This window comes from Phoenix dactylifera, chromosome 18 (genome assembly GCF_009389715.1).
Source record: "Phoenix dactylifera cultivar Barhee BC4 chromosome 18, palm_55x_up_171113_PBpolish2nd_filt_p, whole genome shotgun sequence".
NCBI lineage: Eukaryota > Viridiplantae > Streptophyta > Magnoliopsida > Arecales > Arecaceae > Phoenix > Phoenix dactylifera.
In genome coordinates, this window is record NC_052409.1 from 1,052,849 (window position 1) to 1,121,788 (window position 68,940).

Sequence of the window (68,940 nt, forward strand, 5' to 3'; positions counted from 1 at the left end):
ATCTTTAACGGAATCGACAACTTAGAAAGAAAGGGAAAACTTCTAGCTACGCTACTAACTATGCGGGATCCGCTAAGGATCAAATTGCTTATTTCGGTCGAGATCTAGATTCTTAGAGTAGTGATCGAAAGCTTGATTCTGATGTTCGTGAGCGTGATCCAGACCTTCGTGATCCATACACGCCATAAGCAAAGCAAGCACCAGTACTAGGGATTTATATATACTCTTTTTTCATAATCTAATTTTTTTTGAAATAATTTTTGAGAGAAAAAGAGATAGATTCCCTCACACTATAATAATTCATGTCCAAATTTGAAGAGAACCATCTAAGAATTGCTTAGCAATGGACTGATTGATAAGAGAATCTAACAAAATTTGTTTATTTGGCACAAGCTAATAGTATTTAATGTGTTGATGCATCACCCATAACATTCTCCCAAGCACATGCATGCTTGGTTCAAAGTTCCATGTGAATTCTGTGTGCAATCTAGGTCAGGATCACCAACATTGGCTGCATGGCGGGCACTCATAGACTGAAAGAGTTGTTTGCTGTATTGGCTGGACCAGGGGAAGCAAACCATAATTACGTTTGGTAATTACTAATTAGATACGTCCTACGGGGAGGGCTGTCCCATGCACACCAAGATAAATAAATAGAAATAACGAAGAATAGAATAGAAGGCTCTTCCCCTGTTTATGGCTTTGCGCAAAAGAATAAAAATAAAAATAAGAACAGGGGGAAATAAATCAAAGCTTTCCTCGCTTTCCACTTCCCAAACTCCCAAAACCCTAGAAAACAATAAAATAACAGGGGGAAAGCTCGCGCCCGCGTAGGCCGAACGCACTATAAGAAAGCCGGCCCGCGGCCTTCATGGGTTATTTATGGTTCATTTGTGAGGTGTCAGCTAGCCCATTCAAGTTGCCATTAAGAGTCTCTGGAGTTCGGTAGGTCAAAACTTTATTCTCCGTCTTCAAGCCTTCTCCCTTCTCCCCCCTCCCTCTTTTACTAGTGCAACTGCTAGAGAGAGAGACACGAGGGTTGGGTTGATAGAGATGGCGGTAATGGCGGCTTCTATCTATAATATCTAGTGCAATAAAAGAGAGGGTTTAAACAGCATAGCAGAGGGTAAGAGAGGCGTCCTTTTCTCGCCTCTGGTGGTGTTAAAAAGATTGGTCTGATTCATGTGGTTTCTTTGTTAGTAGCAACACAGGTCTTGAGGGCCTTCAACTGTTCTCTTTGGCACTGAAAGATATGGAGGTCAGGAGGAGGAGAGGAGAGAGATGTTGCTCTTTGATTTGCTCCATGTCTTTACCTTCCATTACCCCACTTTTCCTTCTTTTTCTCGCGTTCCTCGGCGCCGACGGAACGGTCGATGTCTCGGCTTTGAATTACACAAGCACTGGACGCATCGCGAGTCTTAGATTGGCAAGGATTCAAAGGTACCTGGAGAAGGTCAACAAGCCTGCCGTGAGGTCCGTCGAGGTAAGGATGACGATTAGAAGTTATAGAGAGGTTTCTCTATCGTTTCATTTTTATTGGTTAACTATAACTTTCCGGCTTAGCTCTTGGAGTTACATATTTGTACAGAGTCCGGATGGAGATATCATCGACTGCGTCCACCGGCACAAGCAACCGGCTCTCGATCATCCTCTTCTAAAGAACCACAAGATCCAGGTTGATAACAGGGCGGCTGCTTCCTTTGAGAGCCTAGTCAGTCTCTGTTTCTTGACAAAATATTCCTGAGCCAATGTTTGACCCAATTTCTTGTGAATTATGTTAGAGAGAGGCACCTCAGATGCCAGCATTCAGAGGTGGCCGGGAACCGCGAAATTACAATGCAAGCGATGCAGCGAGAAGGGCTTGGCAGACATGGCACCATGTTGGGCATTGCCCGAAGGGCACGGTCCCAATACGGAGGAGCTCCGTCGACGACGTATTGAGAGCCAAATCTTTGTACCACTATGGGAAGAAGCAGCAGGGAGTGCCGCTGGCTAGAAAGGTCGATGCACCAGATGTGGTCAGCGGCAATGGCCATGAGGTATGCACAAGATCAACAAAAAACTTCAAATCTCCTTTTCCTTAGCTTGCTCCTTTTAATTAATGGACCTTCAAGAAATGGGTTTAATGGGAAGGTGAGAGGGTGAAGAACATTCAGAGTCCTGTGTGGGAATGAAGACTTGAGGGCTTCTTTTTCCTAAAGTCTGGTTGTTTTCTTCTTTCTTCCTCTCACTGAAAGTAGCAATAAAGATGGGGGCCTCCGCTGAGAAGGTGGGTGGGAACCGGGAAGGAAGGAGTAGGTAATAAATGGCGTTCATATCTTGTTTCTTTTGCATAGGACCTTAAAGAGTTCACACTATATTTTTTTCCCACCCGTATGTAAAGGAGATAATGATACTGGAAGAGCATGCATTGAATGAACTCAAAGGTGTTCATCGGTAGTGGAGGTATCATGTCACCATTTCTTTACGTTCACTCCTGCTCCTTTAGGTATATATATATATATATATATATATATATATATATATATATTTCTTTTCCTTTTGTCGACTAAAACTGTACATGTATACTATAACCATTATAGCCTTGCCACTGGGGAGCCTTCAGGGAAACGTAAACAAGTGGGAATCGAATGCGGAATTCCATTTTTTCTCATTAACAAAATTTTCCAGTAGCTTCCCAGTGGCTTACATGGGATCTTATCTCAGCACCTAAGAAACCGAATTAAATACGTTTCCAGAACTTTGTTGACTACTAGGCTAATTTTTTATATCTTGCTTCGTGCTTGGGTGCAGCATGCAATTGCTTACACTGGGAACACACAAGAGATCTATGGAGCTAAGGCTACGATCAATGTCTGGGATCCATCCGTCCAAATGTCCAACGAATTCAGCCTCTCCCAGATCTGGATCCTCTCGGGATCATTCGATGGCTCTGATCTCAACAGCATCGAAGCTGGCTGGCAGGTATTTCTTTAATTTCAGTCTATACCAAAGTTTCATATCTTAGGGCCATAAAATATTTTAGCACTAAATGATTCCTTGTCAAGTGTCACCATTTGAAATACTAAAATATTTTTGCTTTTTTGTTCTACTAAATTTTTTGGTTAACCTTAACTTAGAAGCCAGGGATGAGAACAAGTAGAATTCTTTTTGGCACAAGTCAAAGTATCTATAGAAAAATTTTCTAGTGTACAAGATAAATCAAGTGGTAGTCAGACCAATATGAGGGGTAAACATGCTGAATTTTATAGATTGGAAATTAGGGGAAGAGACAAATATCCAATGCTCTCCAAGGACTCAAGGGAGCAATGGACCCTGAGATTTGACATTTTAGCTTGCCACCATTTAAGGAGGAAATCAGCCAATAGGCCCCATCTACTTCTTGTCAATCAAAGCATCCTCCTAATCCATAAATCCAGGCACATGGTATAAGTACTTTCTTTGTGGACCACTCTTCAGGGACCCTCGCATTCGAGTTTCAGCAGGTATACTAAATTCTGGGATCTGTGTATTTTTTTTCCACCAGTCAGCAAACAAGTAGTCAAGTGTGATGGTAACTGCTGGTACGACTCGGTGGTGCATTTTTTCAAAGTCAGAAAACATAATATACTCCATGTTAGATAAAATATATAGGGTGCTAAAGCAACTCCCAAAAAGAGCTACTTTGAATGCTTCCTCCCAGCTCAGAGAGAAACAGCAAACCCTATGGTCTCGCGTGTATTATGAGAGACCACATGCCACCTTGAGATTGAAACACTCATCATATCATGTCCTACTTAAAAGAAATGCATGCTTAATAGAGCACTTTTAAGAACACCCACTTCAGCACCTGCCTTACGTCCCATGATTCACATATATCATCACCTTTGAGTACAAAAAATTGTCATGCAAGTTGATCATCTCCAAACAAATAATGACTTCAAAGACATGATGTCAACATTTTCCGGGACAAACACAGAAAGAAGAGAAGTCTTTTTTGTCTATGCAAGCATTTCTCATGTAATCATGCTCGCCAGTGGCTGCTTCCTTTATAAACCCCATCCATGCACACCCACAACCAAAAAGATAAAGAATATGAATAACAATAGGAGTGGATAGAAGGAAGTTCCATCAGAGGCAGCTTCCTTGCATACTTTTGATCAAGTGGGGAGCTGAGGACCACTAGATTTATTGGTGACTTCAAACTTTTGCATTGCAATCACACGGTCTGTCGGAAAAATTATAAGTGCCTTTCATCATCAAGATAGACGGCTCATGAGATGATGGGCCCAACGGTTGATCCATATCAGGTGCAGGACACCTTGCACCGCACTTGATACACACCTGCCCCGCACCAGGAACATTTTTCACCAACTTTCTGGTGAACGTGGCGTTGCAGCTAATCCACACCACCATTGCATGAATTTGATGGGCCCAACGACGCATGCTAATTGCTTGTACGGAGTGGTTATCTGAAGCTTTGTATTTCTTTCTAGTCAGGTCAGCCCTGAGCTTTATGGAGACGGTAGGCCCAGGCTGTTCACCTACTGGACGGTAAACTCTCTCCCTTAAATCTTCCCTTATATACTTTTATTATACACTAATATATCGTTTATGCATCAAAGTCTCTGACGTTTACTTTCAAAAAAAAAAAAGATCCAATGTTGTTAATTTATCAGGGTTATGTCCTCCAAGAAAGAGATAATTAAGCAACCTTTGATCGAAGTCTTCAAAAATATTATACATTTTAACAGTAGCTGTAATAATGAATTCACGTTTCATTCTTATGATGCTGCAGAGCGATGCATATCAGGCGACAGGGTGCTACAACCTTCTGTGCTCAGGGTTTGTGCAGACCAACAGCAAGATAGCCATTGGAGCAGCTATATCACCGGTCTCATCATATGAAGGCAGCCAATATGATATTACTATTCTCATATGGAAGGTACATCTCTCGAGCTTAACTAAGCAACAGGTCATTTTTGGATCAATTGAGCCACCATACTCCCAATGTATGAAGCCGGCTTGATGCTAACTCGACCCACTTTATGATACTGTTTCTATATGGAATAATGCCAATGCATACCTATCCGAGTTACTAATGCTCTGGCTCAGGCCTTGTCTCCTATCATCAATGCCACAACTTTAACCACAATAGCACAACAATTGCTGAGCATTTAGTTCATGTCCCATAGCTATCAGTACCTGTGTCTACATAGTGATCAGGTCTTGCCACAGACCTGGAACATATATGATGTGCCACATTTGACAGTGTTGGTGACGTAAATTTTTCAGGATCCAAAGCTTGGGAATTGGTGGATGAGCTTCGGAGACAGCATGCTCGTCGGCTACTGGCCGGCCGAGCTCTTCACGCACCTCTCAGACCATGCGACAATGGTGGAATGGGGAGGGGAGGTGGTGAACATGCGACCAAATGGGGAGCACACCTCGACCCAAATGGGGTCGGGCCACTTCGCGGAGGAGGGGTTTGGGAAGGCGAGCTATTTCCGCAACCTCGAGGTCGTCGACTCGGACAACAGCCTTAGCTCCGCCCTGTCCATCTCCACGCTCGCCGAGAACACCAACTGCTACGACATCAAGAGCTTCTCCAACACCGACTGGGGAAATTACTTCTACTATGGTGGGCCGGGAAGCAACCCCCAATGCCATTGAGTCGTTCCTCCCCTTTCCACTTCCCATTCTTTCCATGCATGCCTCGGGTTTCTCTTTGCCTCACCACACGCCTAATATAGCGTATTAATATCAAAATTCAAGGTTCTTATCCGTTTCGATCCATGGAAAGGTCTCTACGGGTCATTTTGTGCCTATCCTTGCTTTCATTGCTACTGATGTTTTCATACATGATATTCATATATATACATATTTCTGCAACAATATTCTTTAATATTTATTCTAGTATTTTTGTATTATTTTGGGGATTTCATTCAAATCTTTGTAAATATTATGACCCTCCCCATCTTTTTTCGCCGCATAATAAAGATTAGACAAAGCCTAGCACGCTGCAAATTAAGTCTCTTAGACGGATCGGTATGGCAATTCAACTGTAAAGAACATCACAGACCACTTCAGGACCATCTTGAGCTAGCCTTTAGCCTGGTCTGAAAGGAAAAGTTGCTGCAAACTTGATGAATGGAATCGCTGCAAAAATAGATCCATATAAAGGCAAGGCAACTCCAATGTATTTACCAACTCAAGTTCTTGGCCATGGCACACATTAAGTTGGTGTAAAATTTTAGAATCTCTATCTAGTGGGGGAACGTATGCAATAGAAATATGGAATACATCAGAAGATGCCCATATGTTGGTCCCATTCTGCAAAAGCTTACAGAAAACCTGTACCCTATTGAAGGAAACATATCTCGCTGAATTTTAGATGTCACAACAATCCAAGGAGAGCCTTTCTCAAATTGGATGCATCTAAAAATGGCTCCATATTGTTTATTGTGCGTAACTTCAAACATTAACTAATTACTTAGCAACAGACAAGACTTTGTTGTAGGTCTTGAATTGTTTAATGCCCTATCTTGCCTTGCAAGTCGGATAACCATGCTTGTTGAGCAATTTGGATTTCGATAGACTATTTCTTTGTTTTGGGAACTTGGGCATGTTGATTGAGTCTCGTTCGCAACTATCCATAATTAATTAAGCTAGCTCGATGGCATCCAATTCATTAAATGTCAGCGTAAGTTTCCGAGCCTATTTTGCTGTCAGCCCAAGCTATCACACAGTGACATGTCAAAGTCAAAGGCAGAGGATTGGTTGGGGCTTGGAAGGTGCACCAACCAACCTGATTAATGCAAATGGAATCGGAGTGAATGGGGAGAATAATAGGTTAGTATTTTTTTTGCGCACGCTGGCGAGAAACAGACGCTGTCAGTTTGTCAGACTCTGGTTTAAACAATGGCAACTTACCTTGATGTGAAATTGTGTGTTAAGTGGATAAAAATAAGAGAGGAGAAATCAGTAAGCACTGGGAAATGCAGTTTTATCCGACTACATTGGATCAGGATTGCAGGCTCCATATTACTTTTACGTTAAGAGATAGAGCTGAAATCAGAATATATTCATATTTATAGTTATTTTAATTTATAAATATAAATATAGATATAAATATTAATTCGATACAAAATTATAATTATATTTATTTTAAATAAATATAGATACAAATCGAATCTTAAAAATTTAGATATAAGTATAGATATAAGTTAGATTATTAAACTTTATAATTGTGGAATCAAAAATATTATTTAGTAGATCGTAAATCAAGTTAATCGTATGCGGATATAATTATATATATATATTTAAAAATTTTATAAGTATTAAATAAAATTAAATAGCATTATAAATATAATTTGATATTTAGATACAGACTGCATACTTATCTCTCCATATTCATATAATATATATTATGAGAGTTTGTCTGTTCTAAAGTAACCATAGATTTTGTATGCTTTCGGAGATATCATGTTAGAAGTAAGTTTTTTAGTTCAAGATGTTTCCCAATCCTATGCTAATTAGGATTACACTTCCACCAGAAAAAAGAGTTGCATATTATTCGGTGCTCATGTGTATGAGCAGAACATTAATTAGTGTTCTCACCCACCCATTAATCTTCTATGCTGTAGCTGTTTATTCGCAATTTATGCGCAAAAACCGAACAGATAAAATACATAAAAAAGAATGTTATATGTCTCTACTAATTACCTACGCTGTTCCTTTATGTTTTACTTCCGCATCATCTTCTAAAATTCAGTCCTTTGCCATGGATATAGCTAATATTTGGAGTTAGCAAGACTATTTTCTTATTTGATTTCTATTCAAAATACCTGCAAAAGAAACGTTGCTCATCATGTCTTGCAGGGTGCAAGTGCTGCCGCATGAATGCAATTATTATTCTTTATGTGTTTCTTTGGGAAGAATGTACGAATTGTAGATCTCTTCATTGCTATACCTGCAATCTCGGTGGTGAGCCCACCTTATTTAAGCCAAGAGTAAGATAATTCCGAGAAACTAATTTACCTAACACAGAAACTTTGGAACTGTTTTGTGGAGGATCAATGAGGTACTTGTAACATAAAATTTGGCATTTTGAGGAATGTAGAGCGAGAATGGGGAGTAATACCACTCTCAACTCAATTGCCACCTGGGTTGGTGAGAATAGTTGAGATCCTCATGCCATAATACACGGTGGGTTGGGCATTTGGGGTTAGAAATTCAGCCCAACAAATCTTGAACACAGTCCCATAAACAATCAAATCTTGAAATATTTATTACATATTCTGCTTGTACTGTAAAGTTTTGCCTTTGAAAGGATAAAAAGACCATGAATTCTAAACTTAAAGTGTAGCCAATGCAAACAAGCAGCCATGTATCATACATTCATGGATTTAATATCATTGTACTGGACATAAAGACAAGGGCACCACACCTTAGAGATGCAACATTTGATCACACAGGTTCATATCTCCACAACTTCCCATGAAGAGCGGCTTCTTACTTTCACCTAAGATTTTCAAAAACAATTACTTAAAATAGTCAATATATCACCTGGCTCCCAGTGCAAAAAATTATTGATGGAGCTGATGACAAGAGACAATCCAGTAACCATCTAGGCCTATCAGCCAAGGCCACAGGCTGATGAATGCAGATTGGCTCAAACTTTTCAAATGAAGTTAAAACACTGCACTTTGAGATTCTTTAGCCGGTTAGAGATTGCGGCACCAAATCAAAATGGGTCTCCAAAAGAGAGTGCACTTCAATTAGAGAAGACACCTTGAAATCAGGTTTTTGATCATCGCTGAGAGATTCAGGAGAGCAATATCTCCCTGTTTCATCGAGCAAACATGTAAAGGCTCCAGCTCTGTTCCCACAAACCACCTGTAAGAGGTCATAATTAGCATTGTTGTTAACTGAGGAACATACACCTTACATGCAGGTGTTTTCCGCATGCATATTTTATGGAAGCTAATGCTGCTATACCGATAATATCAAATAAAGTATGATGATGGAAAATTACCAGTTAGAAGTTAAAGCATTCTGAATGCAGTATGAATCATGTCTCTATTAGTTTTCAGTATCACAATTCCAGCCAGTCACATGACTGCTAGACAAGTATGAAAAGAGTAACTACACGCTGGTTTAGTTTTCAGCTCCCATAGTCCTGATAATACTACCTTTTTCAAACCAATGCTTAAAGAGAACAAGCCAAATCCATGCTTAAGAAAATTGTGCCAGATGCAGTATGAATAGAACCTGATCACTCTACTGCCCAATTTCAAGGCAATATATCTGTCTAAATGATGCACTAAAATAAAGCAGTAGTACACTGAGATGATGATACCACAATTGAATGAAATGGAAACAACAGTATCATTCCCAATTGTTTCATTATAATAATAATATACAATCATCATTACTATTGCCAAGAATTTTTGGGCAGTCAGAAATTGGTGGATGTCTCCATACAGCATGAAAAGCCTATGTGGTCCATGATAGATGAGTTTGGAACAAGGTTACCAAGCATAGACAGCTTACAATTGCCAAACTTGAACTCAGAGAGTCAAACTCAATATTGATTAAAATCCTTAAGATATAGTTTGTAATAAATAGGGATAGTTGTTTCTTTCTTGTTTACTAAGATGTAAACAGCAGCTGATCCACCTAAAAGTGACACAACAGAAAGCAGGCAGTTTCCTGTGCAATATGACTACCAAAAAGTTGTGAGCGTATTCTCAAAATGATTCTCTTATATATAGGAGGCAGTTACCACATTTTCCAAAGCTTCATGATATCCCTCTTGTGATGCAAAGAGAAGGACCATTTCATAGCTACATATGAACCTCATGACCCATTACAAGAGCAGATCTTGAACCATCTCTCTCGTTATATTATGTATACGTATACACACACACATATACACATATATATACATGTACATATATGTATTACACACACACACATACAGAGATAGACAGATAGATATACATACATATACATGAATTTAAATACCGCCTTGAAACAAGATAGTACCATCAGTACCGTGCCATTCTGACATGGAAAGAGCATCGGGACAAGTGTCAAGTTGCCAAAACGGGTGAAATTGTGATGTAAGGCCGACCCGATCGGTACTGACTGATATCAAGCCAATATGGCCAATATAAAGTCTATCCTGATTTGGAGAGATTTCTTTTATTTTTTTAAGATGGGAACAGGATGACCCGGCCATTCTGATCGATTCCAATCGATAAGAGGTTTAGCCTGTACCAAGCCTGTTCCAATTGACACAGCAATTTTCCTGAAAGAAGGTGGACAGCCAATGTTGGTTGACCCAGAGTGAAGTGGGAGAGACCATATCGATTAGGTATTAAGTCCGGTACAAAATCATACTAGAAATAGAATTATTCAATGCAATAATGAAGCAAGCATGCCAAGATTATTCAACCACAAAAATATGAAAATCCGGTGAAAACTAATACCGACTCTAATGAAAAATCCATATGATTTTGGCCAAAAACCTCTGAATTCCATTTGCTCGCATGCTCAATCATGGGATGAAAATAAAAATCAAATATTGATTTGTCAAAGTTCCCAACCACGACTCTTTAGATTTTGCATCCATCAATCTAAATAGTTATAAGTTTTGACTATGAGTGATAAGGACTAGGAAACAAATTTATTCCTTGTGCTAGAGATAATTAACTCCAATAGTTGATTGTGTTATAAGACAACAAATGCCAGTCAGATAACATAGTAGATGATTAGATGAACTTTAATTCAATCCATATCCATGTTGCACATCAAAAAAACAAAACACTATTGACTAAATATCCATATTACATATCAAAATTTCAAATATTGAAAAACTAAATAGGAAAAAAAAAATCTCAAATATGTATATCGTTATGCACCATCGTCCCAAGAGTCTGTATCAAGGTTCGCCAACTAGGTACCGAATCCTATACATATACCATCTTATTACAGTGTCAGTACATGGTATAAGACTGCAAAGCATACCGAGTATCAGTACGGTACAAGTCTATGTACCAGTTCGATATTAGTATCGTATGGTACCGACCGGTATGGCAAGCCTTGATCGGTATGGTACAAGTCAGTATTGTACTGTTCCTGAAAAAACCGGTACCAGCCTTGATATTGATATTTCAATTCTTGTATGTTCTGGTTTCCACATAAAAGGCTATGTGCACTAAGTTTATACAAGCAACTATTGTATGAATGCAATAAACGTGATCTTCAATTTGCTACCGTCATGATACTTGTCCACTCAAATGTTTGAAGGAATGAACACCTCAAGTTGAAAATGGCAACTAACTCAATTGACAAAGTTATCCTTACCCAAGTGGGTGTCATAATACAGGTCACTAGAAATGCATGTCGTTATTACTTCAAGCTACATCAGCACAAGGGATTACAAGATAGTATTTGAATGATGTTTTGCTCTCTTTCTCCTTCTCTCTCTCCTCCTCCCCCTCTCTCTCCTCTAGGATATTCGGTTTTGGCTACCGATTAGATCCAGCCATCACTGGCCAGATACGACTGTTGTCAATCACGTGTACTTGAGTTCCTCTCTCTTTCTCTCTCTATTTAATTCGGCCTCCTTGCTCTCTCTCTCTCTCTCTCGACTAGAAGTGTCCTCAATCTACCCTCCCTGCTTCCGCCACTTCCTTTCTCCCCCTCTCTCTCCCCCTCTTGGCTAGAAGCGCCTCAATCCAGCCTAATCGGGCCTCTCTGTTTCACCTCCCCCTCCTATCCTGAGACTAGATGTGCCCTAGATCTAGCATGATTCGTGTTGTCTTCACAGTAGGTGCTCAACTAATGTCAATGGTCCGAACTAGCTCTCTCTCCTAACACCCTTCAACAAGATATTCTCAGTGAGCTTCCCAATGTGTTGATTTCCAGCGAGTCTTCTAGCATCGAGACAATCTAAAACTTGAAAATGAATGTTGTTTATTGATTGTATAGAGGTGTGACTTGAATTTTGAATTTTGTGGACTTTTGTTGGATGGAGTTTTAGGGATTTGGGCCTTCCTGGTTGTTAGGCTGATGCCTCCCTTGTCTTGTTCTCTACTTTTCCCTTTCCTTCTTGTACATTTTTTTTCATTATTTTAGTAAATTTTAGGTGGGTTTTCCCCTACTTTTCCTAGAAAAAAAAAATCTTGTTCGCCCAGGTCTAAAACCTTTGTGAAAATATAGCGATATAGGTTAGTTGTATATCTGCAATTTCTCTTGAAATGCTAGCACAGCAAATTGTTCATTTCAAGCCAAAATCAAGAATTGCTATTTGTATCAATATTCATCCATATAAAGAGTTAACACTAATAAAACATCTGCAAAATAAAAGCATTATTGAGTAATAAAAAAAAGAAGACTAAATGGACTGGTATGCTCTAGTTTTTGCTAAAAGTTAAAATCTATATAACATAAATAAAACAAAATATAAACTACATAACATCCACTTACATCATCTCGGGCACTGTCACCTATCATCATGACCTCACTTGGACGGATTCCCCAAGTTGAACAAATATGCAGCAATGGAGCTGGATCTGGCTTATAAGGGAGAAATTCCCTACTCAAAGCAGGGATGAACTTCATCTACATTCATGGAACAAGAATATTTTCAGAGAAAAAAGTCATTAGAATTAATTCAAAGAACAGAATACATCGATGAGTATTTTTGTAAGATAACAATATGACTTAGTGGTATGTCAATTAAAACGAAAGGGCAAAATGGAAACCTAGCATATATCAATTGGATAACTTCTGTAAAGCAATCATGATTTCCAATCCAAAACATATTATTTAAGGTGACAAGATAATTGCAGTTGAACCAGCATAGTTGAGTCAGTATACAGCTAACTGAAACACAAAGATGCTGCAAATCCAACTCTACAGTATTCCAGCTCAAGAAACATCCTATAAAGGCATCCAAAAAAGCAGCATCTATTGTTTTTAAAGCTGCGGGGTTCTAACATCTTTGCTTTCACTAGATCTGAACCTTGAAAAAACCTTTAAAGTCATAAACAAGATTTTTCATCCCTCTCTTTACTAGATTATCTTCTACTTTTAAGATTTTTAAATTGCCAGCAAGCCTTCCACTGAACAACTGCAATAGTTACCTATCAACTCCTTGCTTCAGTTAAGGGCTGCAGCAAGCTTTAATTTTAAAACTTTCCCCTTATTTCCTTAACATCTTGTGAAGCGATTGTCACTCAAAAGGGTCTTACCTTGAATATAATCTCAACCACATATGGATGAAATAAAGCTTGTTGGTCGAAAGTATTTATTTACATCTATGCATGCAAATGCACATGCAAGCAAGCAAGGGTACATGAGCTTCCCTCCTTTCACTTGTGTCAGCATGCCTACTCGTACATGCATACACAGGTCCTACTTTACATGCACAAATGTGCACACATGCAGGTAAAAACATAGGAAAAAGAAACCATCTGACAGAATCAAAATGGCCCATAGAATGAATACAGTAAACCTCAGGATATACAATGACATTAGCAGCTTATGGAACTTGAAATCAAATAACGTTCCATAAAGTATGGCTGTTGATGTTACAGAAGGGAAAAAAAGAAGAAAATGTATGGTTGGTGTACTAAAGCAAGGGAATAACAGATAAGTGCAAACAATTCAGATTAAGGACTGCATAAGCTTGACCTGCAAACACCAAAATCATCAAACACTTAGTATGGTAAAGCATTGATAAAACCATAAAACCTTTATTAGCAGGAATTCCGAATTCCAGCTATTTGGGCTAGGCTTTTTATGAATCTTCTGACCACCATTAATTCCAAAGAGGGATATATCCCACGACAATTTCCAAGTCCTTCCTCAAGATCTCCATCTATGCTATTACTGGTGTTTCCTTTGGCTTTCCTAACCTTTTTAATGCAAAATTTAAGTTATCTCATCATTTGGCAGTCTCCAAACTTTAGACATGCCCACACCATCTCAGTTGGTTCTCCACCTGCTACCCTCAATCGTGCAACAAATATGCTTCCTCTTATGTGTTTATTTCTATCTCCTATGTAAGCATATGGTAAAAGCACCTACTTAAGAGAACAACAATAAATCATCCAACTACTTACCCCAAATCGTTGATGAAATAAATCGACTGCAGCCTTGATATTGCGAGTAATTAGACCCCTTCTGCAAAACCTCAAGTTAGATGCAGTGGTTGCAGCAGCAAAGGTAGCTACCATGCAGAAGGATATTCAAAATGAGGAACATATCAAGCCAAGTCATGTAGACATTTAAAAAAATAAATATACAAAAGCACATGAAAGAATGTGAATTTTGAAGTTGTAGAGGACTTATGCATAGATTAATGAGCTAGACATAATGTATAAAGGTAAACTTGAAAAATGCATATTGGCTGTATTTGGAAACTGAAAATAAAGCATATAGAATAACCTGATTATAGATAGTGTAGTATCGGTACATTCAATTACAACTGTAGGAAATAGTTTGGTAGGTGAAGATAAATGTTATAATTCAAAGCAGATATAATCAAGCAACAAACAAGACCTAAATGTGGGAGGTCATACAGCATTGCATGTCTGAACTGCCATGCACCTGCTCTTTTTGTGAATAATCACATAAAACTATTCGGCATAGCCTAGTCAAGAAACATGATGATGCTCCTCCAAAACCAGGTATGAAGTGAAACTAATCCATATACATTTCTTGGGCAAGAATATGTTGATTATTGCTTGCAACTAAATTATACAAGACCGTACAACGGCAACAAAAAAGAAAAGAAAAGAAACATGATAAAAGTTGATACTTCACCTTATTTTCTTGGAATCAAGATATTCACAAAGTTCAGTGGCACCTGCACAGTAGGTTCAACTCTATCAGCGAAGGAAGTTGCAGCCGAACAATCAAAGCAGGTCAGGTCGGTTGCCATTCATAATAGAAAGAAAGAATCAAAGGGAACTTAATCTTGATTACATCTAAAGAACTAGAAAGCAAAACTCTGCTATGTTTTTCCTCTTAAAGTCATGCAAATGATAACAAAAATTAGCTAGTAGCTGGGGTTGTCCTAGGTCATCTTTAGTTATCACGATCAATTTGTATTGAAGTTTTATTAAGTCGGAGTAACCTATCACTCATATTGTGATATCTTTCCTATAAGTCTGGATTTCTTGTCTTGTTCAAGGTTGTGTTTTCTTAAAAGCTACAATCATATCAGGTCAGCTATTGATTCAGAGATACGCAAGAAAGCATCTAAAAAAAAGAAAAATAAAAGAGAAAAAGAAAAGGGGAAAAAAGAACCGCATTGTAGGATGTATCTTTGATGGGCAAAGCTTTAAAATTAATTTTTTTTTTAAAAAAAAAACGTCCCCCATTAAAGATCCAATATTTTTCCTCATCCTAATCCTAATAGTCTCATTTTCCTTCAAGCTACTCCAAGATCAACACAATGCTACTCAACAGCCACGTCAAGAATGGGAACAAATCACCAATAATTGTATGCTATCAAAGAAAACCACAAGAAACCACTCATCAAAAAGAAGCGATCGACCACGAGGAGAAAAGAGTTAAAGATAGAGAGAGGAGCGGGGAGGGACCAACCGACCGGGCATAATCTGGAGGCGATCGAGGCCCTGGCGCTCGAACTGGGCGATGATCTCGTAGGCTTTCTGCTGCTCCAGTGGGTCCCACGTCTCGATGTGGTGGAGGATGTCGACGTTACCAGAGGGGCTGGCGGCGCGGGCGGCGGCCAAGCCCTCGTCCCCGAGCACCGCCCTGTACATGGCCGCGAAATCAATCACCGGCACCGTCAGCGTCCCGTCCATGTCGAACACCACGCCCCTCAGCGTCGCCCTCCCCCCGCCGCCTCCTCTGCCGTCGCCGGAGAAATTCACCGCCGCCACCGACATCACCGCCCGACGATGATAACGAGAAGAGTGGGAGAGGGAGAGGAAGCGGGAGGGGGAAGTGGCTAAAGCGCGTCTGAGGTGGGGGAGGAGCATGGCGCAGGGGGAAGGGACATCGTCGCCGTTGGCGCCTCTGAAATCTTGTGGTGGCGGCCAGATTGGGGCCCACAACCAACGGGTCATTACGGTGTGATCCTATCTTCCTTTGTTTGGCACGGACCATGCGCCTATTTCGCTCACTTTAGGCAATATGTGACGTCGTTTAATCCTTAAGGTGACGACGACATGCACAACGTACAACATACGCGATTGCAAGGGAAAGGAGGAGTATGCAATGGACGGTTGATCTGCTATCTTTCTCTACGGACAAAGGTTTGGATGGAGGGGCATCGATGTAACAATCCCATGTCTGTGTGGGGGCGTTTGGTAACCCCAACAGGATCACCACGGTGATCTAAGATCCCCGTGATCCGAATGCTGGGATGATTTGATCCTCGGTGATCTAAGATCAATATGTTTGGTAGGCTATGGTTCCGTGATTAAAAATCCCCGGATATCCATGAGTAACTTGTTTGGTATGGTACGAGGATCCAAGATCACCGACCATATAATACCATAAATACCCTTGATATATCTTAGATGAATTTTTTTATGTATTTTTAATTCTCATAAATTAAAAATGGAAGTCAATATACTAATTCTTATAATAACTTCAAAATTTTGTTACATATTCTACTTTTAGTAGCCCCTTATCATATATTTATTAATCATATAAAATATATTATAATAAAATATTAATATATTTATCAATATATTAATTATTAATATATTCTATAAAAATATATTTATTACTCCTATAAATTATTAATCTAATAAAAATATGTTATTTTTCATTATAGAATTAATATTTTTATTTGTACTTATAATAGATTTTTTAATACTAATAATTATTTTGATTAAAAATAAGGTAAATAGAATTAATATAGTAATATATTAAATATTTTATTATATAAATATAAAAAATAATAATATATTTCTACTAGAATTTAAAATTATATCCTTCAATAATAATAGGATAATAATATGATTAGTAATATATTACAATATAATATATATCATTAATATAATATTATATATATATATTGATATAATATATTGATGATATATTGATATATCAATTTTTCTACTATCTTGAGGGATATTTTTGTCTTTAACTTTCAACCTAGGACCACTGCCCTGGGTGATCTTGCATTCCCGACCTCAAGGACGGGTATCCCATTACCGAGTTGGGGGTGATTTGAGGAGTAGAGGTGATTTAAGATCACCACCACGTAGGATCACCGTGGTGCAACCAAACATGGTGATCTCATCACTTCCATCCACATCATCCTTGATTCTAGGACGATTACCCCATACCAAACGCCCCCTGTAGCATATAGCACAAAGCATACTTAAAAACAAGTCATTGATTCCAATACTAATTTAAGGTGAAACGCCATCTAATGGGAAAGGCAAAGATAGTTGGTTACCAATTTGCGATATTGTTAAATTGATTTGGAAAAAATTAAACTTATCCTCCAAAAATTCAAATTTACTGCATCATGATCTATCATCCAGCAACTAACAATCTCCGTAGAAAAGACTTGAATGACGAAATAACGAATGCAGGAAAAGTAATACACAAGGAATAAGAAATACATGCTCCTGGAAACATTGTTGATTCGTTACCCACATTATGAGTTTGTACTTTCTAAAAAAAAAAGCTACCAACCCAAGTTAAGAAAACGTGAATGACTGGGACCGTTTATCCTGTCGCAAAAATCCGTAGCCACGCGATCAGCGGCTGCCTTTATAAATACCCGATGGAGGATGTCTCCAAGGCCAGACACACAGCGCACGGAGCAAACTTCTCTCTTTTCCATTCCCTCCTATCAAGTTATGGGCATCCTTAAGTTTTCCATCATGCAGTTGTTCGGCTTTGTAGTGTTATGTGGTCTACTTGCTAGCCCTGTTTGGGCGATGACTCGCCATCGTGACTTTGTCGTAAGTTTAACTCTTATCAGTTTCACCATTAGAGGTTTTCCACAGGACATCTTTTTTTAGGTTTTTTTTTTTTAGTTTTTTCTTGATATGAGCTTATGTCTGCGTTATGATCACTAGTAGGGATGCCGATGGGCTGACTTGATTTAACGCATGAGTTTGTGATCCAAATGCCAAGATTAGAAGGCTAATAGAATTTGGATCCTCTATGATGTGTGTTTTGCGCCATAGAGGATTGTACGGTCCTCGATTACTACCACATCAACCAATTATAGAGATGGGCGCATGATGTTGCATGCTAAATAGGACATGTTGTCGTTGGATGGTAAATAGCTGTCCATCTCTATGATTCGGTGATTTGCCTTGACATGCAAAATATGCTCGACAAGAGGCTAATGAAGGGGGGCAAGGTCTTAACAAAAGTCCTATTAGAGATACACACTCACCATGCTTTGCCTATATGGAAGGCTATGCTAGCTATAAGACCTTTACCATAACTCTGAAGGGTTGTTACCTATGCTCCATGATATAACCATACTTTATATGTTAACAGTTACGACCAATTTCGAATCCCTAGATCAGTTCCTATCAGGAAAAAAAAAACAAAATATCTATATCATTCGTATAAGTTTGAGTCAGTTTCCCATTGTGCATGATGATTACTTAATGGCTGCTGCAGATAGTAGAAGCTTCCTACACGCGCCTCGGTCACACCAAGAAAATCCTGACGGTGAACGGCCAGTTCCCGGGGCCAACCATGCATCAAAGCCCGCAAGGGCGACACCATTATCGCCAGGGTCCGCAACGATGCAGGGTATAACATCACCATCCATTGGTAAGCATCAAAATCTTTGAGCACTTGTATTTGAAACTGCTAAAGGAACTACCAATCGAGTTCCTATATATTAATTCTCGCTACACTCTCAGGCATGGTGGGGACCAACCGAGGAACCCGTGGTCCGAACTCCGACGGGCCCGAGTACATCACACAGTGTCCAATCCAGCCCGGACACGTACACGATCTTGCTCACGTGCAGCGATTGGCATTGGGCAACGGTACATGGAGCCATTATAGTGTACCCTCGGCTCGGTACCACCTTCCCCTTCCCCAAGCCCTACAAGGACATACCCATCATTCTGGGTACGTGCATCCCCATCTCTCTCTAGTTCTTCAAGTAATATATGTAGCGTGTGACGGGCATGCATGCATGGGTCCATGCAATATAAGTAGGTTTTAAATTTGATTCACTTACTTCATTATTCTATAAGTTATAATTGTTAACAGGAGAATGGTGGAAGGCGAACGTGAGTGAAATCATAGAAGACGCTCTCCGCACCGGCGGTGGCCCGAACTTGTCCGATGCCTTCACCATTAACGGCCAACCAGGCGATCTCTACGACTGCTCCAAGCCAGGTAGATCGATCCCTGCGCGAATGCCCCGTTCACGGCCTGTGCGACGGCTGCAGTCTATCTTGTATACCGTTTCGTCTCGCATTCGTTTACCTCCGCGTATATGTTATATAAACAGGGACATTCAAGGCTTTGGTAGAGTATGGGAAGACCTACCTTCTCCGAGTGGTCAATGCAGTCCTCAACGATATGCTCTTCTTCGGCGTCGCCGGACACAAGCTCACGGTGGTCGGCACCGATGCGAGCTACACCAAGCCCTTCACCACCGAGTTCATCATGATCACGCCGGGCCAGACCATGGACCTCCTCCTCGAGGCCAACCAACCAGTCGCTTGCTCCACCAGCAATCGTTACTACATGGCGGCTTCGGTCTACTCGAGCGCGGATGCCGTCCCCTTCGATAACACCACCGCCACGGCGATCATAGAGTACATCGACGCCACCGCCAATTCATCGACCGCTCCACAATTCCCCTCCCTCCCTGCCTCCAAAGACACCGACTCGGCAACCAAATTCACCGCCAAACTCCGGTCTCTGGCGAGCAAAGACCATCCGGTCGATGTCCCGCAGACCATCGATGAGCGGATCATAATCACGACAGCCGTCAATGAGATTTTATGCCCTGATCACTCGTGCCAGGGGCCCGACGGAAACCGGCTGGCTGCTAGTCTTAACAACATAAGCTTTGTTCCCCCACGGATCGATCTCCTCGAGGCCTACTACCGGCATATCCACGGGGTATATGGGACAGGGTTTCCGAGAGAGCCGCCATTCCACTTCAACTTCACCGGCGATAACTTGCCCAAGAGCTTGTTGTTTCCGAGGACTGCGACGGAGGTCAGGGTCTTGGAGTACAACACTAGCGTGGAGATGGTGCTCCAGGGGACCAACCTTTTGGCAGCGGAGAGCCATCCCATTCACTTGCATGGCTGCAGCTTCTACGTAGTGGGAAGGGGGTTCGGAAATTTTGACAAGGACAAGGACCCCCCGTTGGAGAACACGGTTGCAGTGCCGAAGAGCGGGTGGGCGGCTATCAGGTTCAGGGCTACAAACCCATGCAGGTGGACTTGGTTCCTTTTCTTGACCCTTTTTTTTCTTTTTCTTTTGGTTTTTTGATGATCGTCCCGGGTTAAGTAGAGTCTCCGGATTTATTATTGATTTTATCATGATTTGATGAAAGGATATTGTTTTATAAGGCTTAATTTCTCGATTTTTGATATTTAATTGATGTTTCCTTCCAATGTTATTTTTGGAGATTTTTTCCCAAACTTTTTTTAAAAAAAAATCCTAGATAAAGATTTGAAAATAATTTTCTGTGCTCTTGGTGCATATTTATTTATTCACTTTGAATACATTTGTTCGGGTGTGTGGTTCATGCACTGCCACTTGGAACACCATTTCAGCTGGGGAATGAAGACTGCGTTCATAGTGAAGAATGGAGCGAGCCCACAAGCTCGGTTGCTGCCTCCACCTCCAAATACGCCTCCTTGTTAGAAGATCCAACAAAGATCATGGCTCTGGAAATATTAAACCATAGCGGCGGTGTGATTAGTCAAATTAGGTACCACAATGAAGACTGGTTTCTTCCATATTAGTAGAATTAGTTATCAAATAAGAGGGCAGGGACTTGAAGAAATATTTGTTTCACTGATCTTATATTATTCCATTTACTCATCATTTCAATCACAATATACTCGCAACTTTGTGGATCATCTCGATAGAATAGCATTCCCACCAAAAAAAAAAAAAAAACTCAATAGCTTAGCATGTTAGCTTCAAATATGAATTACTTTTATGAACACTTGCGATTTAGCTATTAGCAGATAGATCGAAGAAGTGTCCTTTCATGAGCATACTTGTCTATTCACTGAAAAAGAAAAAGGAAAATTTGATTCCCCCACGCCAAGCATCTATTCCGTCTATTAAAATACAGATGGAATCTTCTTCACCATTGTTCGTTGGCAAATGGTGATTTGATTTCTTTTATATATCTCCCCCCCAAAAAAAAGTGAAAAAGAACGATCCCAAATAGCCGTTGCAATTAAGTAGCCTCAGTTTGAATTTCTGGCGCCTAGAAGCAAAATTAGGTGGACTATTACCTGTCTGGTAACCAAAAGCTATCCTCGGACAAGCAGTGGAGGTTTGTTTGGATTTACAACAGCTGTACAGAATGGTGTGTTTCACCATTTGATGATCTGATGGAAAAATTCTCGTCTTTGTAGGTTGCATGCTGTACATGTTATTGATCAATATTGCAGTCTCCCTATAATATATATATATGCTGCAAAGATCATCCCATTCAAAAGTCAGAGAATGCTGTTGAGTTGTATATTCCCAAACACTCAAGCTCTGAAATCATCGAAAAGAAAGAAAGATGGGACGGTGGGGAAAAAAAAATTGACTAGATAGTGAATAAGATGCACCGATCCAAGGAAAGCCACCTCCATTCTCAAATATGATAAGCATACAGTGCTTGATCAACTTAACATGATTAAATTTTGTACAAAAAAGAATCTTCAATTTTTAGCAATAGCCCGAAAGGGATTACTGTACTAAACACAAGTAGAATAGAACAATAAAACTTAAAGCTGTAGAATTGATTGTTTCAAAGTTCTTCGTAGAGATGTGGCCCTGGTATTTCTGCTAGTGGAACTGTGTTGCCATGAGCTGGTGCATGACTCAAACCATCTCCAACTGCCACTCTCTGGATTTCCACAGCCACCTCTTCCTCTACTTTTGAACCTGCCTTGATGGCTGCAAACAGCTTCCTCTGCAACTTCAGCAGCCCAACCCGTTTCCAGACAACATACAGCACCGCAGATAAGAACATGAGAAGGCCAGTCACCAGTATCACCCTGTTTGATGGAGTATAGAAATAATGCATGTTAACTGGAGTTTGGACTAACAGAAATCACCATCCCTCATCTCCAGTAGCCTTGCTAAAAGCTCCATCCAAGAGAAAATGTTTTTTTCTTTTAAGACAGATAGTACAATAGCTTTCCCCCGATAGCTATGCAACCATAAGGATAGATGTTTACCTGTCAATAATATCTTGACGTTGCATTGTGGAAAGCAAGCGACGAGTGCGCATCAGCAAAGAGCGGTGTCCTTTGTACTCGCCTTCAGCTTTCGTTAAAACACTTGTTGATTCCTCTGAAAAATACATCCACAAATGCAAAAGAAAATCTGAATTACCTTTACAAATTTGTAATCAAGGCAGAGAATCATGCCCCATCACCAATGGGGGGATACTTATGCACAAAAATCTCATGAGGCTACAGGATTGCATTTATGTAGCGGACCTTGAGCTCAAGTCATACTCCCTCTCCTAAATTATGACTCCTCTTGGAATGAGTTTCTTTCCTTTTCATTGGTCTTTGGGAAAAGGTTTCGGAAGAGTGTTCCGATAAGAACTTCTAAATAGGTAACATAAGCCTGTTTTGAGACATTTTTAAGGGAAATTTCTACTCAAGCGATTCAGTTTCTATGTAGAAATAAAACCGAATTACTCCCTTCACCCTCCCTCCCTCTTTCTATCTAGATGATGATTCAACAAATTCACTTTATTTTTTGCATTGTACAGCGAACGATTAAAAAAAAAAACTAATTATTAATCAAAATAAGAGTTTGAAACTTAATGTAATTAACTTCTTTTGTTTTTGTTAACCCAAGAAAAAATGGGATAGATTTATGAGAAATCTAATTCAGTTAGCATAGGATAGATTAAGATGGGACGCAAAAAGAATCGATTGCTGAGCCGTATGAGGTAGGAAACTCTCAAGTACGGTTCTAAGGAAAGGAACCACCTATTCCGACCGGGGAGAACAGGCCATTCTACAGGGTGATTCCGAAATTGCGGAGGCTTGGTTCGATCAAGCTGCTGAGTATTACCCAGTGAACATTACTATACGCATATGATCAACAAAAGTCGTAGGTGACTAGATATCACGGGCAGTACTATATTTTTTTCCAAATAACTTGAATAAGTAATAATCTGGTCTATTAGCAACACTGAAAGAGAAGCTTGCACAAGTCCTCTAACTGGATCTATCTATGAAATGTCGGCAGCCATGCATTTGAGATCCACTGTAAAACATATGATGGTTCGTTTCTCTTTTTGTCATTTAAAAAAGGCCAGCCATGCATGCAGAAAGCATAAAATATCGCTGGAACCAAATTTAAGCACTAAGCTTGAGAAAAGTTACAAACAACATTGTCTTGGCAAACCATGATTACCAGTACAACAACTATCATATTATTAATAAACAGCAAAACAATAAGGGATCATACCAAAAGTGCCCAATGTGTTTGCACTTCTTTCCACCTCCTGCGGAAAATTATGGATGAGGTAGTTATATAAAATAGATCTACCAATAAGGTAGCCATAAATCAAGACTGACTATGATTACTCAAGTAATCACACCTGAACCATCAGTTGACGAGTCCGCCGAAGGCTCTCGGTAATGCTTTCTGCAGCAGATGTTATCCCAGCCTTTGTCCTATAAAATCAGCAAAATTAAACCACTGTAGCATGTCTCTCAGTAATAATAAGTAGGAGAGATTTATTCATAAACAGCCATTACAGAGTTCACCCTAAGAAGATAACCAAGACATGGGCCTATAATTATTGAAAATATATAAGATCCTCGGATTCCAGCTTAGTGCAGTATTAGTCAACATCATGAAGAGAATCAGAAGCTGCCCCTCCCTCAACTTGAGAAACTCCAGACTGTGGATGAATTAGAACCGTCACCACATTTTAGTCATTCTTCTTACATGAAAAGGAATGGGTGTTTCAATGTCTAGAAAGTTCTTCCCCATTGTCTGAGGTTTGGCTATCAAATAAAATCCTATTTCATTTCTCGTCTTTAAACAAGAACACAACGAAAGAACAACACCAACAATAATTAAAGTTTGTACCATCTAGATGAAGTTATCTACATCAGGCTGTTTCACTAAAGGACTGGTTAAAATTTTATAGCCATCAATCAATTCTGCATTAACCTTTTTTCTTATGGTCTTTCTACCCCGCCTCGTATCTTAGCAGAACCTACAACAACTCTTCTTTACCAAATATGCAAATGCCATGAACTCAACTCATGTCACTTTATAATTAAGATGATGAACATTTTAAGAAAGAATACTTCATGAATAAATAATTCTTAGAAATCACTTGTTTTGCTAAATTTAGAAAACATACTGTAAATTACGCCGGCGGATTGTAGATTCTTCTCCACCTCCTAAAAGAAGCTCTCTCTGCAGATTTAGAATCCAATATTAGCAATGGGGCAGTTTTCTTTTTCCTTTTTTTTCGTGTGTGTGTGTGTGAGAGAGAGAGAGAGAGAATGTCTGTAAGGATCATTAGTTGCTGCTGAAGCTTATGCGGATACTTGGTATAAGGATTCACATCACATAATGAAATATAGCAACACCATAAAGGATCATTAAATTTGCCAAAGATAATGCACATAATTGTTGCGATGATTCACATTGCAGAATGAAATTAGCAATTTAAGAACATCTAAAGAGTTCACAGTTCCCAAGTTTGAGAAGAGTCCTCACCTCCTCCTGAGCAGCTTTCCGGATGTTGTTCTTTGCTTGCAAGTTAGCATTCCTCAAACTCATATGCAAACTACAAACAAGAAACAGGGCCCACAATTGTTAGAAGGGTAAAAATTAAAAACTGGAAAAAAAAATGAACAAGTTCTGCAAAGATACTAGTTCAACTGGAGAAAGCAAAAGCAAATAAGCAGATAAAAAAAAGACATAACAAGGAAACAAGAAAGTCTAGTAAACATTAAAAGACAGGAAGAGCAAACTCATGAAGAGTTACTTCTGGTATTGTTTCTTCCATAATTCTAAAGTTGAATTTGCAGACTGTGATTCTTCAATCGTAGGCAGCTGTTGGGAAAGAAGATCAAGCCGAAACTGCATCGATCTAAGGACCGTCAGACCATCCTGTGCAGCACCATTCAGTCTAGGAAGAGAATTTGCTTCCTCCGTCCCCCTTCCAGACTTTCCACATCCTTCAATCGCTGTGATGCGTTCCTGGATTTGCACGACAGTCCGATCCCACTCTTTCTTCAGATTCTCGACAGCCTGCACGACCTCATCCATTCTGACCTGAACAAGAATAGACTAACAACAATTCATATATTAAAACAAAAATATAAAAATCAAAGAGAAAAAAACAGAACAATGATGAAAGAGTGCTTAATGAATCTAGAAATTAAAATAATTGTTGTGTTACTTCAAATTTGCATTGTTTTTGAAACAAAATTTTTTGTACAATGAGCGCAAGGCATGTAGACAATCTGAACAAAGAAGCAGCGCTCAACAAAGAACGTGTTCAGTCTGAATTACAGGAACCCTTATGCAGAAGCGCCACGCTCAGCGACAGAATTGGATGAATTGAAACTAATCAGAAGCCACAGAACTCCAAGCGATGGCCCATATGAACATGCTGTGCAGTTAGGAAATTCATCAAACATGCTGAAGGCGTGATGCAATCCTAGGAAAATGACTGAGAAAGACAGAGAAAACCAGATCTGACGAGATCGAACAGGTAGATAGCAAAAATATTAGGGGCATTTAGATTCTTCTTTGGAGGAAAATATTTCTCAAGATCAAATTGGACGGCATCTGCTAAATTTTTCATGCGATAAGAGAAAGAAGTTGTAATAGGTGAGAGCATAGACAGAGAAGAAGGGGGGGTGCCGGAATAAATCAGAGACAATAGAAAAAAGCAAGCGAAGGCATTCATTGGCCTGCGTTACCGTGTAGATCAGCGAGAGTGCGGGAAGCTCCGATTCTAATTTCGTCTCGTCCTGCGGAGCGGTAAAGAGAGAGGCTCGGAGGGATGGTTAAAAGAACGGAAACCCCAGAGTAACCATTCGAGCTCTGCGATGAAGTCGGCGACGCTTATGAATTTTGCGTAGACACCCTCCCAGAACTACTATTTATAGATATGCCGTATATGCTTCACAACCCCTGCTACTTGCATGTCCATTCACATGATCAAACTAGTCATTTAAAATATAAAAAGAGATTTAAACGCCGCTGACTCCAATAATAAAAAAGGTCGAGCGATCTACATTCAAGGAAAAAATGGTCAAAGCATAATTTTAGTTAAATTTGAACTTGATTAAATCTTAGACAAGCTTGCATGCTAGGAGGTTACGACATGTCCATCGTTACCATACCATGTAAGTAGGTTGTTATGGCATAACTTCAAATTTATTAGGATACGATCAATAAAAGATTCAAGGCCCTAGTTATAAATAGACTCAAATATTCTCCATGAAACACCCTAGGTACAGAATGAGGCTCATTAGCGAGATCCATATCGGTAATAAAAAGGCCTGTCATAAAAGCATTTCAATGGAGCAGAAGTAGACCCTTTCTCCACCATAATAGCACCACCTAGCTTCGCTGCATTGGATAGTAGTAGCACATATCTTCATATTTCGATCATGATAGGGATAATGATACCAATGATAGACTTGACCTAGCCTAGCAACATTCATCCCTCATCTCCTACTGATTTGTCTCTAAAAATCTATTTTGAATAGATTTGAACTCTTAACCTGATGAGGATGTCGGGGCTTAAACAGGAGAAGTATGTGAGGATCCGTGCGGGCGTATGTTTAGTCCCACATCGGTTATTTGCTGGATAGATTTTGGGTACTTATACAGAATCAAGAAACCCAAATAATACCTTCGGCTAGCCATTTTGGGTGAGATCCTGAGTTGTTACAAATGGTATCAGAGCTAATCCGACCCATAGCCTATGTGAAGTAGGAGACACTGCAGCACGGATCCACTGAGGCTGATTACGGGCCGATCGTAATGTTTGTGATTCGATTTAAATGAATTTGAACTCTTAGTCTGACAAGAACGTAAAGGCTTAAACGGGAGGCATATGTGAGAATTCATACGGACGTGTTTTTAGCCTTACATTGATTATTTATTGGATAAATTTTAGATATTTATATATTATACTACGTTATCTAAGCATCTAAAGTAATGGTCCTTGATCACAAATATAAAAGCAGTACTATTCGTTACTTTTCGTCACGGTCGGAGGGCATAAAAGTCGCGACAAAAGCGAGTGGATTTAGATCGTGGGAGACGAAATCGTCGTATTTGGCTTTAGTTCCCATTTACGCCATCCGTGACAATATAAGCTCGGGCTACCGGGTCCGTAATCTATTATTGGGGAGTTCGGGCCCACTCAACGAGACACGTCTCGCACGGAGAGAGGCGGAGTACTAAAGTTTCGTAACACTGTCCGCTGCCCATCTCCGACCCCGCGCAGCAACGGTATGAAACGTCCGGACGGGCTTAAGTTAAACTCTCCCTCGTGATCATTAGTTAAATGGATGGTCCAGATCGGCTCGCAAGATCTCAGTTGTGGGGCAGGTTCGCCGACTCCGAGGGATATTATACCGCAGAATGGCGACAGCTACCACCGGAGCGCCAACGTCCAACCGCCGGCCCGGTCCGATTCCGGCCTTTGTCGCCCCATCACGAGAAGACCGTGGAAAGGGCACCGGCTGCCGCCTCCACTTTCTCGCCTCCCGCCCCCCACCACGACCGCCCCCCTCTCCACCCCACGTCTATAAATACCCTTCTCTCTTCTCCTCACTCCTCTCCCGCAACCCGAGGACGGGGACCGGACCCCCTGTCGCCCCGCTCTTGCCGTTGATGCGATCCCACACCGCCGAAACCCCCACCTCTCGCCTCCTCCCGCCCCCGATTCGGTTCTTGAATCGTGATAGCCTCGAGTGCCGCCTCCCGGAGGTTTTCCGATCGATTGTCTCGGTGAATCTGTGGGCGTCGCCTTCAAGATAGTTTCCGGAGAGCGTGGCCGCCTCGGATTCTTTTCCTTCTTCAGCCAGAGGAGCCATGGCGATGCTAGGGATGGCCGTTGAAGAGGGCTCCGCAGCGAAGCGGTTCTGGATCAGGTCCCGGAAGGAGGCGGTGTTCGCGCAGTACACCCCGTTCGTGGTGTGCCTGACGGCGGGGACACTGGAGACGGAGGCCTTCCGCAACTACATTGCTCAGGACGTGCACTTCCTCAAAACTTATGCTCAAGCGTGAGTTGCGCCGTTCTTTGGAAGTTTGAATCTTTTAGCTTGTTCTTGCTAGTTTTGTGGCTAGGGTTACGATCTGGACGTCTGGCGCCTTCTATCTATACTTTTTGTTGGACTTTTGGGCGCGTTGGAAACTATAGTGGGATTCGTTCGGTTGAGAGAGTATTTTGAGTGTCCGGTCATAGATCGCTGAGTTCTACTTTGCGGTGAAATAAAGCTATAGTTGTCCTTTTCTCCTTGGGTGGTGATAAAAGGTTTCTTTCTGGGTTTTCCTGACTATTTCAGGTACGAGATGGCAGAAGAATGTGCTGATGATGATGATGCGAAGGCTGCAATAACTGATCTGAGAAAAGCTGTTTTGGAGCGACTGAAAATGCATAATTCATTTGTCCAAGTAAGATTTGGAACATTCTTGCCTTTGGATTTATCTTCTGAAGTGATCTTTTACTCATGGCAACTGATCGGTCTTTTTTCCCCTAATTTCTCCTTGATAATTTTTCTAACTGCAAAGCCTTGTCGGCTGAACAACTAATTCTTGAATGTTTGGAAAGTAAATATATAGTTCTGAGATGATCCGATACTTGTCATCATCTCTGCAAGAAACATATGTCATAAACGTGGTTTTGAAGGCATAAGATCGTATCTTTATCTTGTAACCTTTTACCATCCTTTGCTATTTCTTATCAAATAAATGACAACTACAATAGTCTTTGCTGGCTTTGATATGTGGTCCCTGGTTGTAAGAGTCATTAACTTTAAGTAGGAAAAAAGAAAACGCCCTTATACAAAGCTGGTTAGTTGGTATGTATATTTATAGTTCACCTTCTTGCTGAAATATCTTAGCACTTGAATTTTTGAGTCAACCCTTCTTTCTTTTCTTTTTTGTTGTTATTTTCTTACATTAAAAGTGTGATGTTATCGGATGGATCCCAGCAAGAAAATGATAGGATCGAGAGATCCAAGGAAGCCAGAGAAGCGCATCTTAATTATTAATGAGAATTTGAGGTACAGTAATTAAATAAGATAGCCTTTTGATTTTGCTTGAGGATTGATGAATTTGAAAGTAAATGCTTATGGTCTTATTGATTCTACTGGTTGATGAATATATGAAATTGCCCAAAAATATATGAAACTTTTTCAACCGTACGTTATGCATTAATTTGTGTTTTCATTTTCAATCTTAAATGTTGTTTTCAGAGCAGTAGTTATGGGAGGAGTTCATAAGTCAAATTGAGTGTATTTTTGGATAACTCTCTACGTTCCTTGCTTTTCTCTTTCATATGAGGTATCAAAGAGATAGTTGAATTAACCCACGCACAGGGGCTCGTTTGCTGGTATTTGATTGATTATATAACAAAAGAATGATTTATTGCTTGTATTTCTAAGAGACTCTTTTCTGTGCTTGCCACATTTCAATTATAGTATGCTGAATGCTGGGCTTGCAATCTATTCTTGTAAGAAGTAATTTCCCCCATGATGCTGGCCAAGAACGAGAAGAAATAAATAGGATGCTAGCAACCCTAGATCATGCAATAGGACATAATTATATGCTTTTACACTGCCTCTGTCTATCTAGCTTCTCTTTTTTTTTTGGTAAAAAATCTAGCTTCTCTTTACTGTTAATGAATTTGATGTCACCACTCCCTCTGTTGGGGACAGAAGAAGAAGAAAAGAAAGGAAGATAGATACTGAAATAACTTGGTAAATTGACTTAAACTAACAGCCGATATGTGGACTTTGGTGATGGGGGGCAGGGAACTCAATGAAGTAGAATTTGTTGTTTGGGGTTTCTATGAAGGAGAAACAATTAATATTGATTGGGCTCTTACCATTCAGTGAGATGGTTTTAAGAAAAATGGCATGTTGGTCAAGGATGCACTCTGATCTCTTAATGAGGTTGTGCTAGTGTAATGATCTTAGACTTACAATATATTTTACTATGGGGGAACACTGTAAGGTGGATATGAGTTGGTTACCAGGCTTTGAAAGATGTTATCAACTATATGAAGTTTTGCCAGAAATGTTACAACTTATGAGGTAGAATTTGAAGTTTGTATGTAAATACAAAGGATTTTATGTTTATGTAAATTTGTGCATTCATTCATTATTTCTTTCCTTTTGGGGGGGGTTGGGGGGTTGGTGTACAACTCATGCAAGGTTAGGGCTTATTTCTTGGTTTTGGTACTACCTACCAATCTAAGAGATGATATAAGATACTGAATATTAAACTAGACTAGTGGAATAACTAAATGTTCCCTTGTGTGGCTGCACCATTGATGATTGATATGCCCATTTTTTATTGGGTTGTCAGTGTTGTATTTGGCTAAAGCCAGAACAGAGCCAACAAGAAATGTTGGCTTTTACGAGAGTCAAACCTGACCCAGTAAGGATCCAGGCCTAATTGTTTTGGTTTAAAGCCAATTAATAAAGTCTAGTTATCTGGTAACATCTGTGATCCGAGTTTATATGTGCTTAATGTTTATTCTGCTGAAGCTTGCATATCCACTTCTATCCTCATTTACATGTTAAAAGTATTTTGCAAAGATTGTATTACTATTACTGTTTATAGATTAAAAATGAGGAAGTTGCCTATTGTAATCATTATATTTTTTGTTAAAAAAAATTGTACAGATAGTATTACTATTACTGATTACGGATTCAAAATGTGGAAGTTACGTATGTCAATCCTTATATTTTTTTGGGAAATAAAAGTGATACACTCGGACATGAAAAAATAAGGTACTTGTCCATCTTGTTTGATAAGTTTAAGTTTTGGAAGTATAACAGAGTTGAACTGATGGACTTAGCATATCTTCTTGTAAACCATTTTTTGGAATTATTCTTGTAGATTTTTATTTTTCTAGAATTTGACCCAAGCATTCAAGGGAATATGTTGATAAACTCAAGCCTGCTGAGTTGGTGAATATGCATACTCATGTAGTGTCCGTACCAAGGATGGTGAAACCATCCCGAATCGCCTAGTTCAGCACGTACCGAGCCATACCGGTGGCAGCCCGGACGGTTCCGGTAAGCAAAACGAGAAACTAGTGATGGAGGGGGAAGAGGGAGATGGAAAGAGAGAAAAAAAGAGAGAGGGAAGGAGGGATATATGGAGAGGGAGAGGGAGGGGGGACAAAGATGCCAGGAGGGAGGGAGAGGAGGCTAGGAATCCCTCCTCTCCTCCTATGATCGTCCGCAAGCTCCGTTGGGCCAAGCACTGTTTCAAATGAAACAAGGGTTCGGCCCCATTCTTTTTAATATTTTTTCGCTTCTTCAAGTGAAGTTGCCACACCTTTTGTTGACCTCACTTAGAGAAGCAAAAAAAATATTAATAGATACCAAAGGAGAGGAGGGCTTCTGAGCCCTCCCTCTCCCTCTCCCAGCATCTCTCTCTCTCCCCATACCTCTCCCTCTCTCTCTCCTGTTCCCTCTCCCTCTTTCTCTCCCCCTCTAAGCCTTTGTTTCCTTTGAAACAGGGCTTCGCCCAACGGGGCTTGCAGACAACCAAAGGAGGAGAGGAGGGCTTTCGAGCCCCCTCTCTCTCCCTCCCTCCCCCCCTCTCTCTCTTTTCCTCTCTCTCATTCTCCCTCTCGCCCTCTGATTTTCTTTTTTTGGTACATGCCGGAATGGGATGGCACGGTACCGTATCATACCGTACCACCGGCCTATCGGCACAAGTGCCGATTCTGGTACTGCAGACCTTGGTTCATACAATTATTTTTATTTTTTTTTAATACTATACCCGATGGATACCATCCATCCGTCCATGCATCTATTATGCAAGAAAAAATAATACCTAAGATCTACTTTTAATTAGCCAGTTGGATTTTCCTTTGCCTAATCTTACACCAATTGACTGATGTCATAAAGGCAAAGGGCTGTAGGGCTGTGTTATATGATTATTTTAGCATATTTTGTTTCTTGTCACTCTCTCTACTGCCATTGCACCTATACTTTTCTGTTTTCTTCAATCCTTATCATTTGATTATGAAAACATTTCTTTGTTCAATGTTTTCTGAAGGACTCAGTTATGCAGGAATGGGGAATAGATCCCACCAAAGAGATCGTTCCTATCCCTGCAACAGTGAAATATACCGACTTCCTGCTTGCAACAACTCTTGGAAAAGTTGAAGGAGGGAAAGGTCCCGGGAAAATTGTCACTCCTTTTGAGGAGACAAAAATTGCTGCTTATATTGTAGGTGCTATGACTCCTTGCATGAGGCTTTGTGCATTCTTGGCAAAAGAGCTCCAGGTGTGTCTGCAACATGATGCAAATGGTCATCCCTACAAGAAGTGGATTGAAAACTATTCCTCTGAAAGTTTAGAGGTATAGTTATATAACAAGAGCTATCCTCTATTGTTTCTCTTTGATTAAGACAAAACCACTTGAAGAATATGTTATTATGTCATATGTAAGTTATATTGATTGTTACTGCTTGCTTTCTTTTCCTTCTTATGGAGCACAGGTTGCTGCTGTGCAAATAGAAGATTTGCTTGACAAATTGAGTGTTCCATTGACTGGCGAGGAGCTTGAAGTCATAGAAAAGCTTTACCACCAGGCTATGAAGCTTGAAATTGATTTTTTTTCTGTTCAGCCAATTGGCCAACCAGCTGTAGTTCCTTTGACAAATGATCCAGCAAATCACCTTGTCATCTTTTCTGACTTTGATTTGACATGCACTGTAGTTGATTCGTCTGCCATTTTAGCAGAAATTGCAATATTAACTGCAGCAAAGACTGATCATAGTGGGACTGACAATTTGAATGCTCGGTCTTTTTCAGAAATGAGAAACTCTTGGGATTCTCTTTCTAGACAGTACACAGGGGAATATGAGCAGTGCATAGAAAGCTTACTTCCAAAAGAAGAAGGTGATTGTTTTCTAAATTGTTACTTATAGCATATTTTCTGATATATGAGTGGTTACACAATGACAGACGTTGTGTAATGGAGATAACTTGTTAAGAAGTGTTGTTTTTTACTCCTTTTATTTGTACATTGCTTGTCTTTTTCCAGCTAAAACATTTGATTATGAAGGCCTTTGCAAAAGTCTGGGCCTGCTCTCTGATTTTGAGAAACAAGCTAATTCCAGGGTTATTGAGTCTGGGGTTCTAAAGGGAACGAGTTTAGATGACATAAAAAGAGCCGGGGAACATTTGATCCTCCAAGATGGTTGTACAGATTTTTTTCAGAATGTTGTAAAGAAAAAGGAAAAACTGAATATGGATCTCCATGTACTTTCATATTGTTGGTGTGCAGATCTATTAAGATCAGCCTTTTCATCAGGTAAATCCTTACTCCTTTGCTGATTTTGTATCACTATTAGTCAATTTTCTATGTTTAACTTTTCTAATTCTTTTACAGTATCCTTTTAATTCAAAAATGGTAAATGTCTCTTTTACTCTTGTTTATTTGATCAAAAACAATGTCCATGCCATAACTTTTATAACTATGATTTCTGTTGTAATATTAGGATGATGTTGTATGTGAAACTAGGCGATCCTGTTTGATATTTGGGGATTATATGATGCATGGCATGTTGAACCGGCCCGGACTGGACCGGTCCGGTTCAAGCGTGGAAAACAGTTCCGGCCCCAAAGGAGCCGTAACCGAGCGGTATAAGCCCGGTATTGCTGCGAACGGGACTGGTTTGCACCGATACCCACCCTTGGGGCAGCACGCTCATGCGCGTGCGAGCTGAGAACCGCGCCCGCGCGCAGTTCTCCAGGGAAGTACACCCGCGCGGGCACATTTAATGCCACAAAGTGGCATTTAAAGAAGATTTAGATTGTCCAAGTAACATTGAGTCCTGAACTATCTCAGTCTTCCATTGTTTTATACATCCTAAACATTACAATTTTGCTTGAAACTCATTAATTTCCTTAGGAAACCAGTTTTTATATATACATATATATGTGTGTGCGCGCGCGCGCACACGTAACTAGAACAGATAAAACATAAACAAATGAAATTAGTCAAAATTGCTGAACTTATTTTGCTTATTCTCCACCAAATATTCATGGGGTTAAAAGTTTCATACTCTAGGAAGCAAGGATTTAAGTCTTGGTAGAGCGGTATGATAACATTGACAGCATACCATTCTAACAGGAAATTGGGGCCTGGGGGATGTCTTGGTTTGTCCCCAATGTCGGGACATATCGGGATAAACTGGGACACTTTTTTATCTTTTTTTTTTTTTTTTGCTTCTCGTTATTGGTTGTTTTGGTACATCTTGGTTTGTACCATCCCATCCTGGTACCATACCATCCGATAAGCAAACTAGGATGGGGCCCAGTACGGAGATCTAAAGCATTGCTAGGAAGCAAGCTAAAAAAAAGCTATTATGTACAATTACTTGGCTTAAGAGTGTGAAAAGGATATACGTTGGATTACAATGATAGGACAGCCTTGTTTGCATTGAGAAAGATGAAACATGTATTTCCCTTCCAAATTCTAAGACTTAAGCCTTGTTGGCGAGTCTTTGCAAATCCAAGCCAAATCAATCACTTTACTTTTTGGTCATCCGACAGGGAATGAGTTTGGGACCCTAAAGTTAGTACATCCAATGTTATGCAAATAGAATGACTGGTTACTCACAATAGACCTGATGCACGAGTAAAGTGATAATTATTTTTTTTCAGAGAAAGTGATCTTGATATTAAATGCCTTAGATATATATATATAATACCTGTGCTTGTAGAGCTTTCTTGACTTTTTGTGCAAATGAACAAGATTAAATTATTCACTATAACACCAAGCATGCTGGCCATAAGCGGGTTAGTGGATATGCCGTCACTGCTTAGTGAGGTTATTGGGACCTGCCTTCCCTCCTCAGCAGTGAAAGTTTGATATTGCAAGATTGTGCCTTTATGTCACTTTTGAGCTTGATGAGCCTCTAAAAACAAACATTAAATCATGATTTGTCTGCAGGTTAGTTCCACCTAGATGTGGCTTTTTCTCTGGGATGGCTTATCGTAATTTGCAAGTTCAAAAAAGGCAGCCCAGTGCACTAGACTTCTACCAGGGGTTTGGAGAGTGTTAAATGTATACAGTCTTAACACCTTGTGCGGAGAGGTTGTTTCCATATTTCAAACGGGTGATACTCAGATCACATTGGAGCAATCTACCACTGGGCCAAGGACCATAGTCTACAAGTTCATGTAGAAAATTTTATATCTGCATGATGTCATGAGTCATGACATTGGAGAGTTTTTCACAGTCAGTAGCTAACCAACCTTCTAATTCTGTTGCCTTAGATTTATATAACATTGGAAACAATATCCTTTTACTGAGGTGGAGAACTGATTTCCTTAAAGGAAGAACTCTTGACAGATAATATCCTTATTTTCATGCTTCCTATCTAAACAAAATAAGATCCATGTCATTGTTTCACGCCTTAATCATCAATATATTGACCATAGTGAAACTGACTTAAATCAAGGTGTGGTAGGAAACTCCACGAGGCTTTTGTCTCTGCCCCAGGTAGGATCGGAGTTATCAAAGAGCTTTGGAGGATGGTAAAATTAGGATATATGAATGGGAAATTAGAATGTGTGGATATGAAAGTGGATAAGACTTTTCTTCTCAGCAGGGCTTGTGGAAGGTGGCTAGGGCTGGCTATAGGTTATTCAAAACAATCAAACCAGGGACCATGGAGGATCCCAAACACCTTTTTCCTTTGCAACAGTTGGTGAAGTAGCAAATCATTGGCTTTGCTAGTACAAGAGTCTGAGGCTAACTAGGGTATTCATTTGTTTGCCTAATATTGCAATGTGTTGGCAATCTTTAGTACAATTGCATTAAGGGAGAGCGTGGTGTCTGACATAGGCAACCCAATGACTAAGGGGCTCTATGATTATTCCAGTGGTGTAAGTAAATTTAAGAGTTGCATTTTTTTAGTCAATTTTCAAAACAAAACTCTTCAGTATATAAAGTTGTTTGTCAAGACACAATGTTTACATATTAAGAAGTGTTCATAATTTTTCTGTGGTTTTCTAAGAGCTTGTTGGTTAATGAAGACTTTTGTTTTATCATGTTGCACATGGATATGCTAGCTTGTGATGATTCTTTAGGAGCTTGGAATTCCAACTCAGTTTGCTTGAGGGAAAAAGTATGGTCCTTGAGAATTTGGTTGGAGAGCATATAATTATGATGTAAACCACTTTCCATTATTTAAATTAGATTACATGCCTTATACAACAATTTATTTTTAGCTTCCAGGCTAATCATAAACCTGGATGAAATTAAAAGTTTAACTGACTCCATTTTCACTATTATTATTTCTTGTTCGCTATGCAGAATATACATGTTATCAGTTAGCCAATGCACGCACATTTACCTTTCAGACACACTTATTGGTTCAGATGTAAATGTAACAATCCTGCACTGTGGTTTTGAGGCTCTATAAAGTTTTTATTTAGATCATCTGATTAAGGTTTAGACTCTAAATCCAGTTAGCAGGTCAGTGTGATATATTTTATCAGCGGGATACTGGTTCATATTACTGGTAAAAAAATTTGTCAAAAGGTCAACTTGTTCCATATTAATTGGCTGTGCCATAAAATATGTTCTGGTCATTTAAACACAGTCTGAAATAGCATATTCATGCTCCAGGTCATCATTTTGAATTTCTAAGGAAAGTTTTATTGCCTCCTTTTGTTATTATGAAGTTTCTTGTAAAAAAAATATCAGGCTATCATGCATGTTTAGTTTTCCTCATGTATGACGAGGATAAGCTTGTGCAATCATACGGAATAGAATGTGTCTTCCAGTTTTTTTGGGAGAAAAACAGAAGGATTATGGAGCATGCATTGTCCAACTTGAATCTTCAATACGTTGGATCATGTACAATGTTGATCAGGGATAAATTTGTTTCGTAATTTTCATTTCTCCCCGTCCAGTCGAAAATGTCTGATTGGTGAGAGGAATGATGTTTCTGGTGATATCATGTCACTAACTCTTTAAAAGGAATTGTAGGGCAAGATTGTTAATTGTGGTCTGTTCATGATGTTGCTGGAATTTGACATGAATTTGTACTTCATGTGTTCAGTAGGTTGCCTGAATTATTTGAACATTCACACAAATGAGTTCAACTATCAAGAATCTATTTCAACGGGTGAAATTGTTAGGAAGATGGAATCACCCATGGACAAGGTTGAAGCATTCAAAAGTATCTTAAGCAACCTTGGAAGCAATGGCAAGCACTTATCTGTGTACATAGGAGATTCAGTTGGCGACTTGCTTTGCTTATTGGAAGCAGATGTTGGCATTGTGATTGGATCAAGCACTAGCTTAAGGAGAGTTGGCAAGCAGTTTGGTGTTTCTTTCATTCCACTCTTCCCTGGTTTGGTCAATAAGCAAAGACAAATTAATGGAAAAGACTCATGCATCTGGAAGGGGTTGTCTGGCGTTCTTTATACAACATCTAGCTGGTCAGAGATAGAAGCTTTTATTTTGGGGACATAATTCTTTTCATGTCGTTCCTTATTCTTGTTACCTTGTTATTTTCAAACAAGAGTTCAAGAATTCATGATTCGAAGATATGTGTCCAAACTGTGGCTGATTTTACAATAGCCACAGGTCAATTGTCTTTCCGTTGTTTTCCTTCAGGTTTGCCTTAAAAATGGAAATGCTGTATTGGGCCATGCATTGCTTCGGCGCTAAGGTACATCCTTTATCTGTACTCTCCTGTTTCCATCTTTTATATGCTTGATATATGATGAAGTTGTTCCGCCCCTTCCATTGCAGGCAATTGTGACATTCTAGGAGACAGAACAGATGATTAGTCAAGTATGCATGTACTTGTCTATAATTTTTGGGTTATAAGAAAATTGTTCTTGCCTAGGAACGGTATTTAGAATTAGAGAACATTCATTTCGAAGATGTATCAATTTTAAGCCCTGGGAACTCTAAGGAAACTTCAGAATGTATAAGAGCCTCTTCTAGTCTAGTCAGGATGTTGGAGGTGCTCATTTGAGCCCTTTTGAGGTGTACACTTTATAAAGCTATTATAACTGTAACCGCCCTCCTTTCAGCGACGATGAGGCTTCAAGGGGTTGCTTCATCCCTTCTTTTGTCCATACATCTTTCAGATTTATGCCCAATTGGAAGTTTTTGTGTTGTCTGCGACAATTCTGTGATCAGGTTTTGCTCGGAAGTTTCCAAGCACGTTCAAAATTACTCAGTTTTGTGTGGTGATTGTTGTAAGGCTGGCATCACCCAGGTTTCGACCTTAAACACTGTTCGTGTTCTGTATATAGGGTAGATAGATGAGCGTACAATGATAAAAGGCACGCATCTGATGGTATTAGCCTTCACCCTGCTCTGCCTTTATTGCTCTCGTGTTGCTTCAGCATGCTTAACAATCAGACTTGCGTGCAATTTCTTTGCAGATGGAAGATCTCAGTTCAACGGTCTCTGGGTCACCTCAATTGAAGTCTCTATGGGTTGCGTAACGGTGGTTACCGTATGACGTGTCTAACTTTGGTACTCTAATTAAGTGAAACTCAAACCAAGGTAGTGCTTGGAGACGGGCATTATATTGCCGGGTGATTTACTGGACGAAAATGCGAGTCTTTTGTAGTTAGCTTCAAAACCTAGAGGATGCCGCTCTAAGGGGCCATTTCCTAGGGAAAATAGGTACCCTCGAGATTTAGTCATCTGAGGAAACCCGACATAAATCTGTTCTCAACTCAAATCTGGTAAACTGAATATAAAGTCTAACCAACTAAACTTGGAATGAATTCCACTGCAACAACTAAAGACATTAGACCTTCGTTAGCCTCCTGGATTGCAATACACCGATCGTCGCTAACTACATAAAAGTTCGAACAATTCTAAATGCAAATTCATACGTTACGAAATTCCAACCAACCTAAACATGACTGAGAAACTCCATCTCACACACGACACTCTTCGAGATGAAACCCTAATCACCCTGAACATAGCAACATGCTGGAAAACGAGAAGATAGAAGCATGGCAGCTGAGCACAGCGAAAAAGATCTTGAGCAGCCTAGGTTCTTGCGTCCATGGCCAGGATGGTGCTCAAGTTCAAGGGGCTCATGTACTTGGTTGTTCCAGCCATGAATTGACGCACAAGGATCCGGTTGGCTCTCTCCGTGGGATGGAAGGCGTCCCAGAATGCAAAGATGTCTCTATTCGGGCATACGTTGGACAGCACAGTGCAGAGCCCGATGCCGTTGTAAGGCCCTTGCCCGCAACATGCAATCTTTGATGTGACAAAACCTGCCATACATAATAATATGTTGACGCCTTTTAGTAGGTAAGCTGTCATTAAGTACCAGAAAATGTATTCAAATAGGTATGCTCCCTACGAAGCCCCTCCATTTCCTTCCAACTCAACCTCATTCTTAAAAGCTTGAGATTGGTTCTCGAAGCCTGGCTTTCTTCCCTTAGTTTTTTTGTTTTTTTTTTCCAGGATGCTATGGAAGAGGGTAGAGGGTAGACCCATCAAAGAAGAGTTTGCACAATTTGCATTGCAAGAGTAGTACAATTTTGGATGGGATGGATGGCTATCAAATAGGATGGATATTTGCATATCATATGCCGCATGCTTTGCATGCAGTACACCGCATCCTACTTAATAGCCGTCCATCTTTATAGTTGGATGACGTTGTAGCCATTCAAGACAATATTACTCTTTATAGTGCAAAATGTGTACCGCTGAAGATTCTGAATCATCAAAGAAATGAGTTGTTCATAAATGGTTCAATTGGCTTGCTCATGAAACCAGCTTGTTCAAGCATAGTCAGGGCAATCTTAAATCATAAATAAATAAGTTATTATTGATAAAAAAAATCTAGTTAATTCGTTAATTAATTTTTATTATTAACTATTATTATAAATAAAAAATATTTATATACATTTAATTTTGATAAAAATGTAATTATATAGAAAAGAATCTATTGTAGTTGCTAAGTTTGAAAGGCAGCCAGGATAATGAGCTCAAGCCTCTCTTTAGATGCATATGAGAGCTTAGAGGGACAGCTCGTACCCGAAGTTAGATCTGGTGGGTCTCGAGCCTAGCAAGATTACAAAACCAGCCAAGCCTGAGCCAGAATTAGGAAGCCTGAGCTTGGCTTTTTGACATTCCGTAGGAGTGGGTTGGTTGGAATTATTAATCCATAAAGTTGACCCCACGGAGGTAGGTTGTCCGCCAGGTAACAATAAATAATGGTTACATCCGATAGTTAACTTTTACCGTATGCTTGCGGGTCGGATATGAAGTCCATGTGCATCGAGTAGACATTCACCGAGAAGAAAACATCCGAGCCAATCTGGCTGTTGAGCTCATTCACGACCTGGATCAGCTGGGGATTGAATAGATTTGAGGCTCCATTAAGCTCAGGGTCGCAGTGCCCGGTCCTACTTCTTAATGCAAGCTCCGCTGGGACGCAGCCAAGGGGCCCAGTCCCGGTCACCAGCACTCGACGGGCCCCCAATTCATATAGGCCCTGCAATGTTACATCCCAAAAATCAATCACTTCTTTGGGAGCAAAGTGGGATCTTTCCCCCTTCTGTTTAATTTGCCAACAAAGCTACTTTAATGGTTCTACTGAAATGCCAGTTCAAATATTGACTCCAAAAGGTTTGACAAAGCTATAAGTAAAGCACGCATCAATTTGTATCAAACAAGATAGTTTTGTTTTGTTACCTTTTGTTTAATTTGTTAACAGAGCTCCAGTTTCAATATGGATTCCAAAAAGCTTAACAAAGTTATTACTAGATATCATATTTCAGCATTTTTTTTCCTTTTTTTTTAGCAAGATCTTTCATCTATTTTTGGATGTCCGAGAATTTAAAGAGCTAACAAGAAATATTGTAATCCAGTCTAAACCATCATCAAAGATTCACAAAAAAAATTAGGTTAGGAACAAGGGATCTTGACAATTATTTGCCTTGCCCTAGTGCTGGTTTTAATTATACTGGCCTTGTCTCCACCCACGGATGCAATGCCCGTGATCGAATCTGTTCCTTGGCATGCAGACCACGTGGTTGTACGAATGCACCAACCCACAATAAATTGTGCTCCTAGCATTGAATTGAATACCGTAACAGGAATAGGGTCTCTCACGCTAATCGGCTCTAATTAAGGTGGCAATGAAGCGAGAAACATAACCTGACATGCACTACTGGCCATGCTTGCAAGTTATTCCGGAACAATTCTGCTAGAGGTGGAGATACGTAATTCAGGAATAATGTGAGACACCAAAAGTTTGCACAGATTTCAGATAGCTAAATATTGAGAATGTCTGTATGCTTATTCATGAATTACAATAGCAAGAAAAAAAGAATCAACACAATGTGTGAGGATTTCTTGGACTAATGCATGATAATTCATGAATTAATTATCAAGTTCATGAATAATTGAGTTATCTGTGATTAATTTGTTGGAATCATTCTGCCCAAGGAAAAACAGACTACAATGCGAGAGCTTCTCAATGAGTCAGAGGACATTGCCGCCATGTTGCTAAAAGTCTTACTTCATCGTCAGAGGTTTAATTATTTGCAATGAAGGTGCTTTTTAAGAGCTAAAAATATGAAGTGCGCATCTGTGAGAGGAAGACATAACACTACAAAGTGCCCGGCCGCAGCACAACTCACAGGGCTTATATAAAAGGAAAGAGTGGACAAAGAAAAACTTTTGTCTTCAGTACTGGTCGGCCATGAAATTAAGGTTTTGGTGCAGTGATATCCTTAATTTCACTGGTGAAAAACCAAACTGCGCTGGTACGTAGTAATATCGATCTACTTATTTGCCATCTTTTTTGAAAAGATGAACTTATCAAACTGAAAGGAAAGACTAGAGCTAGACATGAAACATACTGCAACTCCATCAAAACCATAAAAAAAAAAAAGGAAGAAAGAAACATACTGCAAGTATCTTCCTGTACTCGGACATCAGATAGGTGACATAGTTAGGCAAGGTGAACTGTCGAGATCTCACGGAGAAAGGCACCAAGTAGTAGTTGTTGACAAAGTCGTTGCCCCCGAGGGTGATCAGAACGAGCGCTTGGTTCACGAGACGCTGCGTCTGCTCCGGACCTATCAGGGAGCTCAATCTCTGCTGGTACTGCTCGAAGTAGTGCAATTGCGTCCATATCCTAATTATGTTCACCTGCGAAGGTTATTCAAGTCAATCAGTCACCATATGGATTGCTAGCGAATTACAAACCATGCATTAGTCCTACTTACAAACTGGATTCCAGTATCGTTGAGAATTCCGACGCCTGCTGATGCGAAGTTGGCACCCACAAGTAGCTTTTCCCCTCGGAGCTCGGGACTCAAGTATGGCAGTGTGGGTTCAGCTCCCAGATTCTCACCTGAAACGTTGTTCGAATCCTTGGTTGAGAAGAAAATATAAGGAACTTAAAAAACTCACAGAATCTAAGCAGCAGAAGCTCAACGCCAGGAAAGAACATCTAGTGATCATGCTTCAAACTAAATTATGGATACACAGTGCAGGTTGGTTAGCTGTGGATGCCTCGTGAAGTGAATGAAACACTAACTTATTATGTCAGGGACGTTCATCCCATTGGAGAAACGGCCGGTTGGTCGGCGAGTCGGGGAGTCGATGCCGTAAGGGGGTGCATCGGCTCGGGCTGTGGTTGCTAGGTAGTTGTTGTTGCCGTTATCCACAAGAGAATCGCCAAAAACGAAGAAGGCACGAGCTGCCTCCGAGGAGACGGGAAGAGTTACAAGAGCAACCAGAGAGAAGAAGATAATAGGAGAGGCTTCCATCGTCATGAGACGAGAGGACAATAAAATGAGCCTGGAGTGGAAGGTTATGGACCTGAAGACTGTGGAGTTGCCTCAGAACGACCACGGAAGCAAATGAGTCGAATTGAGTTTCTGCTGGAGGAGTTGCCTCATTTTTTTGAAGGTCCGTCGTTCCAAAATGATCTGGATCTCAGGCCTTGACAGAGAGGTATGAAGCCGCATCTATGAACTGCTCTGATTTGTGGTCCCTCTCGTAAATGCATTCTTCTGGTTTTATTCTTGCAAAAAGAAGTGCTGCGGTACCATTTAATCGATGTCTTACGAGCTTGATGATGACCATATAACGATGACGTTGGTGATATTGAGATTCTTTTCGGCACCCCAATTATGCATCTAAGTGTTGTTTCCTCGTGAAAATCCTAGAATACAGCTCCTAAAGAGTAGCTCTCTTTCACAGACAAATTCCAGTCCATTATTATTGGAGACTTGCTTAACAGAAGCATGCGCACAGTAGAGAACATCTCATCTGAGGTAATAGAACTCTTTTGCAGGCACACATTTTCTTCTAGTCAATTGCCACATTATTGAGTACACGTTTATCCCACTGAGTATAGTACCTATCTTTCTGGTTTGATCCGTAAATTTCTAAAGATATAAATCATAATATCGCATTGCAATTGTTCATTGTTTTTTTTAAAAAAATAAAAATAAAGAGTGAATGGAAAAGGTGAAATAACTGAGATTTTTATAGTCATTTTATTTCTAAGCTTCCTATGGGGCAAGAATACAGAACCTTTGTTTTGGTTTGGAGAATTTAAGCAGCGACTGATGCTAGTATTTGTGTTATGAATAAAATGGTATTAATTTACATATCTTACATAAGAGTGATTACAAAGATACACATTAAATTTTGACACTAAAAAAAATGAAGTATGCTCGACATTTAGAATTTACTGAAGGTAAATGTTCTAGCCTGCCCAATGAGATCTCGACAGGCGTAAGTCTTTCGTTATTTTGTTTCTTTCGTGTCCGTCTCTGATTGGTCCACTCTCAATATTATGTCGTAGAAATTAATGTCAGCTTTTTTTTTAACACTGCTTTGGTCAGTCAAAAATCACAGAAGTTACCTTCTTATTTCCTACATCAATGAGGGTGTCAGCGAGGGATGCCTGAGCAACGAGCTCATATCCATGTGAAGCACATTAATAGGTAGGTTCCATCATTTAAAAGGGAGCAGCTGGATCCATCTCTCATGGCTTGTGCTTCCCTTCCCAGTGTTTAAACATGATTATAAATTCTCAGGGCTCTTTGAGATCAAATACTTCGTGAAGAACCACAACTTGTGGATGTAATGATTCAATTGATCATCGGCAGAGGTCAATCTAGAGGCAACAATCCTTTGTCGCAAACAAAGAAGGGAATATCTCGATGGTTTGAGATCAACTTGCTAGTCTAGCGCGCAAGTGGCAATTTCCCAAACTTCAACATTCAGTAGGGATGAGCTGCTTGGATTGAGGATTACCTCAATCCAATAGTCTTATCTAAAAATAACTTCCATTAAGGTAGAGAGCCTGCCTCAACCCAGTTTAGGAGCTAGTTGGCAACCTGCACCCTTAGCCTTCAATTGTACAATATATTTAATATATATAAAAAAGGTTAGCATACTGCACCAGGGCAAGCGAGTCTCGAGTGGGAGACACTAACCAAAGAGCAACCAAGATGGAAATTATACTGCTTGATTGATCTTTGTTGTCAGTGTGGGGTAAATCTTTTTTGATGGGAAATTATATATTAGAGGAAACATGATCTTGTCCTAATTGTTAAAAGGCAATTAAACGGATGGGAATTATTTGCACTGAACATCTTAGACACACAGGTCAAATTTCTATAAAAACGGATGTTGAAAATATGTTTGCATTATGATATTAGCACTCCCGATATCAAAAAATAAAGAACAACAAATGCATTCCCCTTCTTGATGAGAGAGGGAGAGAGAGATGGATGGATGACATCATATGCAGTTTGTCTAATTTAAAAGATATGCTAAATTTTGATCTTGATACAGAACCCTTTCAATTCAAATTATACATTATTTTTTCCTTCTTAACTTAATCCTTGGAACACATATATTAAACATTGGCAGGGGGTCTTATGCAAAAAGCTAGAGGCCTATCTTAGAACTAATTGTGGGTTTTCCAGATCTCAAGGTTCAAAAACTAAATGCAAATCCCTTTCTTGCTAGTAAGTAAAATGCAAAATTTCAAGGCCCCTATTGTATTCAAATATGAAATATGAGATTTCAAGATTGTGAGTAGTTCAAATGCAAAACTCCAACCAAAGACATGCTGATAAAGAAAATTATAAATCTTTATAATATTTTAGTATCTCTTACGATGACCAACTGCACCATGGCCTAGTGTGCAATAAGAGGTTGGCAGGCTTTGTCAGTTTATGAAGGCAACAATTTAACGACTTTTAAATGAGTTATCTTCTAACCAGGGACTGTATATAATTTTTCTTGACATGATCCATACAAATTGCCGAACTTTGGTGACTCCGTGTACCTTGCTGTCAGGAGCGGCCCAATGCATTTGGAGGCCTAAATGGGACATTTTTTCTTTCTATTTTATCTTTGAGGCTTTTTTTGCAGACTTGCAATGAGCCGGCCTAAGGCGAACTTACTAAGTGACGCTTTTTTCTTCTATTTTGTTTTTGAGACCTTTTCTGCGGTGGGCCTTCTTTGGGCCGAGGCCTTAAGCGACTGCTTCAGTCGTCTAAAAATTGGGCTAGCCCTACTTGCTGTTCATGTGAAGGTTGTGATTATTTAACTAAGAATTCATAAGTGCTTTTTTCGATACAATATCTACTTCTGCCATGCATGCAATCTACTCGTAGCCTCTGGCTGCTTTTTGCGGGCCTACATTTTGTTTTTTAAAAAATTCTGTCCATTTTTTTTTAGAAAAAAAAAAGACATACATGCTGAAAAATAGAGCATACAATTACAACCGTCCAAGACCTCAAATATCAAATATAAAATAGATCCATCATCCCTGAACTTACTTGACATCCCATCCATCCATCGGCTACCTTCCACAGTAAATTATTAATTTTAGTCCTTAATTGCTCTCCTTTTCCTATCTATCTGATCAAATCATATTGGCTGGCGTAATACTCCTCCAAGTCCATCCTTACACGCGCTTGCAACTTAGAAATTTATACGTAATTATCATTCAGCCAAAAATTTATAAATTATTTTCTGGATGTTATCCCTATAAAACATATCCAGTAGCTCCCATTTGCCCATGCAAAGCTTATAACTTAGGGAGTTGGAAGTAATTTCTCATTCAAAATGCTAAGGATATGAACTATCTTTTGTTGATACATTGGACTATTTATTCACTCTGAAAGCCAGAAACTTAAAAATAATTAAATTTTTTACATGAATATTCTTATAAATATCAAATTTTTCACAAATACTATCTCAAAATTGATATTTGTATGTATATTTTCGTAAAACACTTATTTTTTATTTTATTCTTTTTTATCCTTATTTTTTTTGGCATATATACCTAATGCCGTTAAAAAATTAACGGTTTCAAATAAAAATGACTAAAATATTTTTGATGGATAGATATGAAAAAAATATTGATAAGACAATCGCAATGAGAATAAATAAATAATTTCAAAATTTTATTTTATTTTTAATTAAAATAATTATAATTTTTATTTATAAGAACAGTTAGTATATAAATAGTATTTTATAAGAATGTAGGAATAAATATAAATTTTAACAAAGTATTTATGTAAATTTAAATTTTTAAAAAGATATTTATGCAAAAAAAAAAATCGGGCTTTAGTCCGCATTGGAATTTAGATATAATTATATTCAACGTAACTAAAGCCGGCAGACTCCCGACTCCTTAATCAGGAACCTGTGCGTAATTTTCGTCAGCATGGTACTAGGGCAATTAGCGCCGATGCGAAGGGAAAACTAGAACAGACCCTCGGGCTCCGTCTCGCCCAAAACCCTGGAAGCCTCACTCCCGCCTCGATCCCGTCCATTCATCTACGCCATCGGCCGGGTGGACGATCGGTGGCGCCGGAGGAAGGCCTCCGGGACGATTGGAGGCAACGAATCCGTCCGTTCTGGTTCTCCTCGGTGCACCCCGATCGTCGGTGAGCTCCCAAATGCCTCAGTGCTTAGAACATATGCTTAATTCTTATCATCGTTCATATTAGAAGTAATTATTTTGCCAGATTGATTCAAGTTGGTTTCGATATCAACGGTATAATACCGAAGAAATGCCAGAGGTTCCAACTTTGTTCTCTCTGTGCATCAAGGAGATCGCAATGACAGTCTTGGACGGTGAGCTCTGAAACTGTTCTCTTTCTGGGCCTTATGAACTTCATACATGGTTGTGGAGTATGAACACTTTTGTCTTATTTCGGTTGATATTTACTGAGACCAGTATATGTTTTGCAGGATATGAAAATACGCAAGACATACTTGAACTTCCATCAGATTTGCTTGATTGCATAGTGATGAGCCTACCTCCGCTGGCGTTGCAGAATATACATGAACTGTCAGTCAGCTCTCGCTATCCTTATGAAAATGAAAGAACCGTTTTATTTTGATGTTTATGTTAGAATTTCACCAATTCTCTTCCATGATGCTTCCCTTTCATTAGTAACATATATATCTAGCTTATTTTATTTTATTTGTCTATTTTTCCCCAAATAATATGCTCATTTGCTTTCCTATGCTTAAGGGTTTTTAAGAAAAAAAATACACCAACACCCCCTCAAGTTTGATCGAGTTACACTTGTACCCTCTCCACTTTAAAAAGTCTCAAACAGTTTCACTAAGTTACCTTTGCATCCCAGACTGACCCTTCCATCCGACTCCATTAAACAGGCTTCACTAAAAGACACATGATCATCATACGAGTCTTTAAACTGTCTTATTTCCTAATACTCCCTTGTCGTTCTAGGGGTTTAAGTATCATGTGGGGAAATTTGAGACCATGTCCACCTCCATCCTTCCATCTCTCTTCCAATGACCTCTTCGACCTCTCCCATGGAGACCTGCATGGTACAAGCTTCACTGCAAGGCAAAGACGATGTAATTGGCAACAATATGGGGCTAAGCTCGTGGGAGAGGCAAGGGCGAGGATGCCATTGATGGAACAATGGAGATTGAGGCTGAACACGTTGATGAACTATAAGGTGAAGGCTATGCTAAAAAGGTGATGATAAGGAGGCGGACATTGCCATGATGACATCCATCTTTACTAGCTCCTCCTCCTTGTCTCCAACTTCATCCTCTACACCTCCCTCGTGAAGGTTTTCCCCAAACATGCAATCCTCTTGCTAGAGATGGCAATCGGGTTGGGTTGAAGGCCGGTCGGGTTAGAAATTCGTCATCCCGAGCCCAATCTATTTATTCATATCTGAATTCAGCCTATTTATTAAACAAGTTAAAAATTCAGATGTGAATCCAGCCGATTTATTAAACAGGTTACCCAACTTGGCCTGTTTAACCCATTTACTAGATAGGTTGAGTCAAGTTAAATGGGTTAAGTAAGTTTTTAACGAATTAAACATGTATAAATAGGTTAAACATATTAAACAGGTTGGGTTAAACGGGACAAAAAGAGGTTAAGCAGCTTTTAAACAGGTTAAACAAGTATTAAATGAGTTAAATTGATCAGCTTATGATCCGTTTACTAGATAGGTCGAGTCAAGTTAAATGGGTTAAGTGGGTTTTTAATGGTTAAACAGATATAAACAGGTTAAATATATTAAGTAGGCCGGGTTAAATAGGACAAATGGGCTAAGCAGGTTTTACACAGGATAAATAGGTATTAAATGGGCTACATGGGTCGGGTTATGATCCGACCCAATTATTAAATAAGTCAAAATCGGTTGAATGGATCAAAGATCTCAACATAAATCAACCTATTTAGTAAACAAGTCTTGACGAGTTGACCCATTTGTGACCCAAACCTATTTATGTCAAATACGAACTTGCTTAAAGCAGGTTATTTGCGGGTTCGGTCATAAATTGCCTCTCCTACCTCCCGCCCTTCTCCTCTCCACCACCTTCTGCCCCGACCACCGAATCCTCATCCTTGTCCTCTAGGCCTCCCTCTCCTCCTCCAACCCCCAAATTGTAATGGCTTTCCATTCTATGCCTTGCAATCCTGCCCCTCTCTTACCACTTATCTTCAAATTCTATCTCAACCATGGTCTCATAACTGAAGCCCAACTTTTGTTTGATGAAATGCTCAAAAGAAACTCTGACTCCAACCTATTTTATGGGAATCTATTGATCAAGGCTGAAAATGGAGAACCTGGAAAGGCCTATCTAGTTTTTAAGAGAATTCATGTTAGGGATTTGATTTCTTTGCACTCTATGATAGCGGGTTTTGTGAAGAACTTGCAGCATAAGGAGGTTATGAACTTCTTTGTAGGATGGTGGATTTAGGGATTGAACATGATGAGTTCTCATTCTTGGCCGTGCTTTCAACCTGTGCCGAGGTTGGCGCACATAGTTATCGGGTGCGGATTCGCCATCTAATGTTTGAGAAGAAAGTTGAATTGAATTATATTCTTAGTATAGATTTGATTGATATGTATGCAAAACATGGGAGATTGAAGTGGCCAAGAAATTTTTTTATGGTATTCGAAGGAATAATGTTTCAGTCTAGAATTCTTTGATTATTGGCTTGGCAATTCATGGGCTTGGTTTTGACGCAATTGAAGCATTCACCAGGGTAGAATGTGAAGTTTTGGTGTTGAATGCAGTCATATTTGTCAAGCCATCGACTGTTTGTGGCTATTGTGCTGTTTTAGAGAAGTCTCATAAGTATTTGATAGGATGAAAGAGAAGTATTTGGTTGAGCTGAGGATTGAGCATTATGGTGCAATGGTGGGTGCTTTTGGTTGGGCTAGGCATTTGGATGAAGCATGTGGGTTGATAAAAGAATTGTTAATGCCTGTATATGGCACCAGAAGACTGACTTGGGTGAGGTTGAGATTTAGAAGACGACGATGTGTGCTGCTGAAGACTATTTTCTTGCGATCAATCATGTTCTCATTAGCGAAGGAATGGGATCTTGCAGAGTGTGGGAGGTGATGAAGAAGAATAATATCCATAAGAGATGGGGGCCGACTTGGGTGGAGGGGGGGGGGGGAATGGTGCACCAATTCAATGTTGGACCTTGTTAGCTCACCGGACATGCCTCCATCATGCTCATCATGCAAAACACTAGTAGCCCTATGCCAACGGAGCAATTGCCTCCAACATGCCTAGTCCAGGAGCATCATTGTAGCCTCCAAGATCAATGAGCAGCATGCCCGCTAGCATCTCCATCTAGCCCCTCATTGCCTTCTTGCCTAGCACCATGCACAAAGACGTGCTCCATCGCTGATGAGCGCCACTTATCCTCGCTGACCGTCTTGCTCTGTCATCTTCTTCGTTGACCGATCACTTGGCGGTGGTTCTCGGTTCCACATGTCCCACAATATTGTCATTCTCTTATTTGGTACGCCTAACAACCATTAGCCCCCCACTGCATGGTGGAGCCTTCAAGTATCAATCTCACCATTGTGCACTTCACTGAGGGCCCCAATTCAGTCTTGGAGGAAGGGATGGAAAGTGGCGGAGAAAGAATGACAAGCACAAACCATTAAACCTCTTTCTGATATTAGTTAGGGGTCTTTTGGTTAGTTGCAAAGATCTGCAATGATGTTGTAGGGTCATTGCAAGGAAGGGTCAGATTGGAATGGAAAGTTAACTTGATGGACCTGTTAGAGACTTTTTAAAGAGGAGGGGGCCCAAATGTAACTCGGGCAAACTTGAGGGGGTCTTACTGTATTTGTTTTGCTATACTTTTTCATAAATGTTTTTTAGTAAAAAAAATGGAAACAAGGCAATGATTCATACTGGTCAAAAATAAGTGATAAGAATCTCGATAGACTACTTTGTAAAGCGCCGGATATTACCATAGTTTGAGTTTACATTTCTGTAGTATAATAATTTCATTTTGACTGAATATCATTTGAAATTTTACAATTATATCCTGCTCAGGTGCTACAGAATTGCCACAACTCAAAATACACCTTAAATTATTGGCACTCTTTTTATTGTTTAACGTTTGTCTTAGAAAATGACACTTTTTTTTTAATGTTTGTGTGGGTGGGTGGGGAGAATCAGATTGATCATAGAAAAATCAGGTTGTACTTTTCCTAAATTCATGGATGTCTAAAATGTATAGGGATTAAACTCTTTTATTCGAGTAAAGAGAGTTGAAAGCAAGGAATGCGGAACCTTTCCAAACCGCCTAGTTCGGGCATACCGAGTATTCAAAATGGTAAACCTGCAGGAGAGGGTGGGAGGGCCGCCAGAGGCCTTCGACGCCCTCCGTCGACTCCGGCGGCCCTCCGTCGGCCATCCCTCCCTCTCCCTCTCCCTTCCTCCCCCCCTCTCTCTTTTCCTCTCTCTCGTTTTCCCTCTCCCTCTCCCTCTCCCTCTCTCTCTGCTATGTTGGTACGGGTCCATCACGGAATGGCACGGAGGCGTACCAAACCGTGCCGCCAACCGACTAGTATGGGCTCTGGCATCGGCACGACAAACCTTGGTTGAAAGTGAGAGGAGGTTATTAAAAAGTTGAGCAATCAGTTTAGAGTGAGTAGAGGGAAGAAAACGTGGCCTAGCAGTTAACTTTTCGAGTCAAGAGAGGGAAGCTCACTACTTGCTTATTCATTCTTATGCTAATTCATGGTAATATCATATGACAGATCTGTTGATGGTTGTGGTAAGAGCGGAACTGCAAGTAATGGCATCAACGATGGAAGAAAACGTGGCAGGTTTCATAGGAGTCATGTCTTTTATAAAAAAGGAGTCATGTCTTTTATAAAAAAAGAAATACAGTTTGCAAAAGGAAATTTACTAAAAGAGAAGATACTTAATTTTTAGGTATGGAGATTTTAATACAGCATGGAAGCTGCTGTTTAAGAAGCGCTGGCCTGAGAATATCAAGAAGATTCAACCAATCAACTGTGTGGCAACACAATATGTTTCTGGAATGTGTAGCTTGGTGAACCAAAGTGTTGACTGGCAGCAGCTGTACTGGGAAAAGCATCTACAGAGGTATGGAAATGGGAAAAAAAAGAATAAAATTGTGATTCGTTTGCGTAGGTACATTTGTTTTTGACCAAGTTTATTCATTTAATAGTTGCCTAGATGATGCTGCGGAGATAGCCTTGCTTCCTGCTTTTGATGGGTGCATTGGTGAACTAAGAATATCAGGTAACTGTGATGTACCTTTTTCCTTTTCTTATGTTCTGCAGATCTTGACAGATATAAACTAGATGTTGTGCAGTAGCATCTTGGACAAGCGACATGAAAAAGCTGTCATGCACTTCAATGTCGCAAGTAGTTAAATAGTCAACATAGTAGTTCATGACTTCATGATCAATAGAAAAAAATGCTACTAATCATGAAGTTTAATGTGAATTCTGTATGTTTGTGTGCACATCAATGATATGCTATCTCCATTGGATCCAAATATCATCCTGAACAGTTAACATCATTTCTAAAACCTCTTTTCCAAATAAATTATGCAGCTTTCACCCCAACTCTTTATGCATGCAAGTATATTTGAATTTTTAATGCTAAATGCTAGTAAGTAGCACTTATGCATACATGCCTTATGACACAGGCTTCTTTTATAATTATTTTTATCTTTCAATAGATCACATAAAGTAATTATCATCTTTGTGCTTAAGATTTCCATCTTGGTAGGGAATATTAATGGGCACATTATGCCTTTAGTTGGTTTTAGGTGCAGATTTGGCTTGCTTAGAAAGTACTGCGATGTCGATTGCTTGATTTCAATTCATCTTTTCTTTTATAATTAAACATACTTTGGGTCCTGCTACATTTGCTACTGTGTAAGATTTTTTTTTCCCCTTCCCTCGTAAAAAAACTCATCTGGTTTAATGCAGATAGCATTGTGAATGCAATTGGTCATAGTGGGAATATAGCTGGTGACTGTTTGAAATTATCATACCATTGCAACAAATTTGGGCTCTATGCAAGGTATCTTTTTATTTGAATTTGTGGTTGCAATGTGGTTGTTGTCCATCCTATTGAAAAACAGGCAAAGTTTCAAAATATTTTGATTCTTGTGTTCAAGAACTTGTTGGTTGCTTTAACTTAGATTTGCTCGGGTAAGATGATGGAAGCTAGGAACTTGGGCAGGCCAACAAATGACATTCAATTGCTTTTTTTTTTTAATGTTAAATGTTAACCTTATGTCGTTTTTTTCCTTGATAATCATTCTAGAATGTCCATTTCTACAATTTTTTTGAAATCAACTTTTTCTTGCAAGTGCAGATGCCTGAAACTTCAAAATGTGCTTTGTGTTGCAGAAATATGTGTAAGTATGACAATTAATTGCCTTATACATGGTGTGATGGACTAGCTTTTCTGACTTTAAGTTGGAATAGCTAGATATTGAATGTTGTCTTCATTTAGCATTTAGATTATAATTTGCATTTTTGTTACATAAGGGTTACACAATCTTCTTTGGGAATCTTTTTGAGACCATCTTTTATGGTTGAGCTTGTTTTAGATATCTATGGCCGCTGCTCCCTTGTATTATCAGTTTCTAAGATCCCTGAATGTGTTACCCCTGGATTTACCTGTGATTGGCTCTACTGTGATTTTGCAGACCTTCAAAACATAACATGTAAATTATTAATTTAGATAAGTATTATGCCACTCTGTGCTAAATCACTACTCAAGGCCTGGACTCCCCAAAAATTTTCTCAAGATATTTTTCAGTACATCCGATTCCAGTCTTCTTCAGCCCTCTGTCATCTTCTTGACTTGAACCTGATTCTGGACACTCACACTTTAGGGCCTTATTTTGCCTGTGTTGCACGTGATTGAAATGTCTTAGTTCACTCTGCTTGCTTTATCCTCTAGTTCATGATCCTCATTAATGTGTTCATTCCTTAGTCATACTTATGTGATACATGGATACCTTAAGTAGCCTGCCACAGTCACATGGGACATCTGATCCGGTCATGCTGCTATAACATTCTACAGTGATACTACTGTAGTTGTACCAGTACTACTACTACTACTGTAGTAACAGCAATACTAGTAATAATAATTGTAATAATAGTAGTAATAATAATAGTTGTTGTTGTAGTAGTAATAATAATTATTATTCTTATAGTTACATCAGGTTCTAACAACTACAAAAAAAAAAGAAAAGAAAATCAGGTACACACTGTGAAGGAGATATGTCACACCAGGAAGCATACTTGTACGATCTTCATATTTGGCTATGCTGATGACATATAAATTTCCAAGCATGTCCTTTCTGATCTGGTATTACATGTCAGATAATAAATAAGGAGCATATGGAATAGCATTGAAAACACAATTAAGTCTTTCCAATGATGTTATGGCTATTTCAACCTCAAATGCCATAGCTTCTTTTGTTTTTCTGTATTGTTCCCCAATGTTTTAGAACTTAGGGAAAATTGGAGTTGCGATGACATGGATGACCGGAGCAGCATTACCATAGTAGGCTAATGAATGATTGTGATTTCATATTATCGGTCATGATCTTCAATGATTAGAATGCCTCAAAATCAAGCTTCAACCCTTTTAGAGGTTTAATTATCTGTGCATCTGGTGGACACAAACTAGATGCGCCGATGTTTCAATTGTGCCAGCATATTTGGTGGCCCCACGCAAAGATTTCACACTGTTGATAATGATTTACACTTCTTAAAGGACAAATGGATCAAAATTTAACAGTTTTTGATACTTTACAAACCTCAAATTAAGTAAACATGGATTAATGCACTTATGTATGTATCTTTTGTGTTTCCATTTTATGATCTAAATATTGATGAACCAAATCAACATGACGACTTAGATGACCATGGTTCTTATGGGCATGCTATGGTGTCTTTTTAGTTTTGGCAGTCATTGTTTTGATTACATGTTAGCTTTTATCCAAAAACAATGCCAATCCTTCTATCCTCTTAAAGCAGTACTCTTGTAATTATAGTAAGTCTCTTTGGGGAGTAATTAGTGATGTTGGTGATCGCCTTCACATAATCCATATGTTGAAGCATGGACTTGTTTCTATCCTTTTTGTTTTTGAATGTAGTTTTTCTTTAATCTTTTATTGAGTGCTTAAACAGTCCACAAAAAAGTTTTGTTTTATGATAACATACTTTTAGTAACTTATGCCATTTTGAAACTTACCTTTTTTTTAAAAAAAAAGAATTACATCTTTATATATTACAATCAAAATTTAGTCCATATTGTTTTGTTGCTTCCAAATGCAGACTTTTGGGCATCAAGTTTATGCAGTGGACATGAATAATATTTTTTATCATTCTAGAATGTTTCATTTGCAGGAGTTGTTGAGAGGTAGCAAGTTGCAAGTTCTGGTCTTCAGAAGAATAATCTCCAGTACTCAGGTAATTCTTACATTTACATATTAGTTTTGCGTTGAAGAATCATGCATTACAATCAACATCAGGATGTTTTTCACATTTTTCAAGGTTTAGTGTTGGTTATTGTTCATATTATTTATTTATTTGTTAACATGATTCATGGTGTTGCAGCACATAGCCCTTGGCATGCATAGAAAGATATGCATGAGGTTAACAATTACTCAAAAGTACATAAACGTATGCCATCTTCTGATCTAGAGTATATTTGGATCATGTCTTAAATCCTTAAAGTACATGTTTGATTCTTAAGAACACATCGATAACATCATTGTTGTTTCAAAGTTACTGAAAAATAAAAATACGTACTACACCTTTTTAACAAATCCAAGCCACAAGCTTATATCAAAAGAAAAAAAAGGAAAAGGGAAGCAAAATCAACTTTTCCAAGAAGTGTCTAACAGGTATCTGTTATATCAGTACATCTGACAGTGCATCATTCAAAGCCCCATGATAGAAAGTGATATAGGTCAATAATGGGTTAATATGTACCCTAATTGTTGGAAGGTTTCTGTTATGTTGGTCTAGCTTGATTTCCTGCATAACACTTTAAAACATGACATAATCCTGCTCAAGCATTATGAATTTTAATGTTATATTTCATAACGTTCTTCTCTATTGTAATCCTCCATTTTCATCTTGTGAACAAACCTAACCAAACCCATGAACTCTTTTAAATAATATATCAAATTCTGTGTTTTTATAAGATCTTCCTGGTTTGCTTATATTATTGCCATGCAATATTGTGTGATTAGTGTAGCACAAATCTTTGGTAAGCCTTCTTAATGTCAAAAGCAGGTTAATGGATTGTGCATGCTTCTGAACCAGCATTGGGAGACACTGGTATCTCTTGAGTTTATTTATTGTCAACTTCCTCTTAATACTATGAACCAGATTTGCAATTCTATATGCAAAGAGGGATCTCGAATACATGGGATCCAACACCTCTGTGTCAGATCATCAACCATCTTTGATTGCAAGTCGTCTTCCATGCCACCTGGTCTTTTATCTTTTTTATCATCAGGAAGGTACATCTCATACTCCTGTGTTATGCTTGCTACACTTGAAAAATGAATAGTCATATGAAATAATTTTTCATTTTGCGGCTTGCTAGAATCAGAGTTGAGGTCCGTAAGAAGCACTGAAGAGTTTCTTTCAGTATATGGTACATTCTGAAATTTTGTTTAGCACAAGTCAGGAATGCTCAGATGAGAATCCTAGTCCTTAAAGAGATGCCAATATTAGATGTAAAAATTCTGTAAAATTGTTTTTAGTCTTGCATTTCTTGCGCTGATAGGTTAAGTTCATTAACTTTGAATTTGTGTTGAACTTACTAATGGCATAATATCTACATGGTAGCATTGGAATGCAGGGTGATAGGCAAATGCATAGCTAGGGAAATTAGTTTATTTCTTCATGATGTGGAAATTATTTTGAAATTCCGAAAGTTTTTTTTGAAATTCTGGCTCTTTATTTGGATACCAGAATTTTTCATTGGTGTAAAATAGGTGACAGCAAAATTTATATTGTTGAGGGTTGGTTGTGTACAAATTGCCTTTCATCATATGCAGTATTACCTGAATTTAGCTTCATCAGCTACAACCAGTGTTATTCCAATATGTTGATAGTCGAAAAGAACAAGAGAACGGTTATCAATACCAGGTTATTGTAAGCTAAGCTAACGGCACGCTATAAATCAAATCACCAGTAGATGCTTATTGATATTTGAATATTAGATGTCATGCTTATTTCCTTTTTCCACCATATAAGTGCATATCAAAATGCATATGTCTTGCATTTTGCATGATCTTCCATCATTCTTGGGTATGGGATGTTGTAACTGGAAAAGAAAGCACTGGCTGGCCTCGGTCATGTTATACAATTCTCAAGCTACCTTCTTAAGCCACCGTTATTGGCCAATATCTTGGCTTGGTGGTTTACTGTACCCAAACAAGAGTTGCATACATTTGCTGTTTTGATGATAAATGCCAAATTTTGATAGTTCTGAAGTCCATGCAATCCTTGGGAATTGACATTATCCTGTATGCTAAATGTTGCATTGGTCATATTTGTGTTCATTCAGTAGTCGCTGTAATGCAGAAAACTTTAACAGATACTTGTTTCATCTTTCAGATCCTTGGTTTCACTGCATTTTTGTGAGACTAAGATGCAACCAAAATTTGCAACAATAATTTTTGATACTCTCCTCCAGTCTTCATCTGGTATAGTGACTCTTGAGATATCAGATAGCAATGTGAGTGGTTACTCAGAAGTTCCTTGTTTTTCTATCAACGGTTGTTGTGATTAGCCGACCATGTAAAACTCCTCTTTATTTGTAGATTGCAGGTTGGCTTTCTAAGGTTGATAGGAAATCCACAGATTTCTCATCATTATTAGGATCAGATTTGTCCTTGACATCATTGAGCGTTCTCAGTCTTAGGTGCCATTCTTTTTATCGTTTAAAATTATTCATTGTTTTTTAATCTGTCACCATTTTTATTCCAGCTTTCTCTATTGGATTTATCTTTATGATTTTATTGAGATTGTTACTTTACCAGGGGAAACAATTTGCATAAGGAGGATGCTGAAGATCTTAATCATATCTTGGTTCACATGCCTAATTTAAGAAGTTTAGATTTGAGTGACAATCCAATAACAGATGATGGAATCAGGTATCTACAGTTTCATGTGCCTTTGATGTTACGTTGTATCGAGAAAAGAGATTGTTAAATTCATGTACACAATTATTTGTGTACAACCACTGCAATCAAATATACTAAATGTAATTTTTTTGTTTGATACTGAACTTTTAACTTTCACAACTTAATTTTTTTTTGCAGGAATCTAATTCCATATTTTATCAGGGCTCTTGAAAAAGCTCATCCCCTTTCAGATATAAAGATAGAGAATTGTAATCTTTCAGGCATGGGAGTGGCTGAACTTTTAAGAAACCTCCCGACCTTGAAGGAACCCCTAAAAACACTTTCTCTTGCAGATAATGACCTTGGCAGGCTAGTCCATGTAACTTCATCTTTTTAATTGATCTTTCCAGCTTTATATCTGTTGGAAGCAAATGTTCTTATTAGATGCAACTTCAGTTTTGTAGCAGCACCATTGGCAAAATTCTTGGGCAACTCTGGTGTACGAGTACTTAACATTGAAGAGGTTGGGTTGGGACCATTGGGCTTCCAAGAACTTGAGAAAGAAATGCCTAACAAGATGGCTCTTTTTGACATCAACATAAGGTTGTCATTAGTATCTTTGCATGCTTGCATCTGTGAAATGATTGAAGTTTACAATTTATCTTGTACATATTTATTTTGTAGCAAAAATCGGGGTGGGATCAGAGCTGCATATTTTATTGCCAAAGTAATTTTACAAGTTCCAGATCTTGTATCAATAAATGCAGGAGGTAATATTATGCCTGCTGAGTCTGTGGAAATCATTTATGATGCATTGAAACAGTCAAAAGGTATGCATTCTTTCTTTGCAAAAATATGTTGGTTCTAAAGTAAGATCTATATGCAGACCATTTAGATCCACAAAGTCACAAGCCAGTTGAAATTATGCATGAAATTTGAGTCATCTGTCAAATCCTCTGCTCAACATAAAGATCAATCATTAGTTGTAGTTCAATTTGTTCTTATGTGGTAGTTGACTTGTTAACTAGAATGAGAATGCCATATGTTTGCAAATAGTCTGGAAGGTGCAAACTATAGTTACGAATTGAATTCTTCATGTGAGATAATTATGGAGCAAATAGTTTTGAGTGCAGTAGCAGGGTCACAAGAGTGTGTATATTTCTTCAAGGAGGCATTACTGTGAGCCTTGCCACCATAGAGAGATATACAAATGATCCTTGGTAGATTGAAAAATGGATGTGTGGCTTTAGACCATGGTCAAGGTGGAAAATACGTGTTATTTCACTCCTTGTCCATGCAAATCCAATTACAAATGCTATTTTTCGGATTCATGTTCGAGACAAAGGAGCCCTTTTCTGAAAATACTCTTTTAAGTCATAAATAGCCTAAACACAATTCTCTTATCGGTTTCTAGAATCTAGATCATATTTTTCATAGATAGACCAAAAAGAAAGTTTAGGCTTCACATTGGCAAATTTCATTTAAAGGAACACATGTCGCACATGCACTCACATTCATGCAAACACACATGGTGTGCATGCACAACCATACACACACAAACATGCATGTACAGGTGTTCTCTGACATTCACCAGCATTATATACTGTATAGTGGGTTTATATTCAGTTTAGGTCATTTGTACAATATAATGCTGATTCCAACAGCAAATGCTGACTTGTTAAAAACATTTTGCATCTTATTCATGAACTGGCATTCTTTTTCCTTGATATGCTTAATCACTCAGTATTGTAATAAGAGACATTAATTATTTTATCATGGTTTTGAGTTTGAGACTTTCCATTATCCGGCATGCATCTGCAATTCTGCTGCATAACATGTGTTCTAATTAATGTTATTTGCAAGATCATCAAATTTTCCCCCTCATCTTTAAGGATTGATGCTTACTCCACATGTAGAATTTACTTAATGAAAGGGTCATGCCTGCTTTCTTTCAGGTAAGCTGGAGCGATTGGACTTAACTGGAAACACTCAGTTATGCCAGTCTAGCTACATTGCCATGCTTCTGGAATTTCATTGCCACGGAAAACCTATTGTTGCCATTTCATCGCTGCCTACAGCAGAGACACCCTATGATGATGATCCATAGCAGGTCTTTGCAATCAAATTGTTGCAAATTGAGAAATATTTAGGGCAGAATTACACTTATCATAGCAGGGAAGTGAAAGGTGTGCTCATCTGGATGGTGAGGCTTGTGTGATCATACAGCAGCAGTGAACTTACCCCAGGGCAGGAATAAACTTTTCAGCCAACAGGGCCCATAAAAGTTATTGTTAATTCTATTCAGCTGAATGTTCAGGAGCTGATTCAACTTCATTTACTCTGCGGAAAGCTCACATGCACTTTGGTATATGCAATCAGAAAAGAAGATTAGCTTTATTAATGGTCGGGCAATTAGTTTGTACCACACATTAGCAATGAATAAGGAATGCGACCATTTGTAAACCAAGAATGGAAAGGCTTACATGTAGAAGTATTTCCTGGTATGGGAAGATTAGAATCTAATCTTTGATAGGCCTGTAATATATTGCTTGGCTTCAATCTGGAGAATTTTTTTTAAGAAAAAAGACATTAGTATGCCTGAAATGCTGCAAGAAGCAGAAGCAGCAGATACTAAGTAGTTCATCCGTGGAATAATTTTGTTATCTGTGTAAAATAAGGAATAGTTGTTAGGATGGGCAATTTGCCAAAGTTAAGCAAAACAAGTATCCGGCTAATGAAGATGTGATAAATATCATAGTTAAATTTAATGGCAAGTGCAAATCGCATGTGGCAGTTGTTGAGCTGTACTGCAGGGAGTTTTATGAAATATCCTTCATTTGTTTATTTAATTGTCTATGCATTGTGTATATTTCAGGATTCAATGGTCAATTTGCATGACAGGTTTTTCACCAAAATGATCTGTTGAATAGTGTTCTATTCAAGAGCTCAATAATATATTACATCTTCCTGCATTGGACCATGGATTAACATAGGATGCTTATAAGCAACCTAGATGAATTACATTTTCCGAATTTTCATGGCTCCGAACTTCTATTGCATTTTGTATATTTTACCTTCATGTGAATTCTCTAAGATTTTACCCTCATGTTGCACCTACTGATGTTGTCAAAAACAAACTGGTAAGCGATTCATGCGAATCTTGCTGTTCAGTCACGACTTGATAAATCTACGAAGAGATTTTTTTTTTTGGGTTTTTGTTTTATGTTTGGTCTTAGTTGTATTTTGTACCGTTGGAACAGCTTTTTCAGCACCACGGTGCTCGGACGGCGACAGCGCCCATCCTATCCATTTTCAAATACTCCAACCACCTCCGCTGTGGCCGTGTCCCCCGGGGGAACGGACAGAGGAGAACTCACGGATTTCGGAGTTATCGTGGCCGACCTCCCCGTTATGACTTATGACCCGTTGCCGTTTCGGACGTACCCGCTAGCGGTTGGCGGCTGTCCTTTTCGCAACCCGTTATCACATTTATTAGGTTCATTTGTTTACATAATAATATAACGTATCTATCTACATCATGGATTCTGAAGACCGTTCACCAACTGGCACCAACCGGCCGATGCTACGTCCTAACGAACCATCCTCATCTGAAAACGGCAATCTCAACTTCCCAAAGAAGCCCGCATTGACGTTCCAATTGATGGTCCAGGTTGAGATACCACATACTGTCGGTTGTCTACTAATGTCCGAAGAGACTGGGTAACGTTTTATAAAAATAAAAAAATAAAAAGACTAGGTTACCCTATGGTAATCTTATCAAGGTTTTTTCTTCTCTATCCATTAAGAAAAAAAATGATATAATGGATGGTTGGGTAGGACCAGAAAAATAAATAAATATCATCTCTCTCTCTCTCCATGGATATATATATCCTTTCTTAGCACTCACCTATCTAGCTAATATAAAATTGGACGAGAGGCATTTTATTTTTTTGCTCAAGAAGCCTCATTTTTTTTAATTATGTATTGTTCTTTGATATATGATTGATAAGTGGTGTCGGACTAATTGATATGTAAATGTGAGAGAATCTCGTTAGTGGAATGATCGAGTTCTGTGATCCATTCTAGAGATGAGAGATAAGCAGATCTAATGTTCTATCTATATCTGCCGTCCAGTTTATTTCTGAAAATAGAAAATGATTGTATGTGGTTAATCACTTTAGAGGTGTCCTGTAAATTGGAGAGAGAGCTGTTTAGAGCGCTTCAGAATAGATTGTTTTTCGATATTTTTTGGATATATCCATGCTAAAATTGTATGAATTATGTGCTTTAAAAAAAAAAAAAAAGAATAAGAAAAGAAAGAGGAGGGGGTGGCAGATTTTACCCATTCTGTAGATACTTCTACGCCGTAACCCCGGACAGTGACTGACCATCCTACGTATTCGCTTTCGAAGAAGACAGTGGTAATATTGTAATATCAGGTCAGCGAATGGGGCATATCTTTTCCGAGTAAATCGTCAAAAGTTAAAATCCAAGAACGGAGTGGCATTCGTGGTAAATCCTGCAAACATGAGTGGCTAATTCACCTGGGTCCATCTGCCTATTTATATTCTCGCCGATCGAGGGTCAGCGATCTCCGTCCTTTTCTTCCCTTCTCTTCCCTCCACTCCCCCCCTCCGCCCTCCTTCGCCAAGTCCGGCCCCTCGGTCCATTACCAGAGCCAAACCCTCGTTCCACAGGCTTCCGAAACCCTAACCCTAGAGATCGTCTCCCTCGCCTCCGGGCCACGATGGAGGAGGCGCTGGACTTGGCGAGGGCCAAGGACGCCAAGGAGCGGATGGCCGGGGTGGAGCGCCTACACCAGTTCTTGGAGGCGTCCAGGAAGAGCCTCTCGCCGGCCGAGGTCGCGTCCCTCGTCGACTGTTGCATGGATCTCCTCAAGGAAGGCAACTTCCGGGTCTCCCAGGGGGCGCTCCAGGCCCTCTCCTCGGCGGCCGTGCTCTCCGGGGAACACTTCAAGCTCCACCTCAATGCACTCGTCCCTGCCATCGTGGAGAGACTCGGGGACGGGAAGCAGCCCGTACGGGATGCGGCGAGGCAGCTGCTGATCACCGTCATGGAGGTTAGGACTTCTCTGATGTCTTCTACCGGTCTATTTCTTTTCTTTATATTAGTTTTGATTCTGAGTAACTTGGGTTGGACAAGAAGGGACGAAGATTAAGGCAATAGGGCATTGTAGTTCTCTAACCCCTCCTCTACCACTTTTCATGTTCTTGAACTTCTCAACTTTTGGGTTTAAACAATGGATTGCTATGTTCTTGTTAGTATATTTTTATCGATTTACTTAGGAAGCTATATTTGAAATGAGTTGATTTTTTTTTTAAAATATATTTATAGTTGACAAAAGGTTTGGTAGCTTTATGGTTCATGACATAAGTATTGTCATCTTTCATATAGAAATAATCAAAATGCCTTATCTGGGTGGATCATTCTGCCATAAACCCATATACTTGGATGAAAATAGCAATAAGAGAAGTCCTATGGAACTGTTAACCAACAATTGTATACATGTGAATCTTAAAAATTGAAATAATAAATCCTGTGGCAGCCCTTGGATTAGTTAGCCACATATGCAATCTAATATGATAACCAATAAATTTAGTAGGAAAGTGATTTGTTGATTTTCAAGAATGATAATAATGCCATGTGGAGGTAGCAAGTGATTTTAAAATTGGTGGCGCCCATAAAAATGTAACACATATTTCAGAATTTTCAGTTTTGTGCTTGAATAATGACTTCTTTGGTTGCTTAGTGCTACTTTTTGGTTGGTACTTTAATCTTTTTTAAGATTACGAATTTCCGTGATGTCTGATGTCATTCTTAATGGAATCTCTTTGATAGTCTTATACAAATTACAAGAATGTTGAGATGGAAGTTTGTGCTATCCTTTTGTTATGGGCAGGCTTCCCCCCACCATCCTGTTGTTTTGTTTTGACTTATTCTTTCCTTGTAGCAGCCTATTGTTGTGCTTCTTCTACCTAATACTTCAGGCAAATGTTATTCTTCTGCTATTATCCATAGAAAGAAACCATAACACAAAATACAAAGAAAAAAACTACTAAAACGTCGAAGTTTATGTGCAAATTAGGTCTCCTCGCCAACAATTATTGTGGAAAGAGCTGGGAGTTATGCTTGGACTCACAAAACTTGGAGAGTCCGCGAAGAGTTCGCACGTACAGTTACATCCGCGGTTGGCCTTTTTGGTTCCACAGAACTCCCTCTTCAGCGAGTTCTACTTCCTCCTGTATGTGTGGCTCTTGATTTCTGATTTCATGCCTTTCCTAGGGCTTTTTCTATATGCGTCTTTATTGTTTCTCTTCTTACAATTTATAAAATCAAATTTGTTTAATTATTTTACATTGGCTTTTACCAGATTTTGCAGTTGTTTAATGACTCAAACTTTAGTGTTAGAGAAGCTGCTACATTGTGTATCGAGGTTAGGATATACAAGCACTGCTATTTTTGTTTATGCTTACCTATACCTTGCAAAATTGATTTCTTTATTTTCTGAACTTATTATCCACAGGGCAACTGTACACTTACTTTTGGCCTTTATCCTTGTCTTTTAGTAAATGCCTGCCTACATCACATGTTGGCTGACCCTAGCACAAGCAAGATATAAGTTGTATTCTTGTTTACCTGCTATAATATAGTTCTTTAACAATGTTGTTATAAGACAGCAGTTCATCATAAAGTTAATATTATAGAAGTGTTAAGGAAAAATAACTGGTGCAAAAATTTGCATAGCTATTAGATAGGTTTAAGCAGGAGTCCTAGATTCATTAGTTGTGTCCTTTTAGAGGGGTTTTGGTTTCGTTATATATAGAGTTATAAGATGACTCAGATATTGTACTTTAAGATTTAATTATTGAGTAGTATTTCTTATCTTTTATGATGGGTTCATGTCCTTTCTCTTTTCCTTGTTCTGGAACTTCCCCATCATTTGTCTTTATTTCTTTCTTATTTTCTTTTTGCTCTATTCTTGTAATCATATTATCCAGTAGTTGTTTAGATCAAATGCATGGATAATCTAAATGATATCCTGATTGCAACCCACAAACTTAATAAACCAATGTTTTCCCTGTTTGACTCGATGTCTTGAATTTTCTAGTCATTTTTTTTATTTTCAAATACTCTATAGAAAATCAAGATATCCTATTTGCCAACATATCCCAAAACTGTCATTATATTCTCATATTTCTTTAAATCAATTCAATTCTGTTACTAAGCCTTCGCTCGTCCACATCGATGGCCATTAATTACCTACATTGTTTGTTACATCTACGATACGTTCTTCATGTGTTGCTAATGAACCTTCCGTGTACCAATTAACTTCACCATCCAGCTGTGTTTGTCTTTCATGTTGAAATATTTCTATGTGAGGGTTCGAAGGGATGTTGAGTTCACTGATGCTTTAGGAGCTACAAGTGATATTTCACAATCTTTGAGGCACTTGCTCTCATGGATTAAAAAGTTCATATGTCTCTGCTTCTCCACTAACAGTTATCCTTTGATCATCAAAATTTAATTCTTCTTCATTTGCCCATCAAACTCTATTTATTTAGGAAGCCATGTTGGCTTAATTTCCTGATATTAGGATGTAAACAATTGTATCATGCCTGTCTATATGTTATTTCTGTTACTACTCGTACAGCAAGTCCGAATTATGTCTTATTCCAAAATATCATCAATAGGTGATCAGCTGATGCTGTCATTAATAATTCAATATTTTGACATTATTTGATCATAGTTTACTACCTTATTGGTTTGTATAGCTAGATTGAATAGCTTTCATTGCCTCATTTGACCTTCAACACTACATGGAGCATTTATATGTGTAAACATTCGTATACGACATCTTTAAACTGGACAGGTTATATATGGTTATAAACTTATAATTATTGTAAAAATCTGACCCTGGGTTGCATGTCAGACACGGTGGACACAAATTCCAGGGTACTCTTGTCGCATAGTTTATTATGCACTTCGATACGAGTTATTGCTAGCTAGGTTGCCTTTTTTTCGTTCCATTTATTAAAAGATGCGAGCCTGTTGACTATAAAAGTTTGTGTTGTTCTTCCCTGTAGGAGATGTACACACAATTTGGACCGCAAATTCATGATGAATTGCAGCACCAAAATCTCCCTTTATCTATGGTAATCATTTGAAAAAATTGAAAATTTTTATGTCAGTATGCCTCCTTTTTGGGACAATCAGTACTGCCTTGTCTTGTTGACGTCCTTGACTACTTACAATTATGCTTGATACTCAAGATGGTAGATCTATCTGTTGACTTAATGCATAATACTGCAGATGAAAGAAATTAGTGCTAGGTTGGAGAAACTAGAGCCAAAGGCTCACCATTCAGATGGGCATGGAAGTAATTTCATCCCTACAGAAGCAAAATCTTTACATGCTGGTCATAAAAGGAGCAGTCCAAGGAATAAGAGCATAACAAGGGAAAGCTCACTCTTTGGAGGTCAGTTATACTGCTATAACTTTAATGCTTTGGAGTATCCAATGTTCAAGTTAAAAGATATATACTAGCACTCTGTGCCAAATAAAGGAAGTGTTGACGTTTTGGTTATATCAATGGCTTGATGACTGAAATATCAGCAGTGGTGGCTTATTCACATTTCCTATATTTCCTTTCCAAGGAGACTCATTTTGCATCTTATTTTCGGCATGTATTTGCTTTTGAGTGATATACTCTGCAAAGTTGTTACTCTCATGAGAGGACCATACTACTGACCAATGCTTCTTAGGAAGTTATGTTACAATCTTTCATGTTACTGATATTCATTTTATGGCAATCTGCATCATGTACCTTGTTATCATGCATCGGATGATGCATAGCTAACACTAATTGGTTCTTGTGGCTGGGTTACAGGAGAGAGTGATATAACTGAAAAGCCAATAGATCCTATCAAATTTTATACTGAGAAGGAATTGGCAAGGGAAATTGAGAAAATTGCATCTACACTTGTACCAGAGAAAGACTGGTCAATCCGAATAGCTGCCATGCAAAGAATTGAAGGCCTTGTTTTTGGAGGTTTTGCTGACTCAATTTCTTTATTCTTGAGCATGTGCATATAGATTAAAATTTCTTGAATCTTTCGGTGGATTCCATTCACTTCTGTCTCTGATTATGGCGCATTGCACAACTAATTGCTTATTCTTTTATTTCCATTAGGCATTCATATGTTTGCTCCTTCTCTATGTGTGAATTTATTCGAATTACTCAAGGTAGCTTCATTTAAAATGCTGTTTGTTGGGTTCTTCTTTTTCTTGATAGATGATGTTAATGTTATACTAGAAATAGGCAGTTTTATGCCTGAGATGTATTGGTCTTGTTTCATGTTTATACATTAGTATTCATGTCCTACGTTCTAGAAGTTGTGATGTTGTTGGTATCATATTTTTGTCTGTTTGGATGCTCTTCTGTGCTTGCTGTAAAATAATTGGTGAAGAGAACATGATTTGATGAATTAAAATGGGGCATGGGCTACCTTTTCCATCACAGTGAAGTGTCTTGTTTGCTCTTACGTCTCTGATGTTCATAAGCATCAACAATCATTCGCTCCACTGGTTGAACATCAGCATTGTTTGGGTTCTTGTACTACGGAGGGTGCTTTGTCATAAACCAGTCAGCCAATTGGAAAATTTAGAATGAAACAATTAAGGGGTGCTAGTTGAGTAACTATTCATACTGCAAATTGGATCTTCATTAAGCTCTACAAGAAAAATGACCTTCACAGTTGTCAAATCGCTCAAAAAAAATTCTGTCCTTTCAGATCTGGGGTTTTCCGCAGCCTATCTTCAACCAAGGACATGTATCTCTAATCTTGGTTAACAGGACTGCAACAATAACTACCTTTTCTTTTACATTTTCTTTGATGGGAGGATGAAGTGAATTGACTGATGAAGAGATGAACTTTGCTTTTCCAGAAAAACTTATATTACTGAATAAGTAAAAAATATAGACCTGAGTGTAAGAAGCTTTAAACAAATCATGACTCTTTAAGCATTCTTATTTTCTTTGGTTCTATAAATCCCAAGATACCAAAAGCTTGAGTAAAACAAAACCTAATTTTTTTCATTGCTTCTGTAGCATACCCCATAAACTTGACTTCAATTTTACTGTAGGATTTTCAGTTTGGCACCCATCTTTTGATGGCCATGTGTAAGACAGATAGGGAAAGATGCATCTCATCCTTGCTGTTTAGTTATGGTGGTTGTCTGTGGTTTAAATGATATTATTTTGCACTCTTGGATTGATAATGCATGATCAGAATATGATGCCTGTGTGTCATGGATGTTGCATGAACTATGATTAATGAATCTCTCTTGAAAGATTGTCTTGGGTTTAATTCTTGAATGATTAATTATCATCTGCATTGTCTAGCATTTGCAGTTAAACACCAGAAGCAGAGCTTAAGATTAACCCACTGAATTCATGCATGTTAGGGATGAATTTTGGAATCTCAAAAGTGTAATTGCAAATGGTACTTTCACATGGAATTTGGTTTACCTTA

General features: G+C 39.0%; 7 protein-coding genes and 1 pseudogene across 23 annotated transcripts in view; 5 read left to right on the forward strand and 3 right to left on the reverse strand.

Moving 5' to 3' along the window:
• The first annotated feature begins 899 nt into the window (after window positions 1–899).
• On the forward strand, window positions 900–5,909 carry LOC103706961. Its single transcript, XM_039115315.1, has 8 exons — window positions 900–1,126; window positions 1,204–1,483; window positions 1,589–1,675; window positions 1,782–2,039; window positions 2,794–2,964; window positions 4,480–4,533; window positions 4,778–4,924; window positions 5,275–5,909. Exons 2-8 carry the CDS (start codon window positions 1,253–1,255, stop codon window positions 5,650–5,652), a joined length of 1,326 nt encoding a protein of 441 aa, XP_038971243.1. The 5' UTR covers window positions 900–1,126; window positions 1,204–1,252; the 3' UTR covers window positions 5,653–5,909.
• Window positions 5,910–8,244: 2,335 nt separating this feature from the next.
• Window positions 8,245–16,131, reverse strand: LOC103706962 (haloacid dehalogenase-like hydrolase domain-containing protein At2g33255). 2 transcript variants are annotated; one of them, XM_008791252.4, is made up of 5 exons: window positions 15,611–16,131; window positions 14,821–14,863; window positions 14,118–14,175; window positions 12,478–12,612; window positions 8,245–8,877 (listed from the first exon to the last, which is right to left on the reverse strand). In XM_008791252.4, exons 1-5 carry the CDS (start codon window positions 16,092–16,094, stop codon window positions 8,698–8,700), a joined length of 900 nt encoding a protein of 299 aa, XP_008789474.1. In that variant the 5' UTR covers window positions 16,095–16,131; the 3' UTR covers window positions 8,245–8,697. The 2 variants fall into 2 exon arrangements, with proteins under 2 accessions (XP_008789474.1, XP_008789473.1); XM_008791251.4 differs by having other exon boundaries at window positions 14,118–14,178.
• Window positions 16,132–17,930: 1,799 nt separating this feature from the next.
• LOC103707023 lies at window positions 17,931–20,918 on the forward strand (annotated as a pseudogene).
• Window positions 20,919–21,768: 850 nt separating this feature from the next.
• LOC103706965 lies at window positions 21,769–26,298 on the reverse strand. Of its 3 annotated transcripts, XM_039115316.1 has the most exons (9): window positions 26,139–26,298; window positions 25,726–25,825; window positions 25,196–25,485; window positions 24,925–24,994; window positions 24,563–24,618; window positions 23,786–23,861; window positions 23,653–23,689; window positions 22,401–22,515; window positions 21,789–22,217 (listed from the first exon to the last, which is right to left on the reverse strand). In XM_039115316.1, the coding sequence occupies exons 3-9, from the start codon at window positions 25,477–25,479 to the stop codon at window positions 21,968–21,970; spliced, it is 888 nt and encodes a 295-aa protein (XP_038971244.1). In that variant the 5' UTR covers window positions 25,480–25,485; window positions 25,726–25,825; window positions 26,139–26,298; the 3' UTR covers window positions 21,789–21,967. The 3 variants fall into 3 exon arrangements, with proteins under 3 accessions (XP_008789477.2, XP_038971244.1, XP_008789478.2); XM_008791255.3 differs by lacking the exon at window positions 25,726–25,825 and having other exon boundaries at window positions 21,769–22,217; window positions 26,139–26,297; XM_008791256.4 differs by lacking the exon at window positions 25,726–25,825 and having other exon boundaries at window positions 25,196–25,500.
• A 1,476-nt stretch (window positions 26,299–27,774) lies between these two features.
• LOC103706963 (bifunctional TH2 protein, mitochondrial-like) lies at window positions 27,775–38,534 on the forward strand. 4 transcript variants are annotated; one of them, XM_017842761.3, is made up of 7 exons: window positions 27,775–28,460; window positions 28,743–28,851; window positions 32,479–32,784; window positions 32,924–33,326; window positions 33,472–33,741; window positions 37,508–38,119; window positions 38,203–38,534. In XM_017842761.3, exons 1-6 carry the CDS (start codon window positions 28,270–28,272, stop codon window positions 37,918–37,920), a joined length of 1,692 nt encoding a protein of 563 aa, XP_017698250.2. In that variant the 5' UTR covers window positions 27,775–28,269; the 3' UTR covers window positions 37,921–38,119; window positions 38,203–38,534. The 4 variants fall into 4 exon arrangements, with proteins under 4 accessions (XP_017698250.2, XP_008789476.2, XP_017698249.2 ...); XM_008791254.4 differs by having other exon boundaries at window positions 27,777–28,460; window positions 32,494–32,784; XM_017842760.3 differs by having other exon boundaries at window positions 27,819–28,460; window positions 37,505–38,119.
• Window positions 38,535–39,174: 640 nt separating this feature from the next.
• Window positions 39,175–43,398, reverse strand: LOC103706966 (GDSL esterase/lipase LTL1-like). The gene is made up of 5 exons (XM_008791257.4): window positions 42,986–43,398; window positions 42,672–42,799; window positions 42,352–42,594; window positions 40,678–40,930; window positions 39,175–39,701 (listed from the first exon to the last, which is right to left on the reverse strand). The coding sequence occupies exons 1-5, from the start codon at window positions 43,221–43,223 to the stop codon at window positions 39,469–39,471; spliced, it is 1,095 nt and encodes a 364-aa protein (XP_008789479.2). The 5' UTR covers window positions 43,224–43,398; the 3' UTR covers window positions 39,175–39,468.
• A 3,716-nt stretch (window positions 43,399–47,114) lies between these two features.
• Window positions 47,115–61,199, forward strand: LOC103706967. 7 transcript variants are annotated; one of them, XR_005506788.1, is made up of 17 exons: window positions 47,116–47,372; window positions 47,454–47,562; window positions 47,680–47,779; window positions 51,999–52,067; window positions 52,177–52,350; window positions 52,436–52,509; window positions 53,208–53,301; window positions 53,599–53,641; window positions 55,650–55,712; window positions 56,544–56,773; window positions 57,879–57,999; window positions 58,085–58,185; window positions 58,304–58,417; window positions 58,586–58,756; window positions 58,844–58,990; window positions 59,155–59,217; window positions 60,343–61,199. XR_005506788.1 is itself a non-coding variant. In XM_039115319.1 (17 exons), the coding sequence occupies exons 5-17, from the start codon at window positions 52,286–52,288 to the stop codon at window positions 60,492–60,494; spliced, it is 1,521 nt and encodes a 506-aa protein (XP_038971247.1). In that variant the 5' UTR covers window positions 47,117–47,372; window positions 47,454–47,562; window positions 47,680–51,571; window positions 51,999–52,067; window positions 52,177–52,285; the 3' UTR covers window positions 60,495–61,199. The 7 variants fall into 7 exon arrangements, 6 of the variants coding, with proteins under 6 accessions (XP_038971249.1, XP_038971247.1, XP_038971245.1 ...); XM_039115319.1 differs by having other exon boundaries at window positions 47,117–47,372; window positions 47,680–51,571; window positions 59,072–59,217; XM_039115317.1 differs by having other exon boundaries at window positions 47,119–47,372; window positions 47,436–47,562; window positions 59,072–59,217.
• Window positions 61,200–62,949: 1,750 nt separating this feature from the next.
• Window positions 62,950–68,940, forward strand: part of LOC103706968 (CLIP-associated protein) — a 34,387-nt gene continuing 28,396 nt past the window's right edge. For 4 of the 5 annotated variants that reach the window (XM_039115324.1, XM_039115323.1, XM_039115322.1 and 1 more), the window contains exons 1-6: window positions 62,984–63,467; window positions 64,494–64,649; window positions 64,779–64,841; window positions 66,493–66,561; window positions 66,719–66,884; window positions 67,296–67,457. In XM_039115324.1, the coding sequence (XP_038971252.1) occupies window positions 63,135–63,467; window positions 64,494–64,649; window positions 64,779–64,841; window positions 66,493–66,561; window positions 66,719–66,884; window positions 67,296–67,457 (949 nt within the window). In that variant the 5' untranslated portion in view covers window positions 62,984–63,134. Of the gene's footprint in view, window positions 63,468–64,493; window positions 64,650–64,778; window positions 64,842–66,492; window positions 66,562–66,718; window positions 66,885–67,295; window positions 67,458–68,940 lie in introns of all 5 variants that reach the window. The other variant, XM_039115326.1, reaches the window with a different exon arrangement.

Excerpts from the sequence above, each read along its gene's own strand:
- LOC103706961 (XM_039115315.1), top strand. The coding sequence starts at position 1,253 with ATGGAGGTCAGGAGGAGGAGAGGAGAGAGATGTTGCTCTTTGATTTGC. Across the intron at positions 2,965-4,479 it reads GCATCGAAGCTGGCTGGCAG|GTCAGCCCTGAGCTTTATGG; the intron begins GTATTTCTTTAA and ends CTTTCTAGTCAG. Across the intron at positions 4,534-4,777 it reads GGCTGTTCACCTACTGGACG|AGCGATGCATATCAGGCGAC; the intron begins GTAAACTCTCTC and ends ATGATGCTGCAG.
- LOC103706962 (XM_008791251.4), bottom strand. The coding sequence starts at position 16,094 with ATGACCCGTTGGTTGTGGGCCCCAATCTGGCCGCCACCACAAGATTTC. Across the intron at positions 14,179-14,820 it reads CTTGATTCCAAGAAAATAAG|AAGGGGTCTAATTACTCGCA; the intron begins GTGAAGTATCAA and ends GAGGTTTTGCAG. Across the intron at positions 12,613-14,117 it reads TATTTCATCAACGATTTGGG|ATGAAGTTCATCCCTGCTTT; the intron begins GTAAGTAGTTGG and ends CCATGAATGTAG.
- LOC103706965 (XM_008791255.3), bottom strand. The coding sequence starts at position 25,479 with ATGGATGAGGTCGTGCAGGCTGTCGAGAATCTGAAGAAAGAGTGGGAT. Across the intron at positions 23,862-24,562 it reads ATCCGCCGGCGTAATTTACA|GACAAAGGCTGGGATAACAT; the intron begins GTATGTTTTCTA and ends CTGATTTTATAG. Across the intron at positions 23,690-23,785 it reads CTCGTCAACTGATGGTTCAG|GAGGTGGAAAGAAGTGCAAA; the intron begins GTGTGATTACTT and ends AATTTTCCGCAG.
- LOC103706963 (XM_017842760.3), top strand. The coding sequence starts at position 28,270 with ATGGCGATGCTAGGGATGGCCGTTGAAGAGGGCTCCGCAGCGAAGCGG. Across the intron at positions 28,461-28,742 it reads CTCAAAACTTATGCTCAAGC|GTACGAGATGGCAGAAGAAT; the intron begins GTGAGTTGCGCC and ends TGACTATTTCAG. Across the intron at positions 33,327-33,471 it reads CTTACTTCCAAAAGAAGAAG|CTAAAACATTTGATTATGAA; the intron begins GTGATTGTTTTC and ends GTCTTTTTCCAG.
- LOC103706966 (XM_008791257.4), bottom strand. The coding sequence starts at position 43,223 with ATGACGATGGAAGCCTCTCCTATTATCTTCTTCTCTCTGGTTGCTCTT. Across the intron at positions 42,800-42,985 it reads GAACGTCCCTGACATAATAA|GTGAGAATCTGGGAGCTGAA; the intron begins GTTAGTGTTTCA and ends ACAACGTTTCAG. Across the intron at positions 42,595-42,671 it reads ACGATACTGGAATCCAGTTT|GTGAACATAATTAGGATATG; the intron begins GTAAGTAGGACT and ends TAACCTTCGCAG.
- LOC103706967 (XM_039115317.1), top strand. The coding sequence starts at position 47,499 with ATGCCAGAGGTTCCAACTTTGTTCTCTCTGTGCATCAAGGAGATCGCA. Across the intron at positions 52,351-52,435 it reads TGGGAAAAGCATCTACAGAG|TTGCCTAGATGATGCTGCGG; the intron begins GTATGGAAATGG and ends TTCATTTAATAG. Across the intron at positions 55,713-56,543 it reads GAATAATCTCCAGTACTCAG|GTTAATGGATTGTGCATGCT; the intron begins GTAATTCTTACA and ends TGTCAAAAGCAG.